Source organism: Lissotriton vulgaris, chromosome 4_1 (assembly GCF_964263255.1).
Source record: "Lissotriton vulgaris chromosome 4_1, aLisVul1.2, whole genome shotgun sequence".
In the NCBI taxonomy this organism is placed as follows: domain Eukaryota; kingdom Metazoa; phylum Chordata; class Amphibia; order Caudata; family Salamandridae; genus Lissotriton; species Lissotriton vulgaris.
In genome coordinates, this window is record NC_141691.1 from 551,770,851 (window position 1) to 551,842,939 (window position 72,089).

At 46.1% G+C, this 72,089-nt stretch overlaps 1 protein-coding gene across 1 annotated transcript; it reads right to left on the minus strand.

The window, feature by feature from the left end:
• Positions 1-4,940: 4,940 nt before the first annotated feature.
• LOC147722242 (C-C chemokine receptor type 4-like) lies at positions 4,941-34,134 on the minus strand. The gene is made up of 2 exons (XM_086966817.1): positions 34,076-34,134; positions 4,941-6,273 (listed from the first exon to the last, which is right to left on the minus strand). Exon 2 carries the CDS (start codon positions 6,219-6,221, stop codon positions 5,124-5,126), a length of 1,098 nt encoding a protein of 365 aa, XP_086822943.1. The 5' UTR covers positions 6,222-6,273; positions 34,076-34,134; the 3' UTR covers positions 4,941-5,123.
• Positions 34,135-72,089: the final 37,955 nt, after the last annotated feature.

The following is a 72,089-nucleotide window of genomic DNA, read 5'->3' on the forward strand; positions in this document are numbered from 1 at the left end:
TAAAAAAGAGGCTGGGTTGGTACAGTTTTATTCTCTCCCTCAGTTAATAAAAATAATGGTGTTATAACTCATTGATACTATATATTCCTCCAATAACTCTCTTTTACACAAGGACCAAGACATTCTTGATGAATTCAAGCTCTTTTACCAAACCCTTTATACACCAGAATCTTCTCCTTCTTCTTCTTCTATTCAGGACTTTCTTGATAAAGTTCCTCCTCCCTCTTCTTCCCATCTTAACCTTCACGATCTCGATTCTGATTTGTCTTTGACAGAACTTTCCTCTGCCTTAAATTCTCTCACCAAAGGCAAGACTCCTGGACCAGATAGTTTCTCCGTCAAATTTTATTTGCACTTCTCAGATCTCCTACTTTTAACATTATTTCACTCTTTTTATTTAACTGGTAAAACAGACGGCACATTTCAAGAAGCAACAATTTGTTTGATACCTAAAGAGGGCCGAGATCCTAAATACTGTAAGAATTACCAGCTGATATCTTTGGTAAACGTGGATTATAAGTTATTCGCTAAGGTACTTGCTCTACGATTGGGCCCTATTATGCCCAACCTTATTGGGAAGGAACAATGTTGATTTGTCAAACGCAGGCATACCTCTGACAATTCTCGGCTTTTCCTTAACGTTCTGAACAAAGTTCCCTCTCTATCTGCCTCTTTAGCGGCCATCTCTGTTGACGCAGAGAAGGCATTTGATAGAGTACATTGGTCCTTCCTATTCGCCTCGCTACGCTGGCATGGTTTCGGTCCCAAATTAATTTTGATATTTTACTTTTATATTCTGCTCCTAGAATTTCGGTATTAGTTAATGGTCGTACCTCTTCCTATTTTCATCTTCAACGCGGAGTTCATCACGGTTGCCCTTTATCCCCTCTTCTTTTTGTTCTAGCTCTTGAACCCTTCCTGTCCTCCATCCGTAACAAAACTCCACCTCTGGGTTTCCTTTTGGAGAACAGCAACTTAAACTCTCCGCTTATGCCGATGATATCCTTCTTTTTATGTCTGACCCTGATACCTCTATCCCCCCTTTACTACGTGAATTTGAATCTTTTTCCCATATCTCTGGCTACAAAATCAATTCGGATAAGACAGAAATTCTTCCCCTCACCAAATTTTGTATCCCCATTCTTCTCTTCTACGGGCTTTACCTGGAACGATTCTGAAATTAAATATTTAGGCATATATTTTTCCAATTCTATTGCTTCTTTGGTTAAACTAAACATGAATGCTGCTTTTTCTCATATTGATAAACTACTTTCCTCCTGAAATCCCCTTTTTCTTTCCTGGTGGGGTCGATTGGATTCAATCAAAATGATGATTGCACCTATTTTAATTTATATTATTTCCATGCTCCCTGTCCATGTTCCTGCTTTATATATGAAGCGTATTGATTCGTGTCTTTCTAAATTCCTTTGGAAGAATAAGAAAGCTAGGGTTGCCCTTTCTTCTCTTCGACCAAATCTAATAGGGGAGTGAACTTTCCAGACTTTCGCCTTTATCATAAATCCTTTTCTCTTCGTCAAGCCTCGAAATGGCTCTTATCCGAACATTCTCCCTACTCCCCTTTGGTTATCCATTGAGCAAACTTTGTTATTACCATTCTCCCTTTAGGAGGTTGCAGCTTTTTCAGTTAAATCTTCTCACATTTCCTTCCCTCTGTTTAGGCAAACTTCTTCTCTTTTAAGGACTTTACTTTTACCAGAACCTCTTTATCTGGATTCTTTTTTTGACTCCCCCACTTGGCATAATCCTCTTATTATTCTTCTTAACAATAGACCTGTTTTCTGGAATTCTTGGAGGTCAAAGTATATTATTTGGGTCAAACATCTTTTTGATGGTATTTCGCCATATTCTTTCTCTGAATTTCAAGCCTTATTTCACTGCCCTCGTTCTTTTTTGCATACATTTACTACTCTCATGGCAATCATACTTGATGTATATTACTCTCTTCCTCCTTCTCCTCAAGATGACTCCCAAGTTTCTTTACTCAAACTTCTCCTCTCCTCACCTAAAGCCTCTCTTATCTATAAGTACTTTTTAGCCCCCTCTCCTGATCGTCTTAAATCCAAACTTTGGTCTAGGTCATTAAAAATCTCTCGCTCTGCATCTCTTACCCAGTCAATGTTCTTTCTTTATCATAGACTCTACCTTACCCCTGTCTCTATAGCCCGTTTTTGTCCGGCTTCACTGGTAAATACAACACAGTGTATTAGTTGACTTTGGTTGTTTATGTTAGCAAAACCTTGTGTTCCACAGAGCCATTATTTAGTAGAGTTTCTCTAGGGGTAAGCGTGTAAGTCAATTTTTGTACTGCAGCCTTGTGAATAATTACCTGTACCAAGATGAGGATGTGTGGCTTTGGTATTTAAATTTACATACTCACCTTTGCCATTGTAACCCGTTTTGCTTGCCTTTCATACGATTAATTATTTGCCAACAGGTTCATAAGAATGAGTCCAGATTACAGATTTCAATACATTTTTTTTATGTTTCTGATGATGCCCTACTATTTATTTATATTTATAAGAACTCTTATTTACTGGTAAGTATAACATAACTCAATAGTTTATTTAGGCAGTACTGTAGCCTTCTGAATCTCAGTCTAGGGGAGACCAGCATAAACGCTCTCTCTAAGGAAATTAAACATTAGTTGGACAGCAAAGAGCTCTCCAAAGCCAGATACCAGTAATTGAAATATTAATCACAATGCTGTGGGGGCATGGCTTCAACTTAAAAATGTGCATATGCGCTCTAGCTACTCTGGGACTTGCACTAATTTTCAATAGGATAAATAAGTATACCAAAGCTGGTTTAAAGAAAGGAATGAATATCGTAATTTACATCGAATGTCTTGAAAGTTATGAGAATAGTTGCAGTAACCTTGCTATATATAGGGACTATCAGTCAATGGGAAGTGTCCAACGATTTCTATTTTTTTAAAGTGTATGTGCACATGTGCAAGTGAAAATATGCAGTCACTCAATACTGAAAGTATCCTATGGATGAAGTGGTTGGTCTGTGGATCTATACATTTTGTTTGGGTGGGAGGGGTTATAGTTTAGTGACATGTCAACAGATCAATGGTGAAAGAACATTGATTTGGGGACCCTATATGTATGTATTTTCTGTATGATATTGTTTTTGGAAATCATGAGGCTGGCAAGACACTAAAGCTGTCTTTAGAGAGACCTAAAAAAGAAACGGTGGTGGCCACACCCTAAGTCAACCTTCACCAGGGTTGAGCATGAGACACCACATAAAGTGATGCATGAATGCATTGAGAAGTCACAAAAGTGGCTGATTCTATGACTCAAACCCCTCCTATAATCCTTTTTTTGTGTGGGACATTACCCAAAAAGTTGTAATGGAATGGGTGGAAGGAGATCACTTTGGTGGATTCTGGAAGGATTGATGGCTACAGTCCATCAAACCATTCTCTCTTGCCTCCTTCTATCACATCTGAATGTTCCTACTAACTCACGCACATCATAAGCAGAAGCTGAGCTAGACCTCCTGATAGCCCCACCCCACTACAAATGAGGGATGGTGATGAAAGAAAATTACAGTGTTTCATTATAGGCTATGATGAGCCAACTTTTCAGGTAAACTTTGACAATCGGGCCTCATTAGGGCCAGAAGATTGGGAGGAACATGCTGATAAGTAGTTCATGTGGAGATAACGATGGAATAAAGTTGAAATGTCTGCTTTTTTTCTTTTTATTTAGAATAGTAGTGAACAGATATTTGATGAAGTAGATACATTCTGTCTGTCTTTTATATTTATATTTTTACCAGATTCATGATTCCCATAATTTGCTTACAGACACCAAACTAAGCTGAAGAGCTGTCACACATTCCTTTACATTCCTGTGAAAAAAGGTTTATTAGAAAACACAGCTTTTGTTTTTCCTCTTAATTTAAATGTCATTTTTTAAACAGGTCTACGTAAAATACTAGTGTAAGAAACAAAACTGCTCTGCAATTCAGCACAGACCAACCAATGACATTTGTACTGACTACTACTGCAAAAAAAAACCACAGCAACTTTGTGGTTCCATTTTTTTCACTTGTTGGTCGGTAATAATGTAGCTTTTGCAATTTTCTAACAGGACAAATGTTAGCAGAAAAGTGCACTGCATCGGTGCAAAGTTACACAATATATTTCTTACATTATATGAAAAAAGTCTGGCAAGCAAAACATCCAAGTTTTTCTCATTATCATTTTGTTGCATTATATGTTCTCACATCTGCTGACATAAAAGGCTTACCCATAGATTCATCAAGCATCCATTCTGCGATTCCTTATTAGCAAAAAATAAGGATTCGCTAATAAGGAATAGCAAAAGGCTATGCATGAAGAACTCGCAAAAAAAATAGCGATTTCTTAAAATTCCTTAATTGCGACTCGCAAATTGCGAGTCGCAATTAAGGAATACCTCCCCATTCATTCCTATGGGCCTAGAGGCCCATAATAATGAATGGGAAGACAATCTCAATTTGCGATTCTCAATTAGATAATCGCAAATTGAGATTGCAATTTCAAGGGTGCCAGGGTGTCAAAAGGACACCTTGTTGCACCCCTGAAATCTGCATATGGGTACATCTTGCACACACACATGCCCTAAGGACATGTTTGTGTGTAAAATGGAACTTTGAAAAATGCACTTTAGTGCATTTTTCAAAGATTTTGCAAATTACCATGTAATTCAACTTCATGGTAATTTGCTCCCCCTATTTAACGAAATCACAAATTGTTTTACTTTCATGCATTGCATTTCAGGAATCTCAATTTGAGATTCCTTAAATGCAATCACAATTTAAGTAATCGCAATTTTGCCAAATGCAAAAATACCGGACGCAAAGGGGCAGATTCTGTTAATCTGCCTGTTTGCGACCGGTTTTCAGCTTGATGCATCTATGCCTTAGTATGATGGATGCATTGCCAAAAATACTGAAACCATTGATTTAATTGAAGAGGGATGCAAACGTAGACATATACACCACATAAGTAGCGCTTTTAGGGTGAGTATTGCTGCATTACACTTTGCTTCATACACTTAAGCGTGTGTGGCAGCTCATCACAAAGTCCTGCTTAGTATCGCGTTCTCTCATACGGCTGTAGATATTCGAGGTCGGTTGTTCCCTCCTGAAGAATCCTTTGTGGAGTGTGCACTGCTGTCGCTGAAGATCCGGGGTCTGACAGTGGAGCCCAGAGCCGCAGACCACCTCAAGCAAGGACACCTCAGATGCTTCCTAACGTTTGTCCCAAGAAACATGTACAACATGGGATTAAGACAACAGTGAAAGAAAGCCAAATTACGGGTAATGTACAAGCAATAGTTCAGTATTTCCTGTTCCCTACAGGAGTTCAAATCGAGCACTCCATAATCCTGCAAAGCCTTAAGAAATATGGTTATGTTCAGGGGTGTCCAGCAAAGAAAGAAAGCCAGTATAATACTAAATATCATTTTCAGAGCCCTGTGCCTCCTCTGAGTCCTACACCCGGCTAGGGTTTTGACAATACTACAATAACAGAACAGGATGATCACAAAAGGCACAAGAAAAAATAGCACAGTTTGTTGCAGGAATAGAAGAAATTCCCAAACATTCCTGTTTTGACCACGATAGCCAACATATTCACAGGTAAGGCCACCCTCTTCGTCTGTTTTGGTTTCAGTGAATAGGAATTCAGGGATGGTAAGCATTACACTTATGCTCCAGATAACAACGCTTGCAAGTACAGCACAACGAGTATTGCGGGTAGCGGTTACTGCATGAACCACTGCCAAGTACCTGTCTACTGCTATGCAGGTGAGAAATATGATGCTACTATAAAAGCCAATGAAGAAGGTGCTGCTGACTATCTTGCAGACAGTGTCACCAAAGATCCACATGGAGGAGTGGTATACCCCCCAGAAAGGCAGCGATGTGGCAAAAACCAAATCCGAGGTGGCCATGTTGCACACAAATATAGTTGTGATGTTTTTCCAGTTCTCGTGTTTTAGCAATACATACAAGACCAATCCATTTCCAATCAGACAGAGAGCAAACAGTAGGTAATAAAAGAAAGGTACCAGTACTTCTCCAAACCTAATCAGATTCTCATTCGTGCACATTGTTACAAGAGGGCCGTAGTCCAGTGTGCCATCATAGCCATAGAAGGTACTCGCTGGCAGGAAGCTGTTCTCAGTTGGGGCTGCCATCATGGTGTTATTATGCTGTAGAATTCCTTGCCCCTCTTTTGATTGTTAGTCTTTCCTTTAAATGCAAAAACATGAAGGATAATTTGTAACTGCTTTTATGCACTGATTTCTGCTACTGTGGGTGCAACACCTTTTTGGAATTTTTTTGCTAGTATTTTGTATAGTATTATGTATTGATGTATTAATTTTTGTATCATATTTTGTATATCTTATGTTTCTTTTTGTGTTTACCAACCTGTACAAACGTAAAACAGACCATATATGACACTAATGCCTTTTAGGGTGTAGGAGGGGCTTGTACTCATCCGAATATTGTTGAGTTATTGTAGCCTAATGGGTGCTGTTTGTTAATGTTTCAAAAGCCTAGTTGCGAATAGGCGTTTAAGATGTTTTTGAATTGGCTGAAATTCATGTGAATATTCCCATTGGGGCTGATTTAAGGTTTTGCAGGTGCAACGCCTGCCTGTCAGGGCAACTGAGGCCCTGGGCTCTGCTACCCTTGTGGCAGACCATCTGCCACGTTTCTGGTGTGGCAAATACACTGACAGCACTGGGATAGCTGAAAATATAGTCGAAAATAACCTTAAAATAAATGGAATATGTGACCTGACATTAACATAGAGAATGCATAACAGAGGGAACTGTGGAAAATGTGCCTTTCTTGAATGTGCTAATAATCACCATGCAGCATAATGTTTTGCAGAAAGCTCTAATTTCAACTGACCTTTCAATCAATAATCAATCATGACATTTGTATACCGCACTACTCACCCGGGAGGGTCTCAAGGCGCTGGGGGAGAGGGGTCCGCTAAGCCAGGTCTTGAGTTGCTTCCTGAAGGAGAGATGGTCCTGGGTTCGCCAAAGGTGGATGGGGAGGGAGTTCCATATCTTGGCTGCCAGGTATGAGAAGGATCCTCCTCTGGCGGTGGCTCTGCGGATGCGTGGAACGGCGGCGAGGGCGAGGCTGGTCGACCGTAGCTGGCGGGTGGGCGTGTAGAAGGTCAGGCAGTTGTTGAGGTACTTGGGGCCTTAGTCGTGGAGAGCCTAGTGTGCGTGGGTGAGGAGTCTGAACGTGATCCTTTTGCTGACAGGGAGCCAGTGCAAGTCTTTCAGGTGGCCGGAGATGTGGCTGTGTCAGGGGAGGTCCAGGACGAGTCGTGCAGAAGCGTTCTGGATTCGTTGGAGTCTTTTCTGAAGTTTGGCTGTGGTTCCGGCGTAGAGGGTGTTTCCGTAGTCCAGTCGGCTGGTGACGAGTGCCTGGGTGACCGTCTTCCTGGTTTCGGGTGGGGATCCATCGGAAGATCTTTCGAAGCATGCGCAGGGTGTTGAAGTACGATGATGAGACGGCGTTGACTTGTCTGGTCATCGAGAGGGAGGAGTCCAGGATGAAGCCCAGGTTACGTGCGTGGTCCGTTGGCTTAGGAGTGGTGCCCAGGGCAGGGGGCCACCAGGAGTGGTCCCAGGCGGAGGGCGATGACCCCAGGATGAGGACTTCCGTCTTGTCTGAGTTCAGTTTCAGGCGGCTGTTCTTCATCCAATCAGCGACGTCTTTCATTCCTTCATGTAGGCTGGTTCTGGCGGTAGCTGGGTCGTTGGTGAGGGAGAGGATCAGCTGGGTGTCGTTGGCGTAGGAGATGATGTTGAGGTTGTGTTGGCGTGCGATGGCTGCGATGGCTGCTCATGTAGACTTTGAAGAGGGTGGGGCTGAGTGATGATCCCTGTGGTATGCCACAGATGACTTCTGTGGCCTCGGATCTGAACGGGGGGAGGCGGACTCTCTGGGTTCTTCCGGCGAGGAACGAGATGATCCACTCCAAGGCCTTCTCTTGGATTCCGATGTTGCTGAGGCGCTGCACTAGGGTGCGGTGGCAGACAGTGTCGAACGCTGCGGAGAGGTCCAGGATGATGAGGGCCGCTGTTTCCCCGTTGTTGAGCAGGGATCTGATGTCGTTAGTGGCTGCGATGAGGGCGGTCTCGGTGCTGTGGTTGGCTCAGAAACCGGACTGCGAGTGGTCGAGGGATCCGTTCGTCTTGAGGAAGGCGGCAAGCTGTCTGTTGACGGTCTTCTCGATGACTTTGGCAGGAAAAGGGAGGAGCGAGATGGGGCGGAAGTTCATGAGGTCAGTGGGGTCCGCTGTTAGTTTCTTCAGGAGGGCGTTGAGCTCGGCGTGCTTCCAGCTCTCCGGGAAGGTGGCGGTGTCGAAGGAGGCATTGATGATGTCCTGGAGTTGGGGTGCGATGATGGAGTCGGCCCTGTTGAAGACGTGGTGGGGGCAGGGGTCGGTTGGGGATCCGGAGTGGATGGTGTTCATCGTGTGGGTGGGGTCTTCGGTGCTGACCGGGGTCCAGGCACAGAGGGTGGTGGTGGGTGGGGTTGGTTTGGTGGTTCGGTGCGTGGTTGGTGCGCCGAAGCCGTTGTGTATTTCGGCGATCTTGCGGTGGAAGAACGAGGCGAGCGAGTCAGAGAGGTCTTGCGAGGGAGTGGAGTCGGTGTTTCCGGCGTAGGGGTTGGAGAGCTCTTTGACGATGCTGAAGAGTTCCTTGCTGTTGTGGGCGTTGTTGTCCAGTTGTTCTTTGAATGCTGTCTTCTTGCTGGTGCGGATCAGCTGGTGGTGTTTGCGGGTGGCGTGCTTCAAGGCAGTCATGTTGACTGTGGTCTGGTCGTTGCACCAGGCTTTCTCAAGGGTGCGGCAGTTCTTCTTGGAATTCTTAAGTTCGTCGGTGAACCAAGAGGCTTTCTTGCTGCCGTGTCTGCTGTGAGGGGCCTTCAGTGGTGCGAGTTCCTCTGCTCAGTTGGTGATCCACTGTGTGAGGTTGTTTGCTGCTTCGTGGGGGTCCGTTGTTCTGGCGGGAGGGTTCTGGCTGAGGGAAGTGGTGAGCTGGTCGGCGGTGATCTTGTTCCAGTTCCTGCAAGGTACCTGTTGCGGATGGTGGTGGGTCGTGGTTTTACTGAAGCTGAAGTGGACGCAGCTGTGGTCAGTCCAATGAAGTCCGGTGGAGTGGCTGAAGGCGATGTATTTGCTGGAGGAGAAAAGTGGGTCAAGCGTGTGGCCGTCGTAGTGGGTGGGGGTGTTCACCAGTTGCTTGAGTCCGAGGTTGGCGAGGTTGTCCAGCAGGGTGGAGGTGTTGCTGTCCTTGTTGTTCTCCAGGTGGAAGTTGAGGTCCCCTAGGAGGATGTAGTCAGCAGAGGGGAGGGCGTGAGGGCTGATGAAGTCTGTGATGTCTTCGCTGAATTGTGTGCGTGGTCCCGGGGGTCTGTAAATGAGGGTTCCTCTGAGTGTGGTCTTGGGGTCGGTGTGTATCTGGAAGGTGAGGTGTCCGGCGGCGGTGAAGGTGTCGTCGGAGCTGGTCGTGATGCGGATGGTGTTCTTGTGTACGATGGCGATGCCTCCTCCGGTCTGGTTGACGCGGTCCCTCCGGGTGATTTTGTATCTGTCCGGGATGACAGTGGTGATGTCGGGGGCTGAGAAGGCGTTCATCCAGGTTTCCGTGAGGAAGGCGACGTCTGGTGATGTTGTGTCGAGCAGGTTCCAGAGTTCAACGGCGTGTCTGTGGACGGAGCGGGTGTTGAGCAGGATGCACTTAAGGTCGTTGCTGCTGGTGCTCGACTCGGCGGGTGCGGTGCAGGTCTGGAGGCAGGTGAATTTGCAGGCTTGGCAGTAGAAGGGTCCGTGGGTGCGTTTCGGGGTGGCTCGGTAGCAGGCGGGGTTCCGACTGGCGTTGAGTGCGTGGATGGTGACTGCATCGCAGGTCCGTCCAGGTGCGTTGGTATCGGCGCGGTCCAGGCGCGGACGGGTGCAGACGGGCTTGCCTTTGGCGCGCCCGCTGCGCGCACGTGCGGGCTCTGCCATAAATGGAGAGTGGGGGGGAGGAGGGAGGAAGGAGCAGCTGGGAGGTGGGAGCGGGGTGGCGAATGGGAGAGGGAACCGAAGGAAGGGGGCGGGGCCGCGGGTGAGCAGCGGCAGGGAGGGAGCAGGGTGGAACAGCGGGAAAGGCGGCAGAGGCGCGAAAAACAGAAAAAAACAAAACTGGGTCACAGCGGAATGCAGAGGAACAAAAACAGGGGCACAGCAGGCAAATACTGTGGCTATCAGAGGAGAGACCAGGGGGAGGAGAAGAGCCTTGCCAGCAGGGGCAGCGGCGAGTGGTCGGTGGCAACAGGGGACCGGGTGACCTTAGGAGGAGCCACGCGGCGGGTTGAGTAACCGGCACTGACGAGATCAGGCTAGGCCTTATATTTTTTTCATGCCTTTTCCTTTAAATAAAATAAATGCTTTTTGAAAATGCCAATTTGGTGCTAGTATTTGACTGCAGAACTCATCATTGCTCTCAAATGTACAGTAATAAAGAAAATGTATTTCTTTATGCCTCACACCATATGATTTCATCGTTTAGACAAATGCATTTGCTGTGAGCTTATAGTTCTCATGATTTGACCATGATATTTAATAGGCTAGTCCATTGAAAACACAATGGAACACTAAACAACTAACAGAGTAGGTTTGCAAAGGTTCTTGTCAGAACCTTCTCGATTATGGCAACTGTATAAAATGTTAGATACCTACAGACAACACCATTTCAACTCGAGTATTTATCGTGGGCATCGAGAGGAAGGATGACAGACTATCGGAAGATTCTTAACCATTGGCTGATGATGGAGCATTACCAGATCCATATTAAGGGAACCGAGGGCCCAGAGGGAAGCAGCAGGATTTGACATACTACTATACAATAGATTTGCACCATTGAGCAGGCTAGATGAGAACGATTGACTGTTGCCACCCCAATTGGACCATATTAATTCTAGGCATCAGAACCCCCAGGGAAACCTGGTAGTCATAACAGAAAGCCTGTGTTCACATACCCCTACATTTAAAGTCATGACCTGGAATATTGCTGGGTTAAATTCCAAATTGTATGACCCCAAATGGCTGGAAAGTTTTGTGGGTTATCATAGCTATGCATGAAACCTCAAACATGAACATTTCTCTCCTTATAGACAGGTTCTCAATGTTTTTTAACCCGTTCCGTGCTAGTGACGGAACCCCTCCGTCACGAGCCACGGGCGCGCTGTGCTCATGACGGAGTGGTTCCGTCACGCCGCGGCCGCTCCGCCCACGCTGCAACAATTCTGTGCCTGCTCGGCTGAATTAATGAGCGGGCGGGGCCGTGACAAAACCACGCCGTCATGAGCACAGCGCACCCATGGCTCGTGACAGAGTGGTTCCGTCACAAGCAGGCGGCGCTGCGCGACCTCCCTTCCCCCCCCAGCGCCGCAGCGGAATTACCGCTGCAGCCAAGTTGTTAAAGCCGCCCTTCCCTCGCAGCAGGACGTGCTAAGGGTGGTCTTGCTATTTTCGTCTCCCTTAAGATCACCTCAATTACATCCATGGTAAAACCCACTTCACCAAATATTTTAGCACTGAAAATTAGATTTAACAATAAACCTCCCTTGTTGGTGGTGAATGTTTATAATTCCTTCTGCATTAAAACAGACATAGAACACATGTACACTCTTAAGCAGATTTTGCAAGCTTATGGAGAGGATAAGGAGGCTTATTACCAGGTTATGATACCGGGCGATTTTAATATTCATTTGTGTCAGCAGGGGTGTGTTCTTCTGGAGAGTATATCTGATGACATCTCTGCCCAAACGCATTTTGAACACTCTGAGCAAGGCAATATTTTAGAGGAGGTATTTGCAGGCAATAACCTGTTCTGTTTAACTGGAACTGTTATATTCCCAGATTAGGCCCAGGTAGTGAAGCAGCTTATTCCTTACATTGTCCTAGAAAATAACATTTCAGCAGTGAACTTTTGCACACATTTGCATGCACAACAATGTAGGATTATTTTCTACGAAATTACTTTGTTTACACATCCAGCTGTGCACAACATTATCACTATGCCTTGAACATCAAGTACTAGGCCTCTTTACGCACTAGGTACAAAAGTTGTCCTATCTTCATCCACAGAGCGACGGCACTATCTACATATTCATAACATCACTAATCTAGCGCACACATCGCAAAAGCTGCTTTTTATTATAAATGTTAGGCATCCCTATAGATTGGTAGAGGAGACCCTTCTGCTGACACTGAATGCCTGTGTAATGGCATGCGTTGTAAAAGCATGCGTTGTAATGACATACATCCCTCTACACCTACACGCACTCTAGGTACACTTAGAGTAAGATTCACATCATAGGAGAACGTTAGATTACCATATTGCATATATGCCTGCATATATTCAGTGCTTCAGCACCATTGTAGAAATGTATCTACTGTTCATTCTTTTGGTGCTTCTAATCTCCTTTAAAAGCTTTTGTCTCCTAATCAGTGCATCACATGTATTTTATGCAAGAATAACGTTGGTTCAATAAATATTATTGAAAACGTCTCACTTTGTATTCTCTGTATATTTCTCTAAGAACAAGTGAGCATGAGGGACTGAACGAAAGATTCTGTACTGTTTCCACGATTCCTGAGTGTTCAGATTTGTCATGTTCAGTGGTTGCCATAAATAATGATGGTTCCTGGTAGGTTAGGGGGGCTTACAGTGGCACTGTGAGCTAGCTGGTCTATATGCCTACATATCCTGCTGGAGTGTCCGGAAACAGTCTAGGAACCAAGTCCGTAGTTTATGTTGTCCAAACAATGCTCTGAGCCTACAGATTAGTAGGAACCACACTAGAGCAGACTGGGGTGGGCGAAACAATACCTTATAGTCGATTTTTCTCATCCTTTCCGCCCCTTTCATACCAGCCATAACATCGCTTTGTGTATCTTGGAACAACTTTAGTGACCATAATCCTTTATCGTTGGTCTTAGCCTTGGATTTCAACCAGGAACTCATGGGGAAAAAAGGTCCATCAAATGACGCTCTTAACATTAAGGACCAAGCACAGAGGTTGAACTGGGATAGGATAGTCTCAGGTGCTTTCTTAGATAACCTCTATACAACAAACGCGGGACACTTAGCACTCTGTTTAGGAAGTGGCTCACAGGTTGAGGAAGTCCTTGATGCCTTTGATAGTCTATGAGCAGATTGCTGCTAACCTCTTATACCGAGGTAAACACTGGGCCATTTCAAAGTCAAATAGTTTGACAGAAGATGGTCAAGAACCCATACAAATCAAATGGAAGCCCTGAATCAGCAGCCCTGGGACGGGGCAAGGACCAGGGCTTGTAGGAAAGCCATTAATTCAGCGACTCTATACAGGAAAAAAGATGGTAATAACAGGCTTGGGAGGACCTATTGCAGACATGTGTGTTATTGAATAGCTCTAAATTCTGGGAGATTGTGAAAAGATCTTTCTTTGTAGGAACAACAAACTTTAGGGTGGCCTGTACTATAGCCCTCGACATATGGGTTTCTCACTTCAAGGGGATGTATAGCAGGCAGCTTGGGGAGGGAATACACATGCCATGGGTGCCAGATAAGCCCATCCCACCTCAGATTTTTAATGTAGGCGGAGTACGTAATGCCATTATTGCCACAGCAGGGGGTAAAGTTCCGGGCCCAGATGGGGTTCCCCCAGATCATTATAAGGCAGACCCCACAATCTGTACTAAGGTGCTGACCCACGTTTTAAACATGGTTTGTAACTGTGGTCCTCCACCCTCATGGTCCAAAGCCATTATGTTACCCACTTTTTAAAATGTGCAAAGGATAATCCACTCTGTTTTGGATTCCACTGCCGAAACCATGGGGGAGGTTGTCTTGGGGCGCCCAACATTATGGCTGGAAAAAGCCAATATAGTATCTGAGTTGCAATATGGCTTTAGACAGGGGAGAGAGACCGTGGACCAGTGTATTGACTTACAGTGATTCATAGGTAAATACACTGTAGCTAAGGGGGATGTTTGCACCTTGCTTTTAAGGATCTTACATTGGCCAAGTAAATAGATCTAAACTTTGGCCCATCTTCGTGGATCTGGGTATCAAACCGGAGATAGTAGCCTCCTTACACAGTTTACATTCTAACTTAACAGCCTCACTAAGGTATGACGAGAATGTCAGGTTGTCAGATTCCTGGGAGGGCCAGAAGAGGGTAAGGCAGGGGTGCATTTTGGCTCCCCTGTTATTTACAACATATATCAACAAACTGAAGGAAGTCATGACAGCAGCTTGCAGGGACATTCCGAAAGTGGGCTCCCAATTTATACTAGCCCTCATATTCAGAGGACGTGGTCCTGATTGCACAGGCCGCTGAGGGGCTACAACAGTTTTATAGATTATATGTACTCCCTAGATCTGTCCAGCAACTATTCAAAATCACATTTGGTTGGGCAATTAGATGTTGGAAGGGTGTCAAAAGCAAGTTCTTTGATAAAGGGACAGAACTTACCAAAGTGTCGACATTCCTGTATCTCGGGAGACATAGCTGGCACAAAAATCACTGAAAAAGAACACCTTTTTGAGAGCGCTAGGAGCTACCTCATATTTTTGCCGAGAGGTTTGGGGCCAAACCGGTGCATGTCATGGCTAAAATATATCGCCAGAAGTGCATTCCAATGGCATCTTATGGGTGTGATGTTTGGGGGTACAAAGATGTCGGGTAGCTTCAAATTATTGAGAATCATTTCTTGCGTAATCTCAATGCCGTTCCCGCTTGCCCACTATCCTTTCTGGTACACGAGGAAGTGGGCCTTGGCTATATCACTGACACTATCACCCAAGCACCCGCACCCATTTTGCAGTGGTTAAGCAGACACTATCAAGTGTGGGCTGCATAGATTTGTTTACCAAACCCAGACAGTTACGAGAAGGGTGTTTGAGGTCTTAAAAAACATGTTTTTATCTAGGTGGCAAAGTGACAGAGAGGGCAAGAAGCTACTTAAATTCACGGGCAGACAATATACCCCGCTAATCATTGTTTTTTATTAACAAGGTTCAGTTTAAACCTAATCCATTGGTCGTTGGCTGTCCCCAGCAGCTTTCAAAAAAACATAGTGATCTAAAACGCTGTTCTTGTGACAATATCTCGGACTATGATATTTTACATTTTATGTTTTTTTGTGCGAAACAGCCATTTTGTAAAAGTAAGACCAGCTTTGATGTTTTTACAAATGTTGTCTTCCCCCCTTAATTTATTATTGGGTAGCATGTTTCCTCGCTGGGGCAATAAGACTCTATTATTCATCGCCAAGTGGCATTTTATTACATTTACTGGTGCTATGTAGGGCTAGGACAGGGGCTGACTTTCTGTTTCCACTCACATGTATCTGGTACGGTAATATCGCACATGCGCTTTCTTATACGTCTGTTTTTATGCTTATTCTGGTCTTCTATTGATCTAACCAGTGGTAACGCCTGGTGGCATCGATCTTTTCCCTGCCCACATAACGGACCCTGGTTAGAGGTTTTTGTCGTCAGGTTCTCCTAGGTTGAGCATTTATTTATTTTATTTATTTATTTTTCACATTTGTATGGCGCGCAGCTACCCAACAAGGGTTTTCCGGCGCCGATGGCAGACTAAAGTGATTTAGGAAAGGTGACCACATGACAGGGTGGTTATTTCTGGAAAAGCCAGGTCTTCAGGTGTTTTCTAAAACTGACATAACTGTCCTCTTTGCGAATATGGGGAGGGAGTTTGTTCCAGAGAGAGGGCCCTAGGACAGAGAAAGATCTTCCTCCCATTCTCGCAAGTTTGAACCTCGGGATCGTGAAATTTGCAGAGTCTTGGGAGCGTAGTGCTCTTGCCGGAATGTAGGGGGTTGCAAGGGCTTGTAGATATTTAGGTGCGGTGCCGGATTTGATCCTAAACATATAACTCAGGGCTTTGAACCTGATGCGGTTGTCTACCCTGAGCATCCACCCAGATCACATATTTATAGGCATGTTCCACTGACTATTCTTTTTATTAGTTTCTTTTTAATCACATTGCGCTTTGCACATATTTTTAAGGACTGCTGTTATATTTTAGATGAATTTGTGAGTTTTATTCTGTCCATTGTTCGTTTACTTATTGGACTTCATATTCTTGCATAATTGTTATGTCACCTGTTTAGGGCTGTTTGTTTGATTTCATGGTGATATTGGCCGAATAAAGAAATAATTTACTTGAATTTACCCTGAGTTTGAAACATAAGTTTTCACGTGTCTTTATAGTTTGTGTTCCTAGCTAGAGATTTAAGGCATTCTATGCATCTTTCCCCACCTTACATCTTTCAACTTGACAGTGCTACACTTGCCCGAAGTGCTGTAAGCTACTGCTAATAGTGATTTTGTTTATTTCCTAACCTTTGTAGGTGGCTCACTACCTTTGTCTGCTGATCTTAGCTACTGCAGTGAATATTTCCTTTTACTTGATTTAACGGTTGCTACTGCGAATGTTGTGGGTACTCAACTGAGTTTCCAAAACTGCCCTTTATGGGGAGTTTAATGCTTTATAGGTTTTAACTAGGGGTGGGTGAAAAAATTCCGCTCCGCCTGTGGAAATCCACAGTTTTGCCCACTCTGTGCACTGTGCGGCGTTCCGAAAAACTCTGCAAAGTGACATGGAGCAGAGTTTTTTCTCTTGAGCAGCTCGCCAATGGTATGTTGGAGAGCCCTTGCAGGAAAATATCAAGCGCTAGACCTCCTCCCGGCGATATTTCTCATTGCGGGTGGTTGCGGCAGGTTGTGACCACTCCCATTGAGAAATCTGCTATTCGCATCGAGGAAGCTGCCGCTCCAGTAGAATGTTTACTTGAGCAGTAGAAAGCAGCAGCGTCCTTTGGCACAATGTGTAGTGCCGTTTGTGCTGATTTTACAGAGCAGGGCAAACTCCCGGCGTTAAAAAGCTGTGCGAACAGCGCAATTTAACAGAGTCTGCCGCTGGCGTAACTCTGCAGAGTGCAACAGAGTTTTTCTAGCACTTTGCCGAGTTCTGTGGGGTAAAACTCCACGAACTCCGCCCAAGCTTAGTTTTAACTTGTGGCTCCAAGAAATCTTGCTCTTTTCCAAATGGAACTCTTTATGAGTTCTTTATAGAATAGGTTAGGTCCTTTAGATTAAGATAGGAACACTTTTCTTTATGGAACACTCTGCTGTTTTACATGTTGAATCTAACCAAATTTCTCTTGATATGTCTGTAAACAGTTTTATCTGAATAACCTGAATAAAAGAACCAAAATCAATTACTAAGCTCTTAATGATAAATAAAGCTTTTAAAACTTTACTAAACCTCTCATAATCGACTGAACTCTAAAATACTGTAAGTTGATGAAATTTGATTTGTGCTCCATTCTAACACAGAGGCAAAGATCTGTCGACTAGGAGACGGAGGTAGCTCAGAGTTGGAGGTTTCTGTCATTAGTCAAGGAAAAGAACTGTTAATGTTTTTTTAAAGTTCTGCGCTCTCTAGATCAGTGATGGTCACCTGCTCTACATAGGGCAGGACTACGGATACTGTGACCTGGAGGCCCTGAGGTGGATGGATCATCAATGCAAGGGTTCCTACGGCAGAGAAAGGGAAGACTCTGCCATCGGGAAACCTTAAGTTCAACAATTTTAAATGATGCACATGAACATTGAGTTAGGTCGGGTGCGATTTCTGTCAATATATGGTGTCGCTCCTACTCTACAACTAAAAATGTGGCCAAAAGTATACACTGGAAAGAGGATCTGTCAACCACAACCATTTATGTCTGAGTGAGCATGATTTACATTGTGATTGCATGAATTAAACAATCTGTAGTGAGCTTGGGTTTCTGGCTGTGAGTGTAGTGAGAGTCATTGATGTTTAGGTATTCGGTTCCCTTTTCCCAACAGGCCTTGTGCAAGATGTCTTTAGGGCCTTAAACTTGATTTTGTCATCCAGGAAACATCTACTGTGGAATTTTATTATGTATTTCATGTGTTTAATGTGTCTAGAGCAATGCTTCCCAAACATTTTATATCCACAACCTATTTTTTTAGAACATCAAACTTTTGCGACCCACCTAGCTTTAACAGATATGAGGTTATGAGGTGGGGTTATTTTTTAATGTAAAACATGCTTTCAAAATGCTGTGAATTACCAACGTTGCATACTCTTTGCAATTTATTGTGTTCCTTGCTAACAGCAATTGTTTATAACTGTCACAACCTTGACCACACCCTTGGATATGTCTTTATCAGTCTGTAGCCAAGATATTGATCTGTCCATAAAAGTGGCTGATGGTGAACTCCACTGGAGCTGGAACTCCTTTCTCACTCGGGTGCTAGCCGTGGCATCAGTTCACTAAAATCACATGGCTTCAGAAAAATGTGGGTGTTGGTAACCGTGATTTTAGCAAATTTCAAAAACCCCTTCTGCAGCACAGTATGAAGCAAGGCCTCATATCCATTTTTGTGTTATAATAAGGCCCGTCTGTGCATTTGGAAGATGTATATATATATATATATATATATATATATATATATATATATATATATAGAGAGAGAGAGAGAGAGAGAGAGAGAGAGAGAGATATAGAGATATATATATATATATATAGAGATATATATATATATATATATATATATATATATATATATATATATATATATATATATATATATATATATATATATATATAGAGAGAGAGATATTTAGATATATATATATATATACATATCAACCAATACCCTTTCAGGCATAGAGTGATGCATAAATTATGCAACAAAAATAAGCAGAGAACGCTGGGTGGTTCTCAAGTTTAGGTGGAAAGCAACTCCAGTATAAAGCACTCTCAACACCAGCTACACTCTAAATTTGCTCACCTCAAATGTCTACTTTTCTAACAAAATCTTTAAGCATAGGATTAGCACAGTGCCATCCACGCCGAGATAGAAAGGGACAAAGTATTTTGCCATTTCTACAGATCAAATATTGATCTGTTTCCAAATTGCCTATCAGACTAAGACGCTGTCCAATGCAAGTGATTATAGAAGATCTAATATTTGGTCAAAGAATATATTGCCTTAAAGCTCACGAATTTGACTGAGAGGATTTGCTGGGTTTTAAGAATTCCCTGGTTTTGATTCCCCAATTGTCTACACCGAGATTAGGTGAAGATGTTTCACTTTTAGAATTATCGTGGCCTACCATGACCAGTGACTCCCCATATTTAAAGCTTACAATATTATATATGAGCCCTGACGAAGTTCCACCGGAACAAAATGCGTTGGCTGATGCTGAGGCTTTTTTAAAAGAATTTGAACAATAAAGTATTTTTGAAGATTCCTGGAGACCAGTTGAACTTTATTCTTTTGTGCACCGTCCTCTTTTGGATATCAAGAAAAGTGTGCCGTGAGTCAATCCTTGCAGCAAAGGCGCTATGAGCCAATTGCACCATGTCTCGTCATATTCTTTGTCTGAGACTTTCCCAAGTCCAAACAGGACCTAGAAGTTACTCTTGTGCTGGTAGAATTTCAATCTGCTTTAAATTCTACCTTTGATAGTGTTGTTCCTTTTGGACCCGCACTAATACTACGCTTAGACCTCTTGTACCCTGGTATAATGCAAAGCTTTAGGCTGGGAAAGCTTTCTGCAAGAAAGTAGAGAGACGCTGACGCCGCAGCTATGACTCTGATGAAAGATACTTTTAAATATTTTATTTTTGTTGTTGCCTTCACATGGTATACAGTAACGTACATTAGACCTACGGCGCAGCGTCAACATTCAGCTGCCATAATCATTAGAGCAACTTTTTTATATTTTACCCCCCCAACTTCAACTTGCTACTTTCAGGGTTAAATCCACGATTCTTAGCATTGGTCTGTATCAACATCAGAGTGTCCAAATGCAATTATCAGGTCTCGGCTCAGATATACATTTCAGTAAGTTCATCTACTGGCAGGTTCCCAAGGCCCTGTAACATTCACTGCCTCCACATTTCACTCCCCCCTCCCACCCATCAATCCAGACCTTCGTCATCCTCTGAGCTGTCCCCATCCTCCTCCTCGGGCAGGGGCTCACAGAGGTCTCCCCTATATGTGTTCCAGGGCGACCAAATCCCGTTCCATTTGCGAGGGTTATGTCTCTGCTGATATACTGCCCGCTCGGTCAGCATAATCACATCCATATTTCTGCACCATTGCGCCAGTGTCGGTGTTTCCTGTGCCCCCCAGTTTTTCGCGATGTCACGCTTTGCCAACATCACACCTATGACCACCCACCTCTTCGCATGCAATGAAAGATCTGTTGGGCCCCACACATTCAGGAGACAAACCCTAGGGTCCGGTGCAAACGGGTTCTGGAGGGTCTGACCGATCGTGCGCGTGACACGCCGCCAGTAATCCTGTATATGTGGACATGTCCATAAAGTGTGGTATAGCGTGCCCTCCTCCCCGCAGTTCCTCAGGCAATGTGGGTGTTCTGCTCTATGTATTTTATAGAGTGTCGTGCGGGTGTAGTAGACCCTGTGTAGCACTTTGAACTGGATCAGTCTGAATCGAGTGGAAATACCCGCCTCCCTGGGCGAAGCCAGGGCTGCGTTCCAGTCTGCTTCATCTAGGTCCCCTATCTCGTCCTCCCAATACTCCTTTAGCTTCCCCAGGGGGTCCGGCAGGTTATTCATGAGTTTCCGGTAAGTGAGGGAGGTTGCACCGGCCTCCATGTAGTCAGTAAGCAATCGGTCCTCTAACGGAGCCGATTCCGGAAGCGTCGCACCCGGTTCTAGCACCGACAGGAGTGCGTGCCTGATTTGTATGTACCTGTATGTTTCGGTCTCCGCAAGGCTGTATTGTTCCCTTAGGGCCGTGAAGGAGAGCACACCCTCTCTGGTCCATAGATCGCCCACCGTGGAGATCCCAATGTTATCCCATTGGTCGAATCCCTTGGAGCTGCGCAGGTTGCCGAGGGCCTTGGCGTCCCATAGTGGCGTGAGTCTGGTGATCACTCCCTCCCATCCCAGCCGTCTCTGAGCTTTGCGCCATAAGGCTACAGTGTGTTTGGTAGGCCCCTCTAACTTCCTCACCATCCCTCTGTTATAGAGTGGGGCCAGCAGGGTGGACAAGCCTAGTTGGTGTCTATCTGCCCTGAACGCTGGGTCATCTTGCGCTGCGTGGATCCATTGGTTAATCACCTTAAGGTGAGCTGCCCAGTAATATAGTTCAAGGTTGGGGAGGGCTATCCCACCGCTATACCAGTCTCTGGTTAGTTTCAACTGTGCGACCCGGGCCGGTTTGTCTCCCCACAAAAGAGTGGACAGTTGCGCCGAGACGTGGCGGAAGAACGACACGGGGACCACTGCCGGCGTGTTTTCCAGAACATAAAGGAAGCGAGGGAGCGCCAGCATCTTAAAGAGTGCCACTCTACCTAGCAGTGTTAAGGGGAGATTTTTCCAAAGGCGCACGTCAGACTTCAATTTGTCCAGCTGGGGCTTAAGATTCAGGTCAAGGAAGGTCGAGTGCTCCCTTGTAATCCGTATCCCTAGGTATTTAAAGGCGACGCGTTCTACGAGTAATTGGCAATCTTCAGGCAAGACTGGAAGGTCGCCCTTTATCATATAGATCACGGATTTGGACCAATTGAGTTTATAGCCCGATGCCGTACCGTGGCTTTCACATAGTGCCAGTAAGACCGGGATACTGTTCGTGAGGTCCATGAGGTAGACGAGCATGTCGTCGGCGTATAGGGAAACCCTATCTTCGCCTCCACCCTCCCATTGTATACCTTTCAGCAGCTGGGTGGTTCTGAGGATCGTGGCCAAGGGTTCTAACACTAAGGCGAACAGCAGTGGCGAGAGAGGGCACCCCTGTCTCGTGCCCCTTGCCAACGGAAACTCCCTCGATATGTGTCCGTTTGCGGTTACTCTTGCCATGGGTTCGGTGTATAGCAGTCTGACCCACGATATGAACGTTGGGCCGATACCAATGTGTTCCAGGACTGCAAAGAGATAGCGCCACTCCACCATATCAAATGCCATTTTGGCATCTAGCGACAGTACCGCTGCCGCTTCCTCCAACTGCGGGGCTCGGGCCAATACCCCATGCAGCCGTCGCAAATTCAGCGCCGTACTGCGGTGTGGCATAAAGCCCGATTGGTCCGGGTGTATAAGGTGCGCCAGATGGGGCAGTAGCCTGGTGGCCAACAGTTTCGCCAGGATTTTACTCTCGGCGTTAAGGAGGGAGATCGGGCGATAGGATTCGCACTCCTCAGGGGGTTTGCCGGGCTTAGGTATTGTGACTATCGTGGCCGTGCGTTGATCAGGGGGCAGTCGTCCCCGTTCCCGGCACTCCTGAAACATATCGAGCAATGGTGCGGACAGTGTCTCGGACATGAGTTTGTACCATTCTATTGGCACACCATTGGGGCCCAGTGCTTTCCCGGGGTGTATTGCTGCTATGGCTGTCCGTATTTCTTCCTCCGTCAGGTCGGAGTCAAGCTCGTCCCGTTGGTCTGGGGAGAGAGTGCGGGTCGGCACTCCCACAAGGGAGCTTTCTGCCATTTCCCGTGTGACCTCATAGTCAGGGGAGTATACGGAGTGGAAATGGTCTGCTAGGAGTTCCACTATGTGTGCCGGACTGGTGTGTACCTCACCCTTAGAGTCCCTCAGTTGCAATATCGCTCGCTGGCCTCCCCGCGCCCTTTCCAACCATGCCAGGAGCTTCCCAGCCTTATCGCCTATGTCGTACACCCTGCTCGCCGTTGCGGACATATTGTCTCGCACTCTGCGGCGCAGAAAGTCGGTGTGACTCTGCTGGGCCAGTCGGAGTGTGTGCTGGGTGTCTCCAGACGGGTTCCCCTCGTGCTCTCGTGTTGCCTTATCTAGTTGTTCCTCTAGGTCCGTTAGCTCCTGACGTTGTGTGCGTCTATGCTGTGCGATCACCGAGATCGCCTGTCCGCGGAGGACTGTCTTGTAGGCCTCCCACAGAACAGTAGGCGACTCCACCGACCCCACGTTCTCTGCAAGATAAGACCGTGTGCTTTTCCTCAAGGCCCTGGTTACGCCCGGTTCTCTAAGGTAACCCGGGTAAATAGGGTAAAGTCGTCTGCGGGTTTTCTCCTGACTGGACAGAGTCAGTGTAAGCGGGGAGTGGTCAGAGATCCCCCTCGGCCTAATTTGGGAGTCAGTGAAAGTGAGGAGACCCCCCCCCCCAACGTCAGGAAATAGTCTATCCGCGACAGGCTGTCGTGAACTGTTGAATGGTATGTATATTGCCGATCATCTGGGTGTAGTCGCCTCCACACATCCACCAACCCTTGCGCTTCCATGAAGTCGTGCAATTTGGAGGGCCCTGGTGTTCGCGTGCGCGTCGGGTGGCGGTCTAGGGAGTCCTGTGCCACCACATTGAAATCCCCCCCCACAACAAGATCCCCTTCAGGGAGATCTAACAAGAATTTCCCTAGTTCCGGGAAAGCTATGGTGTGTAGCGCTGGTGGGATGTAGACCGAGACCACGTTCAGTGGCTTCCCCTCCCACTGGCCGTGTATCGCTGCAAAACGCCCCTGTGTGTCTGTTGCCGTTGATTGGACTATGAACCTCGATGAGCGATGAATCCATATCCCGGAGCCTCGGGACCCCTTTGTGAATCCAGAGTGAACTATCATGCTATAGCCTTTTCTGTCTAGGGCCTTCGTAGCTGTGCCGGTGAGGTGTGTCTCTTGCAGTAGGACCAGGGCGGGGTGTAACCTCTTTATATTCTGCAGGACCAACCCACGTTTAATCTTGTCGCCTAGGCCCCTTACGTTCCAGGACATGAGGTGTAGCGGGGACGTCTGCCCTACATTAGTGTCCTCCCCCATCCCGTGTGAGTGTACGGCCTGTGAATTTACGCTCGTGGACGACCAGGAGGTCTGTGCAGTGACCCTGTGTGTTGCATTGTGACAATACCCTCCTATATTCGTGTGCCCCATTGTAGCTATCCTGCCCCTGCGTAGAAACTAAAAACCAAAACCCCCTTCTACCCCCAACTCCCCCCCCTCCCTGCCCCCCTGCTCAACGGACTCAGAACTGCCCGCCCCCCCAACTCAGCAGAGTGCCTGATCCCGCCCCATAACATAGTACTTGCTCGCTGGGGTGAAGGTTTCTCCGTGGCCAGCGGCCCCCTTCTTCAGCTGCGGAGGCCTTTCCGCCCAGTGTCCAAGGCGGCGTTGCCTGTTCACATCATCTTCCGTTCAGTCGGACCGTGGCTGCGACTTATTGATCCCCGTCTGCATTGTCCTCCTGACGGTCGGATAAAGGGGAATGTATCTCTGCATCTTCGTCGTTGGCGTGTGAGCCCTGTCGGGAGCCAGCTGTACGGTGTTTGTTCTGTCTATTTGAGCGACGAGGGCCCGCCGCTCTCCAACCCTCCAGCCAATCCTGCGCCACCTCTGGGGATTCAAAAAACCAAGTCTTGTTGTCCGCTACGACCCGAAGCTTGGCCGGGAAGAGCATCGAGTACGGGATTTCTCTGGCTCTGAGTTCTTTTTTGACCTCAAAAAAGGTTCGCCTCCTCCGCGCCACCTCGGCCGTGTAATCAGGAAAGAATGCCAGCGTCGCATTCTGGATCTTAATGGGGGGCGAGTTCCTTGCCGCTTGTAAGATGGCGTCCCGATCCCTGAAATTGAAGAGCCTCGCTATGATCGGCCTGGGGTTAGCTCCTGTCTTGTGGCGTCCCCCCGGTACCCGGTGCGCCCTTTCGACTGTGAAAAAGGCGGATAGTCCTTTGGGCTTCAGGGTGTCTTTGATCAAGCTCTCCACATATAGGTCCATCGCCCTCGTGTCTTCCGATTCCGGCACACCAATAATACGGATGTTGTTCCGCCTCGAGCGTCCTTCCTGGTCATCGAGCTTGTCGCGTAGTTCTTTGTTCTCCTTCGAGATGCGTTCCATACTGATCTGGAGTTCCGAGACGTCCTCGACCAGGGACTTGGTCACAACCTCCATATTGTTCACCTTCTCCGTCATTTTATGGAAGTCCGCCCTTATTAGTGTGATCTCGGCCGAGATCGACCCCACCGTGGCCTGTACTTGCGTGAGGGCCCGCATGACGTCATCAATGGTCGCCTTCTTGCCTCCGGCCACTTCGGTTGTCTTGTTCGCTTGTGCTTTGGCGTCCTGTGAGGGGGAGGGGGAGCCGGGTTTGTCATAGGCAAAGCGGTCCAGGCGTGATTGTGACGCCCCGCCTTTATGCCCCTTGCCAGCCATCCTGGATTCGCCTGGGCCAAGCTACCTCCCTCCGCCGTCTACCGGGGGGTCGTCCCCGGGCCCCCGCAGTGGTTATGGGGATAAGAGTGGCCCCCGTGAGGTGTCTCAGTAAGTCTGCGGAATTGAACGGGCCTCCGGTTTGCGGTGGCCTGCCGGGTCACGGATTCATTAGCGGGGCGCGCAACCGATTGTCGCCGCCCTGGTGGACTCACTCTGTTCCCTTCCAGCACCGCGTACAGCGTCCCTGACTCGCCGGGGCTTCGTGTTCGGTTCCCCTGATGAAGATGGGGGGCCCGGGTTGTTCCCAGATAGGTCCTTCCGCTGTGTGGACGGGTGCCCTGTGCAAATGCTCCGCTGGTTCTTGGGCGGGGGTGCTCTCGGGTCTGGTTCGCCTTGCCAGGCGCTCCGATCGGCCATGGGGGGGCCGCCGTGCAGACACTGAGGCAGCGCGGTTCCTTCGCTGCCCGACTCTGCGCTCTGGCCGCCGCTGCTGAAGATGGCGGCGTCAGCTCTCCCCGTCGTCGCTTTGGGCGCCGGATTCCGTCCTCACCGGGCGTCCCCCTCACCTCAGCCGAGTCTCCTGTCAGGCAAGTCGGCTCCCCGCGGTCCGGTGATGGAGGCTGGAAGGCTCGGTCTCAGTCCACCCCGTCGCTCTCCGTGGTCGGGTGTTTCCGGCGGATGGCTGCCTGACCCAGGCCACTTCCTGTCGGTGTGCTGCTCACTGTGCCTCCCGGTCCGGATGTCGCCCACAGGCCCGCTCGGGGCGCTGACAATAACTGTGGATCCCGACCTCGGATTGAGGTCCAGCGATTTCGAACTGCCGCCGCCTGGTCCTGGGCTTCGCTGCCTTCCCGCCTGGGAAGTTTTGTTAACGGATAGGTGTGCGGATTTAACTGGGAGCCGCCTCAGTCACGGAGCTCTCCTTCTAGGCTGCCGCCATCATCGGCTGCTAGCCACGTCCCCTGAAAGATACTTTTAAGGCGTCTCTCTCTCTATGCCATCAAAATATCAAAAAGGCATGTAAATTGTATATTAGCAAGCAAATTTATCAGGCGGGCAAATCCTTTAAACAATTGTTTAAAACTCTTAAGGAATGTATCGATCCTCCTGCTTGTACACAGCCAATTTTAGCATCACAGGAATTATGCAACTCTCTTGCTGATTACTTCGAGGAGAAGATCAATTTAATCTATCAAACATTTTTGAATATCACACACCAATTGAGAGTGAAGTACAACAACAGCCCCTTCCCTAAATCCAGGTATTATAGGCTAGACAGTTTCCAAACCTTTACACTGGAGCAAATTCAGCACATGCTTTAAAGAGAAATGTGGATCCCCAACAAATCTTTGTCCGCCCAAGATTATAGCCCTCTGGCTTGCCAGCTTGCCCCTGGTGTAAGATTCTTATTCAACACTTTGATAGAATTAGATATCCTTCCAGCATGGGAATGAGCACATATTACACCAATTCAAAAAAAGATGTAAGTGGATCCATTAATCCTCTCGAATTGCAGACAGATCTCTCTACTCCATCTTTTAGGTAAGATGCTTGAAGTTTAATCAACAAACAGCTGACTACATATCTTGAAGTCAACCAGATCTTGGACACTTCACAATCAGGTTTTAGAGTCCACCATAGCACAGAATTGGCTTTGGTTGCCATAACTGAAATCATTAGGTGATCACTGGTTGCCGACATCCCAGCCACGATCGTGCTCTCAGACCTATCTGCTGCATTAGATACAGTGTCCCATGCCAAGCTACTTCTAAGACTACAAGAGATTGGGATTACGGGGTCTGCCCTGGCTTGGTTTCAGGACTTCCTGAAAGATAGAAAGCAGTGCATCTCACTGGGGTCCTTTAAACCCAGGCCTAGGTGGGTTGATAAAGGAGTACCTCAGGGGTCATGTTTGAACCCTACATTGTTTAATATTTATGTGGCACCCTTAACCAAACTTATTAGAGCATACAGGTTTGATATTGTGTCCTATGTGGAAGATACACAGTTTGTTATTTCCTTCGATGGAGATATTGACAAAGTGAAGGTATGCTTCATGGCTGGTATGAAGGCGATTGCAGGCTGGATGTCAGATAACTTTCTCCAGCTGGATCCAGGGAAAACTGAGATTATTTTGGTTGCGAAAGTCCAAGACCTGTGGATCCCAGATTGGTGTCCCTTGGAGCTAGACAATGCCCTCACTCCCAGTAAGGTAGCAAAAAACCTCAGAGTTAAGGTAGGCCAGGAATGAAATAGGGAGCAGGTTCTATCTACCACAGGCACTTGCTTTTTCATATTATGCCTACTAAAGAAAGCCCTGCCTTCCTCTGACAGCCAGAAAGACCTCTGTACAGGCTCTTGTGGTTAGTGGGCTGGAATATGGAAACACGTTTCTGTCTTCCATCAACAATACTCTAATAGCCAAACTACAAGTTGTGCAAAACACGGCTGCATTGCTGACCTGTAACTAGCCTCCCAGAACTCCCTTGACTCCTCTTCTACAACCCTTACACTAGTTGCCAGTAGAGAAAAGAATTGGTTTTAAAAAAAAGAGTCCTAATACCTCTGTCAGAAGCTCAAGCGCTATCATTCCACTAGGAATCTGCGTTCCAGTGATAAAGAGCTTTTTGTGATACCACACATTCGACGATCTAGATGTGGTTGCAGAGCCTACTCTTATTTGGATCTCACCTTCTGGAATAATTTGCCTTTCTCTGTCTGAACTTGTCCTGACTACAGAAACTCCAGGAAAGCACTTGAAACTGAGCTATTCTAGATCCTATACGTGCTCCCTTGAGTGGTTATCCTTTGTTTCATCAACTACTTCTTTTAAGTAACGATCGTTTTTAACTGTTTATTTGGTCTTATTCTGTCTTACTTCTTTTAATCTTTATGCCTGGTGATTGTTTCTGTTGGTACGTCAATGCATTACTCTGCCCCCTTTGCTCTTTTTAATATTGGCAGATGAATTTGTTTTGAATTTGTTGTGCTCAGGATTTCCTGGGTAGCGAGCAAGCATTGCATGGGCTTAAGATAGTCTTCCTGGTTGTGACGCGTAGAGATGCCCTCTTGAGTTTGCGCGTGCTCTTGTCACCAAGGGGGAAATGCTAATAAAAGCACACGCTGCGCAGACACGCAACGGACGAATGCAATGAGCACACCTAAGGCAATCTAGTCTGGGCCCGTCAGTGTCCGAAAAGCAGCCAGCGCCAGCCATTCAGCCCGTGGCACAATAAACAGTAAGTGTCCCCCACTTATGTACAGTAGGAAGGAGCTTTTAATTTTAGATCCCACTAACTGCACAGGGAATTGCAGCTGGAATGTGGTGGGGAACCATGGGAGGGAATGTAGCAAATGCAATTTCAGGCTAGCTCCTGGATTTACGTGTTCGCCTCAAGCTAGAAGGCAGCCTCATGCGAGATAATATAAACACAAGTTCAAGTCGGCCCTGATTGATGCCCGCACTGAGTCCAAGCATACACAGGACATCTTTGATTTACTCAATGATTAGCTTCTTTATTTGCTCTTCCTCACCGAAACTTGGTTATCTGAGAGCTCTCATACAGTGATTAAGATGGCTATCCCGGACTGTTTTAAAATCATCAGGGTGGATCAGGGATGGCAGAGGGAGGTGTTGAAATAGCGAATATGGCGGTCGAGAGTGATGAAAGTTGGTACAAGGTATGGGTGCAAGGTCACAGAGGGAATGATGGATGGCTGGGTGGAATGACAGGTTGAAGGGGGGTCCAGGCAGGGTACAGCAATGTCATATTGCCAAAAACGGTGGCACAAGTAAGAGATGGACGTTTAGTATGAATGAAGGATGGCACAAGGAAGAGGCGGGGGTATATAGTGGTTATGAAGGCTGGCACAAGCACTATGGGGTGAAGGTACTACGAGGAGGGTGGTATCGAGGGAACATAAATGGAACAGACTGGAAGGAGGGCGGTGGTACAGAAGTGAGGGTGGCTATGTGAGGAGAGTGAAATGGCCATGGAAGGTGGTATAGACCAGCAGGAGAGTGCACAGGTAGCTGGCCATGGTCAGGTAGTGAAGCTGGAGGGGTGGTGGTGTAGGCAGGAAGGTGAACAGTAAAGAGCGATGATAGATGCTGAGGGACATAAAAGCAGGGTGATATGGGAAAGGATGGCTGTATAGGCAAGAGTGAGGGTCGTACAAGGAACATGACCATTGAGGTGTTAGTTAGATAGGAGGACACAAAGCAATGCGGTATGTGTGGTTTGGACAGGCAGGACGGGGCAGTGATCCTGGAAGAAAAGACTTGGGGAAGATGGGGTGAGATCAGAGTGGCAGAGAGGGAGAAAGGTGGGACAGGCCAGATGGAGGGTAAGGGACAAAGTAGGGTGGTGTGAGGAGAGGACGTGGGTAGGAAGATCCTGCAGGTAGGAGAGTGACCCACTTGTAGCAGTGCTGTTCAGAAAGGATGCAAATGCCAGGGCGGGATTAAGAGCACTGGTGACACCAGCAGCAGGGGGCCTATAGAGATATTGGGGCTTCAGTATTTAAAGGGAAGGGGTGGCACAGGCAGTAGAAGAGGTGCAACCAGGGCTAATGAGGGCCTTGCGGGTAAGAGTACAGACAGAAGGGCAGATAGGGAGAGTGGCCCGGCAGAAGAGTAGTGCAAAGACAGGAGGGCACAGGAGGAGAGGGTGACAACATCCACAGGGGGAGGGGTATAGACAGCTGGTCAGCCAGAGATGGGTCGGGTGAGAAGGGCACAAAGGGTAAAGTGAGCATGGGAACAGAGTAAAAAGAGGGGTGAGAGGCACAGGGTACCATCAGAGACCCAAACACTCACCAAGTAGGTGGCGCCCCCCTCCCCACTGCGGGTCTCAGTCTCTGGATGGAGAGGTGCATGTCTGACATCTCACGTGCCCCACTGCTTACCAGGCACAGCAAGCTCTCTTTCGCGCCTACCCCTCCTATACCTTCTGCTTTCCTGGTACTTACGGTGGCACCTTGGTGCAAACAACTTTTTGCCACTAATTTTCCATTGCCATCTTGAATCAGGAAAGGGAGCCTCAAGACAGAGGTGGCGCAATCTCAGTGCAGGCAAACTTTGAACATTAACTGCACTAGAGATAATTTTCACAGAGAAGAAGCGGGGGTTTACGTGTATAAAGCAAACAAATCAATAGCACTGACATGCATGGAAAGTTCTGCCTGTAAGTGAGGCCACTGATAATTTTCGCTGCTTTGTCTTATGTAATGCTACATAAGACACAGTCACCGGATGAAAATAAACCGTGGCTGGAAATACAGGATTTAGGCTGCCATTACCAGAATTTTTTTTACTAAAAATTACTAAATCAGGGCATGTTGAAACATTTGTGCACAGTAATTAAGTATTCATGATCTTATGATACCCAGCTATTGATTTCCCTATCACAGGCACCTGGAGTGGCGGCTTCCAATTTCAGAGCATGCATGCAGGAGCTTGCCTCCTGGATGGATAAGAACTGCCTGAAACTGAACGGAACCAAGACGGAGGTGCTTGTGGTGGGAGGCAACAACTCCAGCTGGACCTCGGAATGGTGGCCTTCGAGTTTGGGTCCTACTCCCACCCCTTGCACTGAGGCAAAAAATGTGGGGATTTGGGTGGATCCTACTCTCTCCTATGAGGGTCACATTCGTCAAGTTGTGGGGAAATGTTTTGGCGTATTAACAAAACAACACAAAACGCTGGATCTTCTCCCATTAGGGGCTAGGAAGACGTTGATACACGCATTAATCATGTCCCGCCTAGATTATGGGAATGTACTCTATCTGGGGGCCACTGCTAAGGGCCTTGGTAGGCTGCAAGTTCTGCAGAATGCCGCCGCTAGGCTGACCCTTATGCAGCCCAGGAGAGCGCCTTCTAAAAAGGCACTACGCTTGTTGCATTGTCTCCCTGTCAAGAAAAGAGTACTGTTCAAAACACTGGACAAGGGCCCGGCATATTTAACAGATTTAGTCACCAAGTACGCTCCTAGTAGATGTCTCAGAACCAGCGGGATGGGGCAGCTGGCTGTTCCAAAAATAAAGAAGGCTAAGATGGGTGGTCGTTCCTTCCGGTGTCTAGCTGGCTAGATGGAGTGGTGTGGCTCACTGGTTAGAGGTGGCAGACCCGGGAGCAGAGGACGGCCCGGGACCAGGGTTCAATTCCCGACGTGGCAGGGTTGTGGACCAGGGTCAGCGGACTCGATAATTCTCACCTCGGTGCCTACTCTAACCAGGGATCACACTCGGTCATCTCCACAACGGCCCCCCACATATGCCGGGGATGCCTGGTTTCACCTTGGAGATACCCAGTAGGGACCATCTCATAGGGAAAGCCAGGACAGGTTCCCCAGCGGTCTATTCGCGCCAGGATACTCCGGTAGTAATTGAGCGCGTTATAAAACAGCATATAACATATAACATAGTTGCTCGGAATTGGAACAGACTCCCGATCCCTCTAAGGTTGGAGTGTTCTGATACCAAGTTTCGAAAGCTGTTGAAGACCCACCTGTTTGTAGCGTAGTTTGTGGCACTTTGCTGTTTTTGTGCTTGTTCTCTCACCTAGCTCCAAAAAGGGCCTCCCGAGTCGCTATGTTTTGGCCCATGGTGTAATAAAGTGGCATTCTGTGTTAGGTCTGTCAAAATAACATTCAAACATCTGGGACATTTCGAACTATAAGTTAGTGCCTGCATCTAAGCCAGTTTTAGCACTAAGGGTCTAGTTGCAAAATCACAAGGTTTGTGAGCACAAAAGTACTTGACTTTATCTACAAAACCCTTTTTATGAGTTTCAAATTTCTTTAAACTTGTAAAAAGACTTTTGCGATTGTTTCTGAATTGCAAAGAGGAGGGTTCATGAAAGGGGTTTTCTCATTCTCCTTTCCAATTTGGAAAGGAATTTATTGATTTTTTTAGACTGCAATTGTTGTGTCAAACCACTGATGAGCTAACGACCCCTGAGTTGGGATGGTAACTAATTAGCAAAGGGGAAGGATCCCATAAGGAAAAGATGTTGACAGTCTTGGGGTGGGGAGGCAGGCGGGGAGTGTTCTAAAAACTACCGGCCAAAAAGTGTCAAATTTCTACTATTTCGACTGCAACCGGGCAAATATTGAAGTTTTTCTACTATTGGCATGGCTGCCAGACAAACAGTACAAAATCTCTACTTTTGATCCAGTGGACAGGTAAATAGTGAAATGTTTCTGCTATTTGCAGGGCTGCCAGACAGCACAAAATCTCTACTATTTAGTAAGCAGCCGGGTAAATATTTAAGTTTTCATACTATTTGCATGGCTGCTAGCCGGACAGTGCAGAATCTCTACTATTTAACCAGTGGCTTGGTAAATGGTGACATTTTTCTACTATTTGCATGGCCACCAACTGACCAGTTCAGAATTTCTGCTGTTTAGCCAGCGGCCGAGTAAAAAATGATCAGCCAGATTCATGAAAGGAAATTGCGCTCGCAAAGGGCCAGATTCTGAGAATCTGGCCCTTTGCGAGCGCAATTTTTGCATTTGGGATTCATCATCCCAAATGCAAAAATCGCTATTTGCGAAATCGCATATTTGCGAGGAATAGCATTTAAGGAATCTCTATTAGAGATTCCTTAAATGCAATTCATTAACACATTTTAAATTGCAAATTCGCAATATTTGGCCACTATTTACCACGAAGTCTGACTTCGTGGTAAATAGCGAAAAAATAGAAAAATGCACTTTAGTGCATTTTTATCTGTTGCATGTTACACACACACGTGCCCTTTGGACATGTGTGTGCGCAACACCTGGGTAAATTTGCATTTCAGGGGTGCCATGGCACCCTTGAAATCGCTATCTTATTTGCGATTAGCAAATAGCTAATCGCAAATAAGGAATACTCCCCATTCATTTCTATGGGCCTTTAGGCCTTTAGGCCCATAGGAATGAATGGGGAGTTATTCTTTATTTGCGATTAGCAATTTGCTAATCGCAAATAAGGAATGTGTAGGAATCGCAATTTATTTAGCGATTCCTACATGAATCCCGTTTTGCAAGTCTTTAATAGCTATTCCTTAATAATCGCTATTAAGGACTCGCAAAACGGCTCTTTCATGAATCTGGCTGTATGTTTTACTGCTATTTGCACACTTGTCCAGTAAATTGCCACTACCCAAGAAAAAACACTGGTCACAACATTGAGACTGAACACTAGACACACTTGGGCAACGATCTACTAAGATTTATGTAACACAGTACATGGTCCAAATGTGTTGCTCTGTCACGTGAAAGAGAAAACACAGCACCATCTGTACAAAGACTGGCCTGCTCTGGTATCATTGACTGCACTGGCACACAAACAGTCTGCATTTTGGGAGGCACAGTTTCACTCCTTGGTGCTGAGGCCAGTGTGCCCTGCCTAGATAGGATTTTCACTGGAACCATATACTTCTCAGGATTTGTACTGCCAGCATATACTTATTTTTGTAATGTAGGAATTTATCATATTAGTCTCAAAGACCTGTAGTAATAACTTGCTATAGTATGCAGCATGATGCTGCTAATTGTTATAGATTAATTTATAGATTAAATGCTCACTTCACCCATCAAGATGTGAATTTTTTACTTGAAAGCTGAACAAATAAATCGTTCACTAGCATTATTATAAGATACAAAGTGTTATTCTGAAAGACAATTATCACAAATAGATTGCATAGTAGCGTCCTGTTAGCTAATTAGTAACACTATAAATTCAGTATTTTGTAAGGTAAATGGGTAAGAAACATACATTACCTACAGATTCAGAAATTGTTGATTGTCAGAGCTTCTTGATCTGCAGCCCTTCTCTGACAGCAGCCTGACACCCATTTCTTCTTTAATGTGTGTGTCAGCAAAAGCGTATCCCTTTTTTCTATGAAACTGGATGTTAGCACAACTTTACTGTCGTGTTTTCATTTCCTTCTCTTTAAGCCAAGGTCGGTTCCTTTTCTAATTTAGTAAATGTCTAGAAAAGGTATAATACGTTTCCAAAACAGAATGTACCCAATAGGAACCTCGACTTTAATTTAAAGTTAAAACAAATACAGAAAAGTGTTATTTTAAGCAAAGTTTCCTATGATTGTAGAGAGGCTATGAATTGCAGCCCTGAGCACTGCAAAGCCACTCGTGAGAAGGAACCACAAAACCAGGCAAAATGAAATGTAAAACAGAGGTACTGAGCGCAAAAGGTATTTTAAAATCTGACGATGGCTCCAGATAGACTGGGCACCTCCCCTTACAAAAGAGAGGGGCATTGTTGGAGGTCTGTGTCTTGGGTTCATTGGCCTGAGAAAGTCTATAAATTGCTGTTCTCTCCACAAGTTCATCAAAAGAAAAGACATTTTGGAAGAGAAAGGATCCAGGAGCTATGTTAGTCTACGGAAGAGTGACTTTGCAGGCTGCATTCAAAGTGGCATTTGACATGTCTTTAATAGGAGAATAAGAAATATTTTAAAAAGTGATGGGCGGAGAGCTTAAATTAATCTTAGCCACTGGTAGTTGTTCGAACCATATCCCAGTCCATCATTTTTTGACCAAGATGCCACTTCAGCTTAGACTCAGCCATATGCTCAGCAAGTGCAAAGTAAAAGGATATTTTTGCCAGTGTTGTTTCCAGCCTTTTAACCCAAACTAGATGAAAATAAACTTTCATATGTTTCAAATGGAACTGTTATCTGTCCATTCCGGGTGAATGGCTATCATCACCACGAGTTTTCAGTGTGGGCAAGACACCAGTTGCTGTTAATCTAGTCCAGTTGAAACCTGTTCCAGGGCGATGTCAATACAGGCCTCATGACAAGTAGAGGTGACTTTACACTCATCCCATCCTTGTCACCAGTGAAGCATTGTGAAACCACTGTAAAACAGTGTGAAACATACAACCAGTGAAAACATTGTGCCCTCAGGACAGGGTACAAAAAGCTTACCATGGCCAGCAGTTCCATACACCCCATCCACAATCCAAGTCATTTGCACTGATCGAATGAGGGTGTTGCTTGCTTGGGTGAATCTCTCTTTGAATATTTTAATTCCACTTGAAATATTTTTAATTTGCTGATATTTTACACAGTGCACACCTGGAGCACAGGGAAAGCTGTACATTGTATTGTACCCTGCGGGCCGTGTTCAGAGCTGGAGGTAGCTGGACGGCAAGGTTGATATTCTAGTCTTTGTCCCAGGCTGCCTATAAATGAGCGCGGCAATGTGGATGCACGCAGCGGGTGCACAACTGGCGTGCCTAAGGCTAGCCCATCTGCGCCAAGATCTTGCCAGGGCCCCTTATCAAACCGTCTCCCAAACGTTCTCCAGGGAGATGCTGCTGCAGCTAAACAGGGGTAAGCTTCCGCATTGTAATGCGGTTAACTTGAGTCAGGCCGGGGATCAATTGTGCTGCAGCAGTGTAATTGCATGAACCAGGTAGAAAAAAGTGTTTGGAAGGTAAGATGGTGGGTTCCTCAGTCCCTTGACTTGCGGAGGAAGTGGGGGAGAGCACCTCTAATTTGAATTGCAACAGTGATTAATTTGTAAAAAACAAATAAGTGCTGAGGCTCTCGTCAGGAGGCAGCTTGCACCAGCCCATTTCTCCTGTTAACGCTGCCTAAAACAGAACCAACTGCTAACCATGAAAGTGGTGGGAGGATGTGGTGCAATGACCAGAGCTGCTGACTTTGGCTCTGTGGATCCAGGTTTGAGTCTCTGGGTCGGCTCAACATCCTTTGATTTTGGGCAAATCACTTAATCTCCATGTACCTCCCATAAATGAGTGTGTCATTAGCTGGTGCTCATGAAATGTGCCGGTGTTGATGATTAAGTGCCCATGCTGAGCACCAGAAACCACCGACTCAAATTAAGCACTAAATTGCACACTGGTATATCCATGTTCGCTTATTAAACATAAGTTTGAGTTTTTCAACCATTTGGACATGCTCACGTCAGACATAACTTTCCTAACTGAGACTTGGGTGGATGAAACTTCCAAGCCAGACCTGGTTGACACTTTACCTGCAGGGTTTGCTAACACTTGGCTTGATAAATCAAGTAAGCGAGGGGGCAGCCTAGCAGTAGTCTATTTTGACCACATTGAAGCTATAGGCGAACCCACTTTAATAAATAATTGTGAAACTAAGCTATTTACCTCCAAATCTATAGACCACCTGCACCCAAATCGTGCTTTTAGAAGGTTTAGGAGTAATTCTGGAATCCTGCATGCACTATTCTAATTTTACTATTTTATGTAAGTTTAATGTAGAAAATAGCAGTAACAAGGTTACCGAACAACTGATAGACATTTTACATGGTTTTAATCTCTCTTAGCCGGTTATTTCCACTACTCATAGAGCAGGTCATACCCTGGATGGTATTTTTTCAAACAGATCAGACCTAAAAGTCGATGAGATCCTACCTATCACTTGATCTGACCACAAAGCTGTCATGTTTAGCTTAGAGTCTGATCTGCCACTAACGTTCTGAATAGTGATGCCTAACATAAAAAAGTTCAGGCATGGAACAAAATTAATAAAACAGACCTGACTGATATGTTAGATAGATCCAGCCCTCTATCCATGAATGTTTCTAAACTAACAGCTGAGGCATAGTCCGACTGGCTAAGGACCGCTGTTACCAAGCTAGCGTTGGTCAAATCTATGAAAAATCACAGAAACAGATCTTTGCCCCCTAGTTCTCCCCTCAGTTTAAGGAACAAAAACAAAAATGTAGAAGACAGGAAAAATGATATGAGGGAAGAAAAGACAAGATATAATGAATATTTTTGAGGTTATAAACAGAGGATTATAAACAGCCACATGGCTGCTGAAGGAATTCCCCTCCTGTGCTGGAAATTGTAATACTCCATGGATCATGACGAGCTCAGCTCGTCATAAGCACACGACCAGTGTACTGCAGGACGAGCTGAGCTCGTCATGAGCAGGGAAGGGGTTAAGAGAAAACGAAATACTTCCCAAAAAAGATTGAGTCAGCTAAGAACTGCTCTACAGAACTCTTTAAGATAGTTCAGTTTCTCTCCTGTCCTTGAACAAATAGTAATATAATACCCAATCCAAACCCCGATCAATTAGCAGACTTTTTTTAAATGAAAGTGGAGGGAAATTTACGGCAATGTAAGCACCATTAGTAGGCCTTCAGTTTCCATCTCAGAATCACTCGATACAAAGGAGGTAAAGAACCACCGACCTATATCTAGGCTACCCTTTGCTGCCAAGATCTTCTAAAAACATCTGAACACTACTCTCTGCAAATTTTTAGAGGAGACCGAAATCCTAGACGCCCCACAATTCGGGTGCAGGCCAAACCATAGGACAGAATCTGATCTTTTTGTTGCTGCAGAGGAATTGTGAAGAGGACTTGACAACGGAGGGAAGGTGACAATGATCCTGCTAGATCTATCAGCAGCCTTTGACACAGTATACCGCGAGGTCCTGTTGGATCGACTGGAAGAAATCAGTGTTGGAGGCTCTGCTCTCAAACTGCTATACTCATTTCTTTTGAAGCGAGAACAGACAGTCGTTCTGGGGGATTTCAACTCCATGGCTGTTTAACTGCCTTGTGGGGTTCCCCATGGTTTCTCGTTAAGCCCCACGCTGTTCAACATTTACATTGCTCCCCTGACAAAACTGATTCGCTCTTTTGGTTTCGCCTCAGCGGCCTATGCCGATGGCACTCAAATTGTGGTGGCTGTCTCGAAAAATGTGGAGGAAACCGCTCATCGCTTTAATAGCTACATGGGAGCCATAGAACATGGATGGGCAACAACTACCAACAAATATCCCGAGATCTAGTGATCAGGAACACAAATACTCTAAATCCAAGACTCTAATGGAATATACAAAAATTGTATGGATTCCCATCACTCACCATTCCAGGTGACATGCTTCATCATCTGGGTCTACTTTAATAGGGCTTCAACTCCACCCTAATGATGAAGGAGCCCAAGCATGTTTTTAGATGTCAATACAGATGTGAGCAAGTATGTTAATAGAGTGTATGGGAAATGCAGTGCAATTAGTGGTGTGAAATGTAAAATTGAGGCATAATCAGACCCCAAATTTATTATTGTCTGATACGGTCAAAGGTTAAAAACCGTGCAAAAGAACAGTTTCAACAGATAGCTGTCCATAACTGATCAATCGGTCAACATGTTTCAGCATGTACAGGCAAAAGTCCACCTGATGCTTTCTTCAGGACCTAATTAATATTGATGCTACGGCAACGTGAAGTGAAATACACAAATGTGAAATATTACCATAAAGGATACACTGTGGAACGATACAACTTCGCAGCTTGGTTCTCACAGCTCACAATCCTCGTATCTTTTGAAAAATCTATAAAAGATATAGGCGGTACAAAGAAAAATAAAAAAAGTCTTGGAATACAGCATATATGTCCTGTCAACAGTCTATGCAACCATAATTAGTTTGTCCGACTAGCCCTCATAGTGGGCACTTGTCCACCGAGCCTTAGCTCAAAAGTATGGAGGAAATACCTCACCCCACCTGGCAACAGCTCAGGAGAAAGCAGGCACTGCTCTAGAAGGAGAACAAAATACACCAAAATATTAATTTCCATGGTGGATTGTTCACCCTCTATGTTTTATTTATATACCTCTATCGTCCGTGACACTAAAAAAGCAAATGTGACTCCACACAACCAAAATCATCTAAATGTACCATCCCTAAGGGGAATTTTATCAATGATCATTAGCACTATATCGTATTTTAGTGCGGTTACTATGAATCAGGATTCAAGAACAAGAACATGTACAATGCAGACAACCACTTCCCTCAATAAAACGAGATAGTTTAACATGGAACTGGTCATCACATGCTCATCAGTTCATCAACGTCTAACCATGTCTCTGACCCATCTGGGCTAGTAGGGATCATATTAGTAAGTCCCTTATCTTAACAAAGTCCAACTTCACCTGGAAAACGCAAAGCTCTACTCAATATGCTCACTCACTCTCAACCTGTTAAATAGATCGTATAATAAGATACAGCAAATTGGGGCAACAAAGCTCCACAGTGTCTGCGCCGAACTCAAACTGTTAAATAGATCATATAATAAGATACAACAAATCGGGGGCAACAAAGCTCCACAGTGTCTGCGCCTGCTCTTACCTGGCTGTCGGTACCTCTGACTGTCTTCCAAGCCGTCGTGGAGGTACCGATGCCTGGAGCCCCGGGTGTTTATAAAGAGATCGTGGATGTTCCTAAGTGCAACCGGCTTCCGCGTCGTCACGCAGAGTGCAATCCCATGACTCGCGAGATCACGCTGAGCACGAGAGTACCAAGAGTGCGTCTGGTGACAACTAAGAGTCAACAAAGAATCATGGGAAATGTAGTACCCTGAAATGAATATGCCTATTTTGTGTGTATGTCCGTAATGTTCATACATAAGACTCTAAGTATTCAAACAGGTGTTATTGAAAAACGAGTGAAATAAACACAACTTATATACAAGAAGCAGGATTAGCTATGCCTGTATATAGGTCTTATTCTCTAACGCATATATTGAGTAGTTGTGAACAGTCCAGCATGCCAGGGACCCATTGTGTCTTAAAGCACTACATAATATATGATGGTAAAGCTTTACTTAGGTACTTATTAAGTACTCTTGCCCATGACCTAGGGCCGTGTTGTACCTAGTCACACCTTATTCTACCAGCTGGTGTTGTACATGAGTAACCTGCTTGTATATGTAAAGGTATTAAACCATGTATACACAGACTGTGGTTAGTTCTTAGAACATGGAGTTATGTGGTTTTTCTTTAGATTCTCATAATCAGACATCTTGCAAGTAAGCTCTATCGCTATTAATTCGAGCAGGATAACAATATATGTATATACGGGTTTCGTACATCACAAAGTGGACCATGGAATGGAGTCATTGAGCCCCTCAGTGTCCTAAACACCCATCTCTGTTCCCTTAGTAAAAGGAATTTCGATATGTCAGTAATGTGCTCTGGGATAAAGGGTTGTTCAAGAATAGTCCAGACCATGTCCTCTGGTCGATGATTCATCTCTAGATAATGAGAAGTTAATCGTGTAGCTTGTTTCTTGCACCTCACGGTGCTCATGTGTTCCATTATTCTAAGCTTTATCTTTCGACTGGTCATCCCTGCATACTTCAAATTGCAGGGGCAAGAGATCAAGTAAACCACTTTATCGCTATTGCAATTCGTAAATTTTTTCTGTATCCATGGTCGATCGGTCCCAATCTCGACGAACTTGGATTTCTTGGTGAGGGGACACACCTTACACATACCACAGGGAAAATGTCCCGGTAGAGCTAGTAAACCCCATATGGTATCTTGAGTCTGAGATGTATGATTACCCGGTCTAGTGTGCACAAGTTTGTCACGCAGATTGCTATTTCTTTTGAAGGCAAAAAGAGGTTCAGACAAACATTCACCACCAATATTCAATATTTTTCAGTGTCATCATACCGTTTTTTTAACTTCATTCGACACTGTGCTGAACGTGTTGACAAAGGTCAACCTAGGTGTTGTTTCTTTCGGTATCCTGGGTTCCAACAGCCCTTCTCCATTGTTGTTACTAGCACGCTTGGCCGCACGTCGTACTAGTTTCGCAGGGTAGTGTCTTTCTACCAGGTGAGATGTGAGCTTCTGAGCATGTTTTTGGAAGCTGTCTCGTGGAACAAATCCTGTGAATACGCAGGAATTGGCCATAGGGTAAATTGTCTTTAAGAGCCCTAGGATGGTGACTCTTGTAGCTCAGCAGAGAGTTCCTAGCCATAGGTTTAGCCATAGGTTTAGTGTAAAGTTCAGTCTCAAGGCCTCTGGGAGAGGCGACAATCCAGAGGTCTAGAAAAGGCAACTTGTGTTTATCAACCTCAATTGTGAATCTGAGGAAGTTGTTACGACTATTGAACCAGGCCAAAAACTGATTGACACTGGTAATGTCACCTCGCCAAATGGCCAAAATGTCGTCAATATATCTCCTCCAAAGCCGTATAGACTCACGAAAAGGATTAGATTCAGTAAGCATGTGCTCTTCTTCAAACCCATGAACATATAGATTCGCCAGGCTGGGAGCAAAAATGCTTCCCATGCTCGTGCCTGACGTTTGGAGATAAATCGTGTCTTTGAATCTAAAAAAGTTGTCTTTCGTCGCAATTTGTGCACAGGCCATGATAAAGTGAATGGGCGTTATTGAATTGAGATCCCATTGTTCCAATAACGCATTGACTTTGTCAAGTGTCTCGTCTTGCGGAATTGAAGTATATAATGACTCAACGTCAAAAGAGACAAGTAAATCTGTTTCATAGTCAAACTCAACTTCAGGAAATAGTCTCAGCACATCAGTTGTGTCCTGTAAAAATATCTGCATATCTTTGACCATTGGACTGAGAAAGAAGTCTACAAAAGTAGACAATGATTCTAAAAGTGAACCAATCCCATAAATAATTGGGCGACCCACTGGTGGTCTAGTGGGTTTGTGGACTTCTGGAAGTACATAGAAATAAGGCATTACTGGGCGCTTGGTCTGTAGAAAAATTGCCTCATGTGCTGCTATCCATCCCTCACTTAATGCTTCTTCCACCATAGTGGAGATGTTACTCTTAATTCTTTCAGTAGGGTCTTCTTTCAGAGGGCGATAGGCTTTTCTCTCTCCCAGCTGTCTCAAGCATTCAGTCCGCTAAGTTTCAGAGTCCAAAAGGACTATCGCACCGCCTTTGTCAGCCGGTTTGATAGTTATCTTAGAGTCTGACATAAGGCTGCGCAAGGCTGTCTCTTCCTTTCTGGATAGATTAGAGAATTTCTTCTGTTCTTTTTCAAGAATACGAGAAATGTCGTCACTCACTGCCTTCTCGAATGTGAGTACCTGAGGTGGTACCATATGAGGGGGGGATAAAAGGTATCAATCCTGTATTGGTATCAATGGAGTCTAGTTCCTCATTTTTTCCTTTAAAGAAAAAATGCAGTCTCACCTTGTGGAAGAAGTTTGCCATCTCCCAGTTTGTGTTAAAAGGATCTCCATGGGTTGTTGTGACAAATCCAAGTCCTCTATTAAGAACATTTTCCTCAGAAGTGTGGCTCACTGGTTAGAGGAGGCAGACCTGGAAGCAGAGGTCAGCCTGGGACCAGGGTTCAATTCCCGGCTCGGCGGGTCTTGAGTCCTAAAATGTCCACGGACTCGACAATTCTCGCTCCGGTGCCTACTCGATTCACGGGTTCACACTCTGCGACTCTGGGCAATAGCTTGCCTAATCTCCACAACGGCCCCTCGCGGTGGGATGCCTGGCTTTCACCTCGTGGATACCCTGCCGGGGCTATCTCACAGTGGAATACCAGGACGGGTTCCCTAAGCAAGCGCTTAGATACCGGGTCGGTGATTTGCGCTATATAAATACATATACATACATACATCTATACTCAGTACTTTAGAACTGAGATTTATAACTAGTCCGATTCCGTGCTGGGCCCTGTTTGCCCCCCCTGATTCTTCTTGAGACTGTGAAGCGTGTGGGGAGATGCTGGTGGGCTCCAATGGACCTGGGTTCTTTGGCTTCTGTGTCTCCCCCTCGGGGTCCCCGGCCAAACCCTAAAAAAGGTTGATTAGGGAAGTTCCCTGTATAGTTAGGCTGGAAAGGACCCATTGGTCCCATAGGGCCTGTGGGGAAAGGAGGTTACCGTGGGTTAGGTTGCCACCATTGTTGGTAGTGATTAGGTGGGCCCCCCGCCATCTTGATTGATAATTCTTACCTCTCCCTCTACCCTGTTGGCCTCTTTTCAGGGATGTATCAGAGTCACTTGAATTTGATCTATCATCCGATGATGATGAGGCATATGTGGATCCTAGCCTATGCCCTTTGGTATTGTATTCAGGAGGGACATAGCTATCACTTGTGTATGGATACACCTTATCAAAAGTAGATTTGGCAAGATCCTTCTTGAATTTCTAAATTTTTGTAAAGAGAATGTTGTCTTTAAATTCTCTATTACTTTTGTTCGTTTCGTCTTGATTTTTCTTAAAAGACGTACTAATAGTTGTTTTAATTTGGGCTTCTAGCACCTGAATTTCGATCAAGATGGTATCTGCCACACGCTTGGCTGTTTTGATGATTAATATAAGCCAATAGCATGTGCAGCGCCACGCAATCATTGACCAGTCCTTCAGGAATTGTTTATCCTTAAGAAATAATCTTGGGGCATTAGTTACCACAAGGCCAGTCGGAGCACAGTTTCCTCTTAAATACTCTGCCATGGCAAGGCCATGGACAACAGTTCGTGAGTGTGACTTCCTCAGGCCTAGGACTTTATACCACTCGTCCTCATTGCTTGCCGCCGTAGAAGGAAGACTGTCCAGAATACTAGGATTAAGGGATAAGATGGACTGCAATTCGTCATCATCGTAAGCCAAACCCCAATTTTCTGCCATGATGAAGGAAGTGTGAAAGTAAAAAAAGCTCTACTGTGACAACAGACAAGCAGAAAAATGAGAAAACGGAGCAAAGTCACACTATTCGTGTGGCTCCAGACGAGGTCCAGATAAAGTGCAAGACCTATCACAAAGACCCACAGCCGTAGCTGCACAAGAACATAACACACTATACTTAGTGTAGGGTCAGAGGCTAATATTTAGAGACTCTGCGGGATATGGGGCTGTATATCCCGCTGAGTCTCTAAATATTGGCCCCTGACCCTACCCTAAGTATAGTGTGTTATGGGCAACAACTACCTCATGCTTTAATCAACTAACACTGAGGTTCTCCTGTTTGGGAACTATGCCGCTTTCTGGGATCTATCTTGGTGGCTCGGACATTGGCTTCCTGTCCCAGTCCTGTTCCTTTGTTCAGGAACCTGGGAATAATCTTCTACCCTAGTCTATCTTTCTATGCTCAAATTACTAAACTGACAAGCGAATGCGTTTTTTTACTGCTTACAATCAAGAAGATGCTTCCATACCATTAGAACTTTAAAACTCAGTGGTCACCTCCTTAGTGTTATATAGTCTGGACTACTGTCATTCTTTATATCTAGGTATTCATCAGCGCTCTCTGAGGAAACTCTAATACCTACAGAATGCGTCAGCTTGCCTCATGAAAAATATCCCCAATTTCAAGCCAGTGTCTTGAGGTGCTACAAGAGCTGCATTGGCTCTCCATGAAGGAGAGAATAATTTTCAAAGCTTTGTGGCTGGCACACAAAATCCTTTATGGGAATGGCCAATCCTACTTGAAGAACAACCTTTCCAGGTACAGGCCTAGAAGAACATTACATTCGATCAATTCTAGGACAGTCAATGTCCAAAATATTAGAAGAATGTAATGGGGAGGCAGGAGTTTTATTCACAACTCAGCTCTTCTGTGGGACAGTCTTCCCAGACATCTTAGAAGCCCATTTAATTTTCTGAGTTTTAGGAAACATCTTAAAACTTGGCACTTCACAGGTAAAAAGAGATTGTCTCTTTACGCTGAGCGTCGTAGTTTCTTTGGTATCTGACCTCTGGGCATTGTAAGACAGAGGGTAGGCTCTTTCTGTAATTTTTATCTATGTCACCCATCACCCCCCCAGTGCCCTAGACGTTGGGCGATGACGCCTTTACGCATTCACATGCTGTACAAAACTACCCAAAAAAAAATAACTCCGTTGAAACTTACACAACCCAAACCTCAGTACGTTCCAGAATGGAATCCCACAGCAACACATCAGGATTCCACACCTAGATATTCTATGGCTTTGCTCCAGTGATAGCACGATATAAAGCACCAGCTGCAACTTACTATCCAGTGCAAAATATGTTTTGCTCTTGAAAGGTACACTTTTCTGTGCAGTTTCACTAAAGGGGTACTAGTAAGGGCAGATCAGTACAAAAACCAATATATATTTATGCACAACTCATTCTATTGAGATAGGCAGACCGGGATTGAGTCAAAAATAAATACCTAATGGAAGCAGACGCACACAAGAGACTAGAACCCAATGCATTGTCTTTATGTTGGACAGCACTTGACCAATGCATCAAAACATTCTGGCCCAGATTTACAAACATTTTTGTTGGGTTTGTGTCCAAAAGTGATGCAAACCTGCACAAAATATTTTGGGGAATTTACTTTCCAGCGCAAAACTTGTTTCGTACTTGAAAGTTGCCTCAAAGCAATGCAAAACAGCACAAAGCACTGCTTTGGTCTGCTTTAAGGGAGTATTCCACATTTGAGAGAGTAGGTGGCTGCTCTAGACGGCGTGTGGGGCAGGTCACAGTGAGCAAGGAGTAGGAGGACGTGGTGGTGAGGCACATGTCATTGGCATCCTCTGCTGTCCATGTGGCCCACCCAGATTCTCCAGTCTCTCCCAGTCCTCATGGCCCCTTCCCCCATGCACCCCTGAGGTCTTCCCTGGGCTCCCTTGCATCGACAGACTGAGTCTCAGGTGGAAGGTGCATGCGTTCACAGGGTTAAAGGGCCGGGGGAGAATACTGAAGCTTGGTTATCCCCCTGGAGGGTAAAGGGCACCGGCAAGCACTGGAGGTGGAGGAGTTGACTTGAGTCGACCTGAGGTGAATGAAGTGGAGAGAGCGCCCAGAGGTGCTGGTGCACATTGGCAAAAATTATGTTATCTAACTATTATTGCTGAAGGTATCTGGAACTTTCCTATAGCTCCTTGATTAGCCTTATTTTTTCTAATCAACCACAGCTCCTGCTCTACCCTACTCCAGTAACTCCAGTTAGTGTTTGGCTGTATCTATAACTAGCGTCCAACAACGCTCTCCAATAACACTACACAACGCTGTCACAGCCATTACACCATCGTACTACTGTATGTGTGACGCCAGTGTCCGCTAGTACTATTAATTTGCATCTCTGGTACTACTCAACTGCTCCAGCTTGTAGCAGCTTCTACCTGCTTCTAATAGTCTGTATCGGTGCCAGTTACAACTATAGCCGTGACAGTTACAACTTTTTACTTCATGGAATTGCTCAAGGCTAGTGGCAGACTCCTTGCAGATTCCCCGTGGAGCCAGCCAGGGTGCTGATTGATCAGTTCTGTATTATATGATACTCTGAATCATTGATATATATACTGTATTGATTGATTCTAGATGCCACCCATTGGGGCATTCAAATATATTTAATTGATTCACATCTCTTGTAAATTATCCCCTTGTTGGCCATTTACCTCAATTTAAGATGTAAGGAAGCTTGTAACTTGAGCCCAGCCCTGCCTGCCCATTTGTACCACTCTTTCAGTAGGTCATCGACACTGGAGTGCAGGTGTTTCGAGGGAGAGTTGGCTGGAGGCAGGCTGGAGGCTGGTGGGAGGTTCCTTGGTACAGTGGTGAACAGAATTCCCTCTAGTGCCTGGTGGCATGAGCTTTGGTAGTCTTCGGGGTGAGGCGGTCTTAGTGCGGTTTGTGGGCTCTCAGAAGTATTAGTCTTGCAACTATCAATTCCAGGAGCCTCAATCTTGGGAACTCTGCTATTATCTAGAGCTGTAAGAGTATGTGCTGCCTGCTGGAGTTATTGAAGCCGCAAGAGGGACAGTCATATACAGCCACGCCGTTTTTTTCCAACCATTTTTAAGTGCCACACCCTGCGTACAGCGGATGATTCCTCAAAAGAACCCTCGCAGAGGAGAGCTCCCATTAGCAGCAATCATGCAAGCAACCAGAGCTAAGAAACGGGCCAGGAAAAACATCTGTGATGCCATAAGATTACATACTTTCGAAAGGTCTTCTAGGAAGAGAGCGAAGAGAGTGAACACAACACTTGAAGGCTGCTGCACCATGCTTTGCAAACTTGATACAGCGCATCCTGACTCAGTAAGCCTAATACCTGCCTCAGCAGGAACAGGCACAATAGATCAAAACTGCACAAAGGATCCACAGGAGCATTTACAGATGTCCTTTGTTTGAATGAAGGAGGCGTACCAAACTCTATCCATGACACCGTCAAACTTGAAAAATCAACCTCTAATCAATACAATTATGAAGATAATGCGACTTACATGTCCAACATTGTCTCTAAGGAACATGCCCAAATTAACAAGCAGACTTGCCCTCCTCGTACTCCCTTATCAAATCCAAAGATCCTATATTGAAAGATACATTGTCCAGTGAAAGTTAAAATAAAATCTTCAGATACCTATATGAGCAGGACGCTCATAGGAACTAGACAACACATTATAGTAGTAATTGTGACATTAAATCTGCTGAAAATTCATAAAAAAACAGCAAATATTTTAGATTCATCTAGGGACTGATGTATTTTGACGAGTAGTCCAGTGCACTTAATTAAATGGACAACCAGACATACCTGGCACATCAATGACCCTGAACAAGAGACCTCAACTGAGGATACCCTCGGCGGAGGTTTTACCTCTCGATAATGAAGATGATGACTTCAAAGATATTAAGTCTCACAAGGACACCGATGTTTCATCAATTTGCATGCATCAAGTAGCCCGCCTAGTAAGGAACTCTGTTGGACAAAATCTTCTATTGAAGATCAAGAAACCAAAATGAGATCTTCTAAAGAATATGAAACACCACTGGCTCAACTGATTCTAAGGATAAAGAAAGCGATGTGCAGAACATTAGACATTATAGCTTGAGCATAAACACGACACTCCATAAAATGTGAGGACCAAACGCAGGTGCTAGGAGAATGTTCCACATTCAGAGTCAACATCCCTCGTAGAACAGCTGCAATGGAAGAAGCCATGAAACTTAAACTTAATCAGACAGCAGCCCAAAAAGAGTCTTGTACTTGCTTCCCATTTTGAACTGAAGAGGTACCAAAAGTAATGAATTCAATCTTAGTGGACTGTGATGTGAAACTATCTAGAAAAATAGCAAATGTTCCCAACTGTACATAACAAGAGCGGAGCAATTCTAATCATGGCGTTGGAGTATAGACCCCGAGCGTGCTTCTGGGCCTGATCCCAAGGCAATTAAAGATGGCCATACTCCATCAATAACAAAGTCAAGATTGATGGCAGGAAAGAAATATAGTCCTATCTAGGCTAAAAGTGAACACTTATAGAAAAGGTTAAAAAAGGCCAACTTTGGAGAACTGAAATAGGGAACATACTCAATTGCAGGTGGAAACAGCTACACCAATTACTGTAACGCAACCGTTGGAAAATCAAAAAGAAATTAATGTGTCAGAGTTTCAGGTGGATAATAGCAACAGACAGTTTATAATACAATCTGCCACGGTCTCAGGGAAGCACACCACCCTCGCATTCATTAATATAAATTTTTATTCAGGCCTTTTGTGCAACAAATAGGGCATAATTCATGCACATATCAATAGAGTACTAACAGGTTAGATTCTCCTGCACCCACCTGAGACAGCAGTCGCAAGGGGTAGAAGAACAAGCGGTCAGCGGCAATGAAATCATGATCCCAAAAGGAGCCACAGAAAAGCCTCACACTCAATCTAGTCTGTCCAGTACCTCAGACCTAATCAAGGGGAAGAAGCTTATCATTTGGATAGGAACAAACTAGAGATTAGACTGAGACCAGCCCTGGTACAGACATCAATGACATCAGAGACCACAGGGCCCAGAGGTTTTAGGCCCAACCCCGTGAGGGTGGGCTCTCAACAATCAAACCCGCCCACGCCAGCAGCAGCAATGGAAACTGTAGCAGCCCATGGAAGTGACAGTAGCGTAGCTAGGCATTATGCCTTCTGCGGCGGATGAATAGAAGAGCAGTGGGGGGGGATAACAGCAATGGGACGAGGGTGAGGGCGTGTAAGCCGCCGCCCCCAATGGTCGTGCCCCCCAGGGCACGCTGCCACCCCCTCCCTATGCCACTATGGCAGAGGTCTTCAAACTTTTGAATGCCGTGACCCCTATTTCAAGATTTTCAGCGGGAAGGACCCCTCCTGACAAACATCTCTAGAACTTGGTACTCTGCATCATCAACAACCACAAACGTCCCCAGTTCACAAGGCAAATCATATTTAAGGTGGGAAAATATTATTAAACAGTGTTTAACAAGTCAAAGGTTTGTGGGTGGCTGGTCACAGGCTAACTACACATAAATCAACAGTAAAAACAGTCCACCAGACCACAAAACAGGCCAGCAAGCAGCCACAAAAAAACACCCACATACTGACCTGCCTGGCCACCCCTTTGGACACTGCAGGATTAGCTATGCCTGTATATAGGTCTTATTCTCTAACGCATATATTGAGTAGTTGTGAACAGTCCAGCATGCCAGGGACCCATTGTGTCTTAAAAGCACTACATAATATATGATGGTAAAGCTTTACTTAGGTACTTATTAAGTACTCTTGCCCATGACCTAGGGCCGTGTTGTACCTAGTCACACCTTATTCTACCAGCTGGTGTTGTACATGAGTAACCTGCTTGTATATGTAAAGGTATTAAACCATGTATACACAGACTGTGGTTAGTTCTTAGAACATGGAGTTATGTGTTTTTTCTTTAGATTCTCATAATCAGACATCTTGCAAGTAAGCTCTATCGCTATTAATTCGAGCAGGATAACAATATATGTATATACGGGTTTCGTACATCACAAAGTGGACCATGGAATGGAGTCATTGAGCCCCTCAGTGTCCTAAACACCCATCTCTGTTCCCTTAGTAAAAGGAATTTCGATATGTCAGTAATGTGCTCTGGGATAAAGGGTTGTTCAAGAATAGTCCAGACCATGTCCTCTGGTCGATGATTCATCTCTAGATAATGAGAAGTTAATCGTGTAGCTTGTTTCTTGCACCTCACGGTGCTCATGTGTTCCATTATTCTAAGCTTTATCTTTCGACTGGTCATCCCTGCATACTTCAAATTGCAGGGGCAAGAGATCAAGTAAACCACTTTATCGCTATTGCAATTCGTAAATTTTTTCTGTATCCATGGTCGATCGGTCCCAATCTCGACGAACTTGGATTTCTTGGTGAGGGGACACACCTTACACATACCACAGGGAAAATGTCCCGGTAGAGCTAGTAAACCCCATATGGTATCTTGAGTCTGAGATGTATGATTACCCGGTCTAGTGTGCACAAGTTTGTCACGCAGATTGCTATTTCTTTTGAAGGCAAAAAGAGGTTCAGACAAACATTCACCACCAATATTCAATATTTTTCAGTGTCATCATACCGTTTTTTTAACTTCATTCGACACTGTGCTGAACGTGTTGACAAAGGTCAACCTAGGTGTTGTTTCTTTCGGTATCCTGGGTTCCAACAGCCCTTCTCCATTGTTGTTACTAGCACGCTTGGCCGCACGTCGTACTAGTTTCGCAGGGTAGTGTCTTTCTACCAGGTGAGATGTGAGCTTCTGAGCATGTTTTTGGAAGCTGTCTCATGGAACAAATCCTGTGAATACGCAGGAATTGGCCATAGGGTAAATTGTCTTTAAGAGCCCTAGGATGGTGACTCTTGTAGCTCAGCAGAGAGTTCCTAGCCATAGGTTTAGCCATAGGTTTAGTGTAAAGTTCAGTCTCAAGGCCTCTGGGAGAGGCGACAATCCAGAGGTCTAGAAAAGGCAACTTGTGTTTATCAACCTCAATTGTGAATCTGAGGAAGTTGTTACGACTATTGAACCAGGCCAAAAACTGATTGACACTGGTAATGTCACCTCGCCAAATGGCCAAAATGTCGTCAATATATCTCCTCCAAAGCCGTATAGACTCACGAAAAGGATTAGATTCAGTAAGCATGTGCTCTTCTTCAAACCCATGAACATATAGATTCGCCAGGCTGGGAGCAAAAATGCTTCCCATGCTCGTGCCTGACGTTTGGAGATAAATCGTGTCTTTGAATCTAAAAAAGTTGTCTTTCGTCGCAATTTGTGCACAGGCCATGATAAAGTGAATGGGCGTTATTGAATTGAGATCCCATTGTTCCAATAACGCATTGACTTTGTCAAGTGTCTCGTCTTGCGGAATTGAAGTATATAATGACTCAACGTCAAAAGAGACAAGTAAATCTGTTTCATAGTCAAACTCAACTTCAGGAAATAGTCTCAGCACATCAGTTGTGTCCTGTAAAAATATCTGCATATCTTTGACCATTGGACTGAGAAAGAAGTCTACAAAAGTAGACAATGATTCTAAAAGTGAACCAATCCCATAAATAATTGGGCGACCCACTGGTGGTCTAGTGGGTTTGTGGACTTCTGGAAGTACATAGAAATAAGGCATTACTGGGCGCTTGGTCTGTAGAAAAATTGCCTCATGTGCTGCTATCCATCCCTCACTTAATGCTTCTTCCACCATAGTGGAGATGTTACTCTTAATTCTTTCAGTAGGGTCTTCTTTCAGAGGGCGATAGGCTTTTCTCTCTCCCAGCTGTCTCAAGCATTCAGTCCGCTAAGTTTCAGAGTCCAAAAGGACTATCGCACCGCCTTTGTCAGCCGGTTTGATAGTTATCTTAGAGTCTGACATAAGGCTGCGCAAGGCTGTCTCTTCCTTTCTGGATAGATTAGAGAATTTCTTCTGTTCTTTTTCAAGAATACGAGAAATGTCGTCACTCACTGCCTTCTCGAATGTGAGTACCTGAGGTGGTACCATATGAGGGGGGGATAAAAGGTATCAATCCTGTATTGGTATCAATGGAGTCTAGTTCCTCATTTTTTCCTTTAAAGAAAAAATGCAGTCTCACCTTGTGGAAGAAGTTTGCCATCTCCCAGTTTGTGTTAAAAGGATCTCCATGGGTTGTTGTGACAAATCCAAGTCCTCTATTAAGAACATTTTCCTCAGAAGTGTGGCTCACTGGTTAGAGGAGGCAGACCTGGAAGCAGAGGTCAGCCTGGGACCAGGGTTCAATTCCCGGCTCGGCGGGTCTTGAGTCCTAAAATGTCCACGGACTCGACAATTCTCGCTCCGGTGCCTACTCGATTCACGGGTTCACACTCTGCGACTCTGGGCAATAGCTTGCCTAATCTCCACAACGGCCCCTCGCGGTGGGATGCCTGGCTTTCACCTCGTGGATACCCTGCCGGGGCTATCTCACAGTGGAATACCAGGACGGGTTCCCTAAGCAAGCGCTTAGATACCGGGTCGGTGATTTGCGCTATATAAATACATATACATACATACATCTATACTCAGTACTTTAGAACTGAGATTTATAACTAGTCCGATTCCGTGCTGGGCCCTGTTTGCCCCCCCTGATTCTTCTTGAGACTGTGAAGCGTGTGGGGAGATGCTGGTGGGCTCCAATGGACCTGGGTTCTTTGGCTTCTGTGTCTCCCCCTCGGGGTCCCCGGCCAAACCCTAAAAAAGGTTGATTAGGGAAGTTCCCTGTATAGTTAGGCTGGAAAGGACCCATTGGTCCCATAGGGCCTGTGGGGAAAGGAGGTTACCGTGGGTTAGGTTGCCACCATTGTTGGTAGTGATTAGGTGGGCCCCCCGCCATCTTGATTGATAATTCTTACCTCTCCCTCTACCCTGTTGGCCTCTTTTCAGGGATGTATCAGAGTCACTTGAATTTGATCTATCATCCGATGATGATGAGGCATATGTGGATCCTAGCCTATGCCCTTTGGTATTGTATTCAGGAGGGACATAGCTATCACTTGTGTATGGATACACCTTATCAAAAGTAGATTTGGCAAGATCCTTCTTGAATTTCTAAATTTTTGTAAAGAGAATGTTGTCTTTAAATTCTCTATTACTTTTGTTCGTTTCGTCTTGATTTTTCTTAAAAGACGTACTAATAGTTGTTTTAATTTGGGCTTCTAGCACCTGAATTTCGATCAAGATGGTATCTGCCACACGCTTGGCTGTTTTGATGATTAATATAAGCCAATAGCATGTGCAGCGCCACGCAATCATTGACCAGTCCTTCAGGAATTGTTTATCCTTAAGAAATAATCTTGGGGCATTAGTTACCACAAGGCCAGTCGGAGCACAGTTTCCTCTTAAATACTCTGCCATGGCAAGGCCATGGACAACAGTTCGTGAGTGTGACTTCCTCAGGCCTAGGACTTTATACCACTCGTCCTCATTGCTTGCCGCCGTAGAAGGAAGACTGTCCAGAATACTAGGATTAAGGGATAAGATGGACTGCAATTCGTCATCATCGTAAGCCAAACCCCAATTTTCTGCCATGATGAAGGAAGTGTGAAAGTAAAAAAAGCTCTACTGTGACAACAGACAAGCAGAAAAATGAGAAAACGGAGCAAAGTCACACTATTCGTGTGGCTCCAGACGAGGTCCAGATAAAGTGCAAGACCTATCACAAAGACCCACAGCCGTAGCTGCACAAGAACATAACACACTATACTTAGTGTAGGGTCAGAGGCTAATATTTAGAGACTCTGCGGGATATGGGGCTGTATATCCCGCTGAGTCTCTAAATATTGGCCCCTGACCCTACCCTAAGTATAGTGTGTTATGGGCAACAACTACCTCATGCTTTAATCAACTAACACTGAGGTTCTCCTGTTTGGGAACTATGCCGCTTTCTGGGATCTATCTTGGTGGCTCGGACATTGGCTTCCTGTCCCAGTCCTGTTCCTTTGTTCAGGAACCTGGGAATAATCTTCTACCCTAGTCTATCTTTCTATGCTCAAATTACTAAACTGACAAGCGAATGCGTTTTTTTACTGCTTACAATCAAGAAGATGCTTCCATACCATTAGAACTTTAAAACTCAGTGGTCACCTCCTTAGTGTTATATAGTCTGGACTACTGTCATTCTTTATATCTAGGTATTCATCAGCGCTCTCTGAGGAAACTCTAATACCTACAGAATGCGTCAGCTTGCCTCATGAAAAATATCCCCAATTTCAAGCCAGTGTCTTGAGGTGCTACAAGAGCTGCATTGGCTCTCCATGAAGGAGAGAATAATTTTCAAAGCTTTGTGGCTGGCACACAAAATCCTTTATGGGAATGGCCAATCCTACTTGAAGAACAACCTTTCCAGGTACAGGCCTAGAAGAACATTACATTCGATCAATTCTAGGACAGTCAATGTCCAAAATATTAGAAGAATGTAATGGGGAGGCAGGAGTTTTATTCACAACTCAGCTCTTCTGTGGGACAGTCTTCCCAGACATCTTAGAAGCCCATTTAATTTTCTGAGTTTTAGGAAACATCTTAAAACTTGGCACTTCACAGGTAAAAAGAGATTGTCTCTTTACGCTGAGCGTCGTAGTTTCTTTGGTATCTGACCTCTGGGCATTGTAAGACACAGGGTAGGCCTCCTTCTGTAATTTTTATCTATGTCACCCATCACCCCCCCAGTGCCCTAGACGTTGGGCGATGACGCCTTTACGCATTCACATGCTGTACAAAACTACCCAAAAAAAAATAACTCAGTTGAAACTTACACAACCCAAACCTCAGTACGTTCCAGAATGGAATCCCACAGCAACACATCAGGATTCCACACCTAGATATTCTATGGCTTTGCTCCAGTGATAGCACGATATAAAGCAACAGCTGCAACTTACTATCCAGTGCAAAATATGTTTTGCTCTTGAAAGGTACACTTTTCTGTGCAGTTTCACTAAAGGGGTACTAGTAAGGGCAGATCAGTACAAAAACCAATATATATTTATGCACAACTCATTCTATTGAGATAGGCAGACCGGGATTGAGTCAAAAATAAATACCTAATGGAAGCAGACGCACACAAGAGACTAGAACCCAATGCATTGTCTTTATGTTGGACAGCACTTGACCAATGCATCAAAACATTCTGGCCCAGATTTACAAACATTTTTGTTGGGTTTGTGTCCAAAAGTGATGCAAACCTGCACAATATATTTTGGGGAATTTACTTTCCAGCGCAAAACTTGTTTCGTACTTGAAAGTTGCCTCAAAGCAATGCAAAACAGCACAAAGCACTGCTTTGGTCTGCTTTAAGGGAGTATTCCACATTTGAGAGAGTAGGTGGCTGCTCTAGACGGCGTGTGGGGCAGGTCACAGTGAGCAAGGAGTAGGAGGACGTGGTGGTGAGGCACATGTCATTGGCATCCTCTGCTGTCCATGTGGCCCACCCAGATTCTCCAGTCTCTCCCAGTCCTCATGGCCCCTTCCCCCATGCACGCCTGAGGTCTTCCCTGGGCTCCCTTGCATCGACAGACTGAGTCTCAGGTGGAAGGTGCATGCGTTCACGGGGTTAAAGGGCCGGGGGAGAATACTGAAGCTTGGTTATCCCCCTGGAGGGTAAAGGGCACCGGCAAGCACTGGAGGTGGAGGAGTTGACTTGAGTCGACCTGAGGTGAATGAAGTGGAGAGAGCGCCCAGAGGTGCTGGTGCACATTGGCAAAAATTATGTTATCTAACTATTATTGCTGAAGGTATCTGGAACTTTCCTATAGCTCCTTGAGTAGCCTTATTTTTTCTAATCAACCACAGCTCCTGCTCTACCCTACTCCAGTAACTCCAGTTAGTGTTTGGCTGTATCTATAACTAGCGTCCAACAACGCTCTCCAATAACACTACACAACGCTGTCACAGCCATTACACCATCGTACTACTGTATGTGTGACGCCAGTGTCCGCTAGTACTATTAATTTGCATCTCTGGTACTACTCAACTGCTCCAGCTTGTAGCAGCTTCTACCTGCTTCTAATAGTCTGTATCAGTGCCAGTTACAACTATAGCCGTGACAGTTACAACTTTTTACTTCATGGAATTGCTCAAGGCTAGTGGCAGACTCCTTGCAGATTCCCCGTGGAGCCAGCCAGGGTGCTGATTGATCAGTTCTGTATTATATGATACTCTGAATCATTGATATATATACTGTATTGATTGATTCTAGATGCCACCCATTGGGGCATTCAAATATATTTAATTGATTCACATCTCTTGTAAATTATCCCCTTGTTGGCCATTTACCTCAATTTAAGATGTAAGGAAGCCTGTAACTTGAGCCCAGCCCTGCCTGCCCATTTGTACCACTCTTTCAGTAGGTCATCGACACTGGAGTGCAGGTGTTTCGAGGGAGAGTTGGCTGGAGGCAGGCTGGAGGCTGGTGGGAGGTTCCTTGGTACAGTGGTGAACAGAATTCCCTCTAGTGCCTGGTGGCATGAGCTTTGGTAGTCTTCGGGGTGAGGCGGTCTTAGTGCGGTTTGTGGGCTCTCAGAAGTATTAGTCTTGCAACTATCAATTCCAGGAGCCTCAATCTTGGGAACTCTGCTATTATCTAGAGCTGTAAGAGTCTGTGCTGCCTGCTGGAGTTATTGAAGCCGCAAGAGGGACAGTCATATACAGCCACGCCGTTTTTTTCCAACCATTTTTAAGTGCCACACCCTGCGTACAGCGGATGATTCCTCAAAAGAACCCTCGCAGAGGAGAGCTCCCATTAGCAGCAATCATGCAAGCAACCAGAGCTAAGAAACGGGCCAGGAAAAACATCTGTGATGCCATAAGATTACATACTTTCGAAAGGTCTTCTAGGAAGAGAGCGAAGAGAGTGAACACAACACTTGAAGGCTGCTGCACCATGCTTTGCAAACTTGATACAGCGCATCCTGACTCAGTAAGCCTAATACCTGCCTCAGCAGGAACAGGCACAATAGATCAAAACTGCACAAAGGATCCACAGGAGCATTTACAGATGTCCTTTGTTTGAATGAAGGAGGCGTACCAAACTCTATCCATGACACCGTCAAACTTGAAAAATCAACCTCTAATCAATACAATTATGAAGATTATGCGACTTACATGTCCAACATTGTCTCTAAGGAACATGCCCAAATTAACAAGCAGCCTTGCCCTCCTCGTACTCCCTTATCAAATCCAAAGATCCTATATTGAAAGATACATTGTCCAGTGAAAGTTAAAATAAAATCTTCAGATACCTATATGAGCAGGACGCTCATAGGAACTAGACAACACATTATAGTAGTAATTGTGACATTAAATCTGCTGAAAATTCATAAAAAAACAGCAAATATTTTAGATTCATCTAGGGACTGATGTATTTTGACGAGTAGTCCAGTGCACTCAATTAAATGGACAACCAGACATACCTGGCACATCAATGACCCTGAACAAGAGACCTCAACTGAGGATACCCTCGGCGGAGGTTTTACCTCTCGATGATGATGATGATGACTTCAAAGATATGAAGTCTCACAAGGACACCGATGTTTCATCAATTTGCATGCATCAAGTAGCCCGCCTAGTAAGGAACTCTGTTGGACAAAATCTTCTATTGAAGATCAAGAAACCAAAATGAGATCTTCTAAAGAATATGAAACACCACTGGCTCAACTAATTCTAAGGATAAAGAAAGCGATGTGCAGAACATTAGACATTATAGCGTGAGCATTAACACCACAGTCCATAAAATGTGAGGACCAAACGCAGGTGCTAGGAGAATTTTCCTCATTCAGAGCCAACATCCATAGTAGAACAGCTGCAATGGAAGAAGCCATGAAACATAAATTTAATCAGACAGCAGCCCAAAAAGAGTCTTGTACTTGCTCCCCATTTTGAACTGAAGAGGTACCAAAAGTAATGAATTCAATCTTAGTGGACTGTGAGGTGAAACTATCTAGAAAAATATCAAATGTTCCCAACTGTACATAACAAGAGCGGAGCAATTTTAATCATGGTGTTGGAGTATAGACCCCCAGCGTGCTTCTGGGCCTGATCCCAAGGTAATTAAAAATGGCCATACTCCAGCAATAACAAAGTCAAGATTGATGGCAGGAAAGAAATATAGTCCTATCTAGGCTAAAAGTGAACACTTATAGAAAAGGTTAAAAAAGGCCAACTTTGGAGAACTGAAATGGGGAACATACGTAATTGCAGGTGGAAACAGCTACACCGATTATGTAACGCAACAGTTGGAAAAAAAAAAGAAATTAATGTGTCAGAGTTTCAGGTGGATAATAGCAACAGACAGTTTATAATACAATCTGCCATGGTCTCAGGAAAGCACACCACCCTCGCATTCATTAATATTAATTTTTATTCAGGCCTTTTGTGCAACAAATAGGGCATAATTCATGCACATATCAGTAGAGTGCTAACAGGTTAGATTCTCCTGCACCCACCTGAGACCGCAGTCACAAGGGGTAGAAGAACAAGCGGTCAGCGGCAATGAAATCATGATCCCAAAATTAACCACAGAAAAGCCTCACACTCAATCTAGTCTGTCCAGTACCTCAGACAGACCCCTAATCAAGGGGAAGCAGCTTATCTTTTAGATAGCAACAAACTAGAGATTAGACTGAGACCAGCCCTGGTAGAGACATCAATGACATCAGAGACCACAGGGCCCAGAGGTTTTAGGTACAGCCCCGTGAGGGTGGGCCCTCAACAATCAAGCCTGCCCACGCCAGCAGCAGCAATGGAAACTGTAGCAGCCCATGGGGGGGGCGCTAGAGGGCGCACTGCAGAATGGCCGCACTGCCGTGAGGCTCCTGCCGCCCGGAGCTTTTATCCGTCTATTGATCCTGCTGACCATCACTGATCCCTGATCTGACCCCGGATTCCTGCTGGGGTACTTGTTGGCCACACTTGGTCCAACTCCTGTGCTGATCGGTGCCTGCAGACGGAAGTTACGAGGACACGAAGTTTTCCCCGACTGGCGCTCTGGAAGTCGGGTGCACCATGGCCCGGCGACCTTTCCTACTCTAGTCCGAGGCTTCGCACGTGGGGTGAAGGCCCAGGTCCCCCTCCCCCTCCGGATCTGGTTGATAGCTGGGCGCGCTGCTGAGCACTCCCCTGGAACGAGACTTTTTTGCGATCTGTTTCGGAGCTGTGGTGTCACAGATACACTGGAGCCTGTCGTGGAGGCGCGAAGGTGTCGCGTCCTTGGCCTGAGGTGAACGGGGGCCATTACTCCGGCGGGAGTGGCGGGGTGTTCGTGCCTGCTCGTGCCCCCACCTGTGGGGCTTTGACACGCGCTGGGCAGCTGCCTGTGAAGTGACCTTTATTGATTTGTGTGCTGCCCCGAGCTGGTAGCAGCTCAGCATGGGGAAACCGGACAATAAGCAGCCCAAGCTGTCTTTTGACTCGGTGGCGGCCAGGAGGGGCACGCGCCTAGTACAGGAGGCTGGGAGCTCGCGTTCTCCCCCCCCTCCCGTTGCCGATGCGGGGCTACAGCCACACGCTCCGGACTTTCAGCAGATGATGCAGGAGATGCGGCAAGGATTTGCCACTATTGTGGACAAAGTGGACAAACTATCGTCACGCATGGATGCGGTGGTGCAGAAACTAGATGTGCATGAGGAGCGCCTGACAACGGCGGAACAACGCATCTCTGATCATGACGACACTGCTGCCACCCATACCACCCAGTTGGCGAGAATTGACAATATCCTGCGGGTGATCGCCGCTAAGAATGAGGAGTTGGAGGCGAGGAGTCGGCGCAACAACGTACGCATAGTAGGTGTGCCGGAGACGACGAATGTTGGGAAAATGGAGACTTATGTTGAGAGGCTCCTTGTTGGTGCCATTGGTGCGGAGGCCTTCTCTGTGCAGTTCATTGTCGAGAGGGCGCACCGTTCCCTTGGGCCGAAACCGGCCACTGGATCTGCGCCGCGCCCTATAATTGCAAGGCTCCTGAACTGCTGCGACCGGGATGCAGCCCTCCGTGCGGCCCGCACTAGTCGCACCCTTTCCTTTGATGGGGTTAACTTCACCGTGTATCCTGACTTTACGCCGATGGTGCAGGATCAGCGTCGTAAATTCCTAGGGGTAAAGAAGAAACTTCATGATCTTCAAGTGGACTACGCTTTGCTTTATCCTGCTAAGCTGAGGGTGACCCATCAGGCAAAGCAGCATTTTTTCACGAACCCGCAGCATGCAGAAGACTTTGTAAAACGCCTCAAGAGGGAACGATCTGCAGCGGACCGCCAGGGTGAGCGGGACCCTGGAGGCGACCGGTCAGCGGGAGAAGAGGAGGACGCTTGAATGTGGTGATTACTCTTCGGCGAAACTGTGATGGCGCTCGCCCTGCGCGCCCATTTGTTTGACTGCTCCTGGGGCTTCGGTATTCATTGCTTTGTACTGTGGGGGGATGAACATGATGGGTTGCCGAGTTGTTCTTGGATGTGGCTACTGGGGGGTCAGTAAGGGTACGATGGTAGGCGATTTTCTTGTGCTCCGGGCACCCACCCCCGCACTGCGCCTGGGCCGTGTGAGAGCCCGCTGGCTCGGAGAATGGCGTGGTGTGTGGGAGTGGTGCTGTGCACCTCTGGTGGGTACCCCACTGGGTAAACCCCACTATTACTTGATGTTTTTGTTCTAGTCCTTTGTTGGTTGACTGGATGGATGTTTGGAGGGGGTGGGGGTGGGTTTCTGGGGTTCCTGATAGTTGGGGATTCATCAGGTGGGTGGGGGGGGGAGACTACGTTGACTACGCGTGTTCGGCCTGGTCCTTGGGAATGTGGTGCTATTTGCTCCTGCTGTGTGCTTGCACTGATTTTGGCACGTGGCCGCTGCATTGGTTGGTCCACTGGCGTACTAGATCCTAACGGCTCTGCGACGTGTGCTCACGTTTTCATTGTGCCTGAGTGTCATGGCCGCTGTTGCAGTGGGCTGTCTGCACGAGAGCGTGATACGCAGGACACGCACATGTGTGTTGTGGACCGGTTGGGATATGTGGGTCGCACATTGCACTTTATACTTCTTGCGTGCCTGTTGCACGGATGGTGTTGTTTGGGGCTGGGAGGGGGGGCCCTGGTTGTTTGGTTTGGAGATGGCTGGGATGTCTGTGGAATGTGTGTGTTGGAGCGGTTATGGTGTGTGCGGGTGGCTTGGAGCTGTCTTATACTGGGAATTTGGGACAGTGCCTCCTATCACTGGGTCCTATGGTACTCTGAGTATGGCTGATGGCGAATGACACTGTAGACAAGATATCGATATTGTCTTGGAATGTACGTGGTCTCAATGATGCCAGAAAATGTCGAAGTGTATTACAGTATTTGGACAGGCATGCGATACATGTGGCTCTCCTGCAGGAGACGCACATGCGGCGTGTGCCCGCTCCTAGGTTTGGTGGGCGGTGGGCGGTGGGCTGCGGTTAGGGTATTTGCATCGTATTCTTCATATGCACGTGGGACTGTTATTCTTGTTAAGAAATCGCTCGCCTTTCAGGAATTGGGGTCTATGGCGGATCCTGATGGGCGCTATGTGCTGCTGTGGGGGCGGCTTGGGCAGATCACTGTGCTCTTTGTCAACTGCTATGCACCTAACATTGATACGCCAGCTTTCTTCCTTACCCTGTGGGGCCACGTGCTTGCTGTGGAGGCCTCCCATATTGTATGGGGGGGGGGATTTCAACTTTGCTATTCAGGCTATGGTGGATAGGTCGGAAGGTTGCCCTCAGTACAATGTGCAAGCTAGGGATGTTTTGCGGGGTATTGTGGAGGAGGCTGGGTTAATCGATAGCTGGAGGTATGCTCATCCGACTACAAGAGAGGGCACGCATTACACCGCACACGAACGCACATGGGCGAGGCTGGACTATGTCTTTCTATTAGGTATGGGCGGAAAATCCGTTCCGCTCGCGGATTTTGCGGATTTTCGGGAAATTCGCAATCCGCGAGATTCGCGAATCTCCCGCAAAATCCGCAAATCCGCGAGCAGCGGATTTTAATCGCACTGCTCGCACTGTTCGCGTGAGTTCGCGGCTTCCCAGTACAACTTCGCGCCCCGCGAATAAGTGCTAAATTGCAGAAATACGATCTTAGCAAAACTGAAACTACTTACCAGGTTCAAAAGTTCAGGCTCATCATTAGTAGCCATTTCCTGTAGTGCTTCCTGAGGGGCCCCTCCAGAGTTCAGTTGCCAGTTGCAACTATTATGTGACCCTGCTCTGAACCTCAGAATAGTTACACATATGCCACAAAGGTCCTGAATTACAGCTAAGGTAGACAAGCAGGAGCCAGGCTGGAAGTTAAAATCCATTAATCAGCCCCTAATTCATTATTGTCAGTTGGGGCAGGGCAGGTGTTGTAACTAATTTTGCAACAATGAAAGCACTTAGCAAGTGCAAAAGATCACTAATCAGGGCGCACTAAGGAAGCAGGTGCCAGCTAAAAAAATATTCTGTGACACATTAATCAGCCCCAAATTAATTCAGGTCACTTGAGGCAGGGAAGGTGTGCTTTGCTTTGCCGAAAATAATGTACACTGGACAACCAGAGGGTGTGGTGATGAAACAGAGGGTGGCATGGGTGGGCCAGAGGGTGGCATGAGTAGTCAGAGAGTGGCAGTGGTGACAGAGAGTGGCAGTGATGAAGAAGAGTGTCCCAAACAGGCTGGACACGTAGAAACAACAAGTTCGCAAAACTTGCGACCCGACAGGTAAGTTCGCAAATTGCGAAATTGTAAAAACCCTCGCGAACTGGCAGAAACACGGGCGAACACAAAAAAAAAATCCGCAAATTCGCGGGAATTCGCGGATTTTGCGGATTGCGAGTTCGCAAATCCGCAAAATTCGCGAACGCGAGATCCGCAAAATTCGCCCATGCTTACTTTCTATCCAGAGGGCTGGTAGCCGGTCTGCGAGAGGCGATGCATCTGGCTAGGACATACTCTGATCACTGCCCGGTTAAGGTTGTGCTCTCTGTGCCCGGGCTGCATAGGCCGCGCCCACCATGGAGACTTTTTCCAACTGCCCTGCTGGACCCTGAGTTTAAGGCGGAACTGGGCGAGGAGGTAGAGGCTTTCTTTCCGAGGAACAAAGGGTCTGTGGATAGTGTGGAGGTGATATGGGAGGCCTTTAAGGTTACGATCCGGGGTGTCACTATATCCAAGAGTTGTGGAATACTGAAATTGTTAGTTCGGACTCTCGAGGGCCTAGAGGGTGATCTACCACAATTGGAGCTTAGATTGCAGGCTGGTTCTGATCCCGACCTCTTGGGCCAATATCGGACCAAGCTCTCGGAGTACGAGGAAGAGGCTGCCAGGGAGGCTAAACATAGGGGGAAGTATTGGACGGCGAGGAGATACTGTGAGGGGGAGAGACCTGGGAAGGTGCTTGCCTCGCTTACTAGGCATCAAAGGTATAGTTCGGACGTGCTGGAACTGGTGTTGCCGGATGGCACTCACTGTAGGGACACTGCGGAGATACAGCGGACATTTATTCACCACTACACCCAATTATACACAACACAGCAGTCAGGGGAGGCACGTTATGGCGGATTCCTGGATGATTTGGCGCTTTGTTGGCTGTCGGACGATCATAGGGCGTTCTTGGGTAGACCCCTTGAGGTGGAGGAGATCAGGGAGGCCATCATGTCCCTCAATAACGGGAAAGCCACTGGGTTGGACGGTCTTCCTGCTGAATTCTATAAATGCTACGTGGATATTATGGCTCCTGTTCTCCGCGAGGTGTTTGAGGAGTCCCTTGAGGAGGGGCGGCTGCCGCGCTCTATTAGAGAAGTCGCTATTACCTCGTTACTCAAACCGGGTAAGGATCCCCTGGATGTGGGTTCCTATCGGCCCCTTTCTTTGCTTAATTGTGATGTCAAGATACCCGCGAAAGTGTTGGCGGTCAGGCTGTCTGAGCTCATGCCCGTTATTGTTTTGCCTGACCAATCTGGGTTTGTGCCTGGTCGCGCGACTTCCCACAATCTTCGGACTTTGTTTTCCCTCATCCCGACTATTGCTCCTGAGCTCCTGGTAGCGGCCGTGTTTCTAGATGCCACTAAGGCGTTTGATTCCGTGGAGTGGGGTTACCTTATTGATGTTCTGTGCCGGATGGGATTTCCTCGGATCTTTATATCCTGGGTCAAACTGTTGTATACCGACCCGGTGGCGAGAGTGGTGGTGAATGGTGTACTTTCCCCTCTGTTTCCTCTTACTAGGGGGACCTAACAGGGATGCCCCCTTTCGCCCCTCCTATTTGCCATTGCCATTGAGCCCCTAGCCTGCCGGATTCGCCAGCGGCACCAACAGAGCGCGTTCAATTGTTTTCAACGCCGAGTCGGCATCTCTTTATACGCTGACGATGTCACGCTTTATGTGAAAGATCCACAGGCGAATCTTAATGCACTGTTGCGGGAGCTGGTTGCTTTTGGGGGTGTTTCCGGGATACATATCAACTGGCAGAAGTCCCAACTCTTCCCGCTCACTGTGGCGGTTCATCGATTTCCTCTTGATTTCCCTTTGGAATGGTGCGATTCGGAACTGCGGTACCTCGGTATTGTTGTCTCGTTGGACAGGGAGGAGACTGTTAGGCTTAACTACGGCGTGGCTATTACTAAGCTGGTGGATGACGTCACGAGGTGGATGTCGTTACCTCTGTCCATGGCTGGTCGGGCGTCCCTTATCACAATGGTGGTTCTGCCCCGGTTTCTGTATCTTTTTTAAAACATTCCGTATCACCCAGGGGCTTACTTTTTTCGTCGACTCCGATCGGAGCTCATCCGGTTGTTCTGGGGGGGCAAACAGCCACGTGTAGCGTGGGCTACCCTCACGTTACCCTATGCCGATGGGGGCTTTGATGTCCCTGATTTTGAACTTTATTACCTCAGCGCTCAATCGCACTATGCTTACCATTGGATGCGTCCCACGCCGTTTATGCCACAAGTTGCGGCTGAACACTGGGTTGCCACCCGCTTCCGCTTGAGGGGATGGTGCTGGGTAATGTGGCCGATGTGGACACGCATCGGACGACGGTGACGTGTACGGTGGATGCTTGGAAACGTGTGGCGCGTTTACTGGGTGTTTCTTTTCTCTACTCGCCGGAACTACCTCTAGCCTATCACCCTGCTCTTTCTCTGTTACAGGAGACGGGGTTTCAGAGTCTTTGTAAGCGACTTGGGATACTTACATGGGGTGGCATTTTTCATGAGGGCACTTTCCGTACCCGGGCACAGTTTTTTGGTGCTGTCGACGGTTCCCCTTTGGAGCTGTTTTATTATATTCGCCTTAGGCAGGGCCTTCGTGCCTTGCTACCGGATTTTCCTGCGGAACCAGAGGTAACCCTCCCACTCCACGTACTCCTGGTTTCTGATGGTCGTCATTTGGTCTCGAAGCTGTATGGTGCCATTAGGCGGCAGCGTGCTGTTCCGTCCAGTCGGGTTCGGGAGCAGTGGGACGCTGAGCTGGGCATCACTATCTCTGATGAACAGTGGAAGTACTGCTGTGGTGTTACTGCTAACGTCTCCTCCAGTTGCCGTCTGAAAATTATACATTATAAATGTGTCCAACGGTTCTATTATACCCCGGCGAGGAAACTTCGGTTTCGACTGGCGGAGGACGATCGGTGTCTTCGGTGCCGGGTGGAGGGTGCCGACTTCCTGCACCTGGCGTGGGAATGTGCGGACGTTCTGGAGTATTGGATGCAGGTCCATGCTGCTCTTCAGATTATGACTGAGGATAGAGTGTTGTTCGACCCTTTGGTCCTCCTGCTGGGATATACCAAGGAGGTGCCTGCCCCCCACCGTAGATTTGCTGATGTGGCCTTATTGTTAGCTAAACGTAGAGTGGCCTGTTGTTGGGGACGTGGCAGGGTGCCACGGTTCAAGGATTGGCTACGTGATCTCATTTATTGTCAGGACCAATATAACGTTTATGCGGAGCTGATGCCCGTGAGATGTAGGCCCAAGGATTTTTGGAGCCCGTTACAGGTGTATCTCCTCACTAGGGCGGTGCAGGACTCTGAGTCGGAAAGTGAAGACCGGGTTGGAATTGGTTAACGCCGGCGTAGAGTTTGCTGTGCCGCACTGACATTAGCCGGGTCTCTGGCGTGGGTTGAGGGGGGGATTGTCTCCCTCTTCTGCTGAGATGGGGGGTATACACGCCCTACTCTGATGTCACTGTTCACGGGTTGGTGGGCCGATGCATGTCTTCTTATTGATGGAGTTCGGAGGGTGGGCCTGTGTGGACCACATCATGCTTGAGGGTTGGACCGTCCTCTGGAGTGCTACGGTTCTCGCCTCCACCAAGAATGTACGCTTAAAGCTTCTGCCTCCTCCACGGTTTGCTGCTATGTTTGGATATGCTATGCGATGCGTGTTTACAATTGCTATATGCTTTGTCCATTGCTGCATGCACTGTCGTATATGTCGAATTGTGCTCTGGACTGTCTGATCATTTTGCCATATTGCACTGTCCATTCTCATCTGTATGTACCATGATTGCACTGCTGCTGTATCTTGCCTATCTCCAAAAAAAGGTTTAAAAAAAAAAAAAAACTGTAGCAGCCCATGGAAGTGACAGTAGCGTAGCTAGGCATTATGCCGTCTGTGGCGGATGAATAGAAGAGCGGGGGAGGGGGGTAACAGCAATGGTAAGAGGGTGAGGGCATGTAGGCCGCCGCCCCCAACGGTCGTGCCCCCCAGGGCACGTCGCCACCCCCTCCCTATGCCACTATGGCAGAGGTCTTCAAACTTTTGGATGCCGTGACCCCTATGTCAAAATTTTCAGCGGGAAGGACCCCCTCCTGACAAACATCTCTAGAACTTGGTACTCTGCATCATCAACAACCACAAAAGTCCCCAGTTCGCATGGCAAATCATTTTTATGGTGGGGAAATATTATTAAACAGTGTTTAACAAGTCAAAGCTTTGTGGGTGACTGGTCACAGGCTAATTACACAGAAATCCACAGTAAAAACCTGTCCACCAGACCACAAAACAGGCCAGCAAGCAGCCGAAAAAATGCCCGCATACTGACCTGCCTGGCCACCCCTTTGGACACTGCCAGGCTGCCCTATAGGCAGGGCTACTGGAATCATGAGGCAATGGGTTCCAACGTAGACCTTCGCAAGCCCCTTGGTCATCATAAGTCACAACATTCTTAATGGGGAAAATAACCTCAAATTGGGCCGAACAACTATTAAAGAGCAAAATAACCGTGAGCAGGCTGGCTTTCATGCAAATGGACTCTGATCTACTCCGCTGCTTTCCCTTCTTGCTCCTCTCCTCTCCTTTGGAGGTTCAGGTTCTAGCGCTGGGACACCCCTTCGGGGGTAGCTGTGCGCTCTACAAACTACATAAAATAAAATAAAATAAATGTGGCAACCGATTAATTGAGCCTGCTACAATTGCCTATAAAACGCAAGCTCTTGCAGCAAGTACGTGCGGCACAGAAATTTGGCGTTATAAAAATGGTGCCTGCCAAAACTGCTAATATCTTTATACGAAGTATGCTATGCTTAACCCAGGAACCCCAATGGCAGCATTAAGTTCAGAGCTTGGAATGGGTACAATGGAAGTTTGTATAGCTCTCTGCCCTGTTCGATATGGGGTCCGAGTCTGGACCAATTCAGCCCTTGTTGTCTTCAAGAAGACTCTGTAGGATCCCATAGAGCAGAAGACAGAAATATAAAACCTTACCAGGGTTCAGGCACGGAGAGGATACTCTCACGATTATTGGGTGTGAAGACCTGTGGAATAATCCTGGACAGATGAGCAAGGCTGCACTACAAATGATAAAAAGGCGTCCTTGGGCCTAAACTAGAAGGAAGGAGAGGCCAAAAAAGCAACCTCTTGTTAAAAATGTCTGAAACCAAAACCGGAGACTCATTTTTTATATTTCCACCTCTGGAAAGAGTCTTCTTTCTCAAGTATCCAGTCTTGGTCAAGGGCCTTTTACGTTTCATAGAAAGTATATAACGTGTTACTCTGCATTTTGTTGAAACTTTTTGTCAATTTCCTTAGTGAATGGAAGCTTGCTAATGCCAAAGCCTTTTATGCGGCTGATCGCAATACACTAGCGTAGCAATGCTATTATGCATTACTGTACCTTGTTTGGGCTCGTCATTTTTTTAAAAACTGGTAGTTGACTAAGTTTCGAAAGAGTCTTCGTTTTAAGTTGAAATGTGGGGGAGAGATTTAAAGTTTGTTACACCATAAGGACCCCCAGCTGTTCGAGAGATTAGATAATTCAACATTGATCCAAACGTCTGGGCTGTCGGACGGGAACAGCCCGCCATTAGATTTGATTTGATTGTGTCACTTGAAATTAACCTATGCAGTGGAGTAGTAGGTTATCACCTCATCACATTTTGCACATTACTTTAAAAAATTGTTTTTTCCTTAACTCCCAGGACAATAAGTATGTATATCGATGCTGTGACATCAAATTTCTATTTATGTAATGAGCTTCCAGTTTTATACTCGCACTATTTGCTACTAGAGAATTGAAACATATGCATAGATTGTAATCTACCATTACTTCGCAGTCATTACTACGACTTACCATTAGTGCATATTTTTAACTTAGCAGGATATTTTACTACGCATGGTTTTACTTAGCATGTGCCGTTACTTTGCATGTGCCGTTACTTCGCCAATTAAATTACTTGCAGACTATCCACCACGACGTGCACCATGAAGTAGGGGAAGAGTGGATCCATGGTTGAAGGTGAAGAGAGGGACCACGAGGAGAGAGAAGTAAGTGGGGCAGTGTTATCTTTAAGGTTTAAGGGTTTTGTATGTGTAGTGTAGAGTAGTGTATTTGGGTTGTAGTGTATGTTTAGTGTAGGGGTAATGTTTTATGGTTTAGGGTAGTGTTGTAGTGTATGTGTAGTGTAGGGGGTAGTGTTTTAGGGTTTGGGGTAGTGTTGTAGTGTATGTGTAGTGCTTTAGGGTTTAGGGTAATGTTGTAGTGTATGTGTAGTGTAGGGGGTAGTGTTTTAGGGTTTAGGGTAGTGTTGTAGTGTATGTGTAGTGTAGGGTAGTGTTTTAGGGTTTAGGGTAGTGTTGTAGTGTATGTGTAGTGTAGGGGGTAGTGTTTTAGGGTTTAGGGTAGTGTTGTAGTGTATGTGTAGTGTAGAGTAGTGTTTTAGGGTTTAGGGTAGTGTTGTAGTATATGTGTAGTGTAGGGTAGTGTTTAAGGGTTTAGGGTAGTGTTGTAGTGTATGTGTAGTGTAGGGGGTAGTGTTTTAGGGTTTAGGGTAGTGTTTTAGGGTTTAGGGTAGTGTTGTAGTGTATGTGTAGTGTAGAGTAGTGTTTTAGGGTTTAGGGTAGTGTTGTAGTGTATGTGTAGTGTAGGGTAGTGTTTTAGGGTTTAGGGTAGTGTTGTAGTGTATGTGTAGTGTATGTGTAGTGCTTTAGGGTTTAGGGTAATGTTGTAGTGTATGTGTAGTGTAGGGGGTAGTGTTTTAGGGTTTAGGGTAGTGTTGTAGTGTATGTGTAGTCTGGGGGTAGTGTTTTAGGGTTTATGGTAGTGTTGTAGTGTATGTGTAGTGTTTTAGGGTGGTGTTGTAGTGTATGTGTAGTGTAGAGTAGTGTTTTAGGGTTTAGGGTGGTGTTGTAGTATATGTGTAGTGTAGGGTAGTGTTTTAGGGTTTAGGGTAGTGTTGTAGTGTATGTGTAGTGTAGGGGGTAGTGTTTTAGGGTTTAGGGTAGTGTTGTAGTGTATGTGTAGTGTAGGGGTAGTGTTTTAGGGTTTAGGGTAGTGCTGTCATGTATGTGTAGTGTAGGGGGTAGTGTTTTAGGGTTTAGGGTAGTGTTGTAGTGTATGTGTAGTGTAGGGTAGTGTTTTAGAGTTTAAGGTAGTGTCAGGGGGGTCGTACAGAGTAGTGTTAGAGTGACGTGCATGGACTGGGGGAAGGGGGACGGTTGTGTAGTGGTAGAGTTTTAATGTTTAGGGTAGTGTAGTGATGTTAGAGTAGTGTAGGGTAGAGTAGTGTTTGAGGGTTACTGTATGATCGGAAATGTAATTCATATCCTAAAGGTTTTTTTTTTTAAATGAATATGTATGCGTCGTAAAAACCTGCAAAATAATGTACTGCTAAGTAATGCCACTTCAATGGTTTTCTATGTTTATGCGAAGTAATGGCATGCATTATGAAATGCTGCTAAATAAAGGCACTTGCGAAGTAAAATCTTTGTAATAAAAAGCATTCTGAGTAATGGCATGCTAAGTAACATCATACATTCGCATAGACTCATTGGTTTGAACCTGTGTCATAATAGATCAAATTAAAAAGAGGCTCATTTTGTAAGTTATTGATATTTTATCCAAAAGAGTAATCGATATTTACATTCGGCAACGCCACCTCCAACCTCATTGCCCCCCTAGCAATCAACTCTCACCACTACGTCCTGTTTAGTGACCTAAACTTCCACATAGACAACATCAGCCTCACCCAACTGGTCACCCAAACCATGCACAAAGCTGGATCCACACTCTACCCCATTTTCACCTCCAAGCAACAGGATCAAATTCAGCCATACCACAGAAGTCACCTGGACTGACCACACCATCAAACATTTCACCATTGACGACGACCAGCATACCATCATAAGGCGTCAGGTCTCCTCTCACCGCAGCTGGAGCAAGGTCACCGAAGCGCAGTGGGCTCAGGCTATCACCACCTCCAGACCTCAACCTCCGCTGACCTCAACGATCTCAAATATTATCGCCCAATCTCCCTGCTCCCCTACCCAGCAAAAGTTCTTGAGAACGACATCAACCAGCAGCTCGCTGAATTCCTGAACAAAACCACTAAGAACACCTCTCAAACAGACATCTGACTGCCTCCCTTCCCCTCCGCACCCAAAGACTTCATTACCACTACCACAAGGATCATCCCTCAGCCCCACCCTTTTTAATTTCTGCATGACCACCCTCGGAGAAGTCGTCAGATCCCACAGACACAAAATCATCTCCTATGCAGATGACACTCAACTGATCCTTTTGCTCACCAATAACCCCTCCCATGCCAAAACCAACTGCTGCAACTCCATGACCAACGTAGCCAAATGGATGGGAGAAAACTGCCTCCAATTCAACTCTGACAAAACCAAAGTGCTGATCTTCGGTAAGAACACCTCTGCATGGGACTACAGCTGCTGGCTTGCAGAACTCAGACCCTCACCTACACCGAATGACCACGCACGCAATCTTGACATCATCGTCCACAGCCAACTGACCATTAAAACGACAAGTCAATGCAGTCGCATCCTCCTGCTTCCAAACAAATCGCATGCTCTGCAGAATCTTCAGATGGATTCCAACAAACACCAGAAAGACCGTCGCCCAGGCCCTCATCACCAACCGCCTCGACTACAGCAATGTCCTCTACGCCGACATCTCCACCTAGCTCCTCAGAAGACTCCAGACCATACAGAACGCTGCAGCCAGACTCATTCTGGACCTCCCCAAATGGAACTCACATCGCCCTCCACCTGAGAGACCACCACTGGCTCCCCATCCAGAAAAGATGCCATTTCAAGATCCTCACACATGTCTACACAGTCCTCCACGACCTAAGACCTGCCTACCTCAAGCATCGGCTGAACTTCCACCAACCCGCCAGACAACTGTGCTCCTCCTCACCCACCCTCACACAAACTTCCAGCATCCATTACAGCAGCAGCTGCTCCTTCTCCTACATCACTGCCAAGACTTGGAACAGCCTTCCGCTTCTGCTCTGTACAGCTCCCTCGCTGGCAGATATCAGAAAGAGACTCAAGACCTGGCTCTTTGACAGAGACACAGCGCCCAGATACCTCTAGGGGGTGAACGTGTTGCGTTCTACCAATGTGGTTTGATTGATTGATTAATTCGTTTTAATTGCAAGGTATGTATTTCATTAATTGCTTTTGAATTTCTGTTGTAATATATTGAGATTTTTAGAAATTATTATGGCATCGTTGCTGAAAACAATAAACAAACTTTAAGCGCCCTACCTCATCATATTTCATAATATGGAGACACCTCGAGCTCGGCTATGACTTGGCCACCATTATTTCATATTTAACTGTTTGGTGTTCTAAAGGAAGTTCCCTCAATGAGAATGCAGGTATTTCTTGTGAGCAGGGAATCGCTTAAGAGGCAACTTTGTTTTTCTAGTAGCATTATGCGCCACATTTTGCTATCAGACCCATCATATATCACCGTATTTGTCAAAGTTAGGAATTTTGCTTTGAAAAAATCTGG

Bases quoted from the DNA above. Each gene is read 5' to 3' on its own strand.
- LOC147722242 (XM_086966817.1), bottom strand. From the start codon at position 6,221: ATGATGGCAGCCCCAACTGAGAACAGCTTCCTGCCAGCGAGTACCTTC.